General features: G+C 39.1%; 2 long non-coding RNA genes across 3 annotated transcripts; one reads left to right on the top strand and one right to left on the bottom strand.

Moving 5' to 3' along the window:
* The first annotated feature begins 20,636 nt into the window (after nt 1-20,636).
* On the top strand, nt 20,637-25,140 carry LOC137850237 (uncharacterized). 2 transcript variants are annotated; one of them, XR_011092391.1, is made up of 2 exons: nt 20,637-20,933; nt 24,622-25,140. It is a non-coding gene; the product is annotated as an uncharacterized lncRNA (long non-coding RNA). The 2 variants fall into 2 exon arrangements; XR_011092390.1 differs by lacking the exon at nt 20,637-20,933 and adding an exon at nt 21,838-22,474.
* Nucleotides 25,141-43,896: 18,756 nt separating this feature from the next.
* Nucleotides 43,897-48,176, bottom strand: LOC137850236 (uncharacterized). Its single transcript, XR_011092389.1, has 3 exons — nt 48,070-48,176; nt 47,200-47,321; nt 43,897-44,609 (listed from the first exon to the last, which is right to left on the bottom strand). It is a non-coding gene; the product is annotated as an uncharacterized lncRNA (long non-coding RNA).
* Between the last annotated feature and the right edge of the window lie 23,913 nt (nt 48,177-72,089).

Below are 72,089 nucleotides of genomic sequence, written 5' to 3'. Positions count from 1 at the left end.
CTCAACCCTGAATGCATCACATATTTGTGAATCCCTGTATATGCATACCAGCATGTTACAGGTCTCCTGACACCTGTGGGCCAGATGCAGTTTGGTTTCTAGTAAGAACCAAAATCTGGGGGCAATTTTGGTAAGACACTGGAATAAATCTGAGTGAAGATTGGTTATTAATATGGACAGCAATCTGGGCTAAAAAAATAATTAAAAAAAAATAAATCATAAACATTCTCAAAAACATTTATACCATTCCCTAAACGAGGTATACCAGGTATAACAGCAATTGAGGCGACCTGAAAACTACTTACTGGAAATGTTTTTGAATTAAAATATGTATCTATTTTTTATGTTAAGTCAGTATAATACACACACCTGGCTTAAGGGTAGGTATGTACATGAAATCTCTCCCCTAGGAATGTATTAGAAGAGCATTGTTAAAGTTGTAAGGGCAAGCATTTGAGAGACAAAAAATGTCAAAGATGAGGTAGTGCCTGAAAAACCGGAATTCAGCTCCTTTGTGTGTATGAAATGTGATAAATTTGGGAATTTAAGCAATCTAGTCTCTTCTTTCTTCTTTTTATTTCCTTTTTAAAGGACTTCTCTCTCTCTCTTTCAAAGTGCTCGGCCTCATTCATGGCCATTCTAATTCATGTAACCTCAGGATACACTTATTCAAATCCTAATCTGCAGACAGAAGGCTTATTTCCTCATGAAATTTCCCATGCAGTGGCAAGTGTAAATCATCCACCTCAATCCTTCAGTTCCACAGTGAGGGAAGGTGAACAGAACTCAGCAGCACTCACACAGTTGACCGTGTGTCTTGTACTTGTTTGCTTGATAGAACTATTCCTAAAGGCTTCACAAATATTTATCCCCAAAAACATCCTTTACCAATGGGGACAAGAATCTCAGAGATGTTAAAACAAAAAGTAATGCTCACTGTGGCAGACAAATGTGAAAGCTCCAATTATTTAGAGTTCTTAGCCAAATTACCACACACTGTACCTAGCACTCCATTTCTGAGATTTCAGTTGCAGACATGAGCAGTCAGAGTTGCTGTAAATACAAAGCCAAAACGTGAAGCCATCCTTGGTTGTCTCCAGTGTTGGGCATGGTTCATATAATCATAGAATATCCTGAGTTGGAACAGACACACAAGGATCAAGTCCAACTCTTGGTTCTACATAGGACTCCTGCAAAATCAGACCATATGTCTGAGAGTACTGTTCAAGCACTTCTTGAACTCCACCAGGCTTGGTGCTGTGAGCACTTCCCTGGGGACACTGTTACAGTGCCCAACCATCCTCTCAGTGAAGAATACTTGCCTAATATCTAGCTTGATCCTCCCCTGTCACAGCTTCTTGCCATTCCTTCAGGTCCTGTTGCTGTCACCAGAGAGGAGAGCTCAGCGCCTGTCCTCCTCTTCCCTTGTGAGGCCACCATGAGGTCTCCCCTAAGTCTCCTCTTTAGGCTGATTCAAGGCTATGCCCTGAAAGAAGGTGTTGCTGCACAGCTCCACAGATCCACCCAGTGTTTTGACAGCAGTCATAGTCTAATATTTGGCAAAGGGAAGCTTAGTCCATGTGTTGCTCAAGCCCCATCCAGCCTGGCCTTGAACACTTCCAGGGATGGGGCATCCACAACTTCTCTGGGCAGAAGCATAGAAGGGGAAGATACATCAGTTTATCAGTCCAATCCAGATTTATGGACAACATTAACATTATGCACAAGGCGGTAAAACCTTGGCCCCTTCAAAAATTCTACCAGCTTTACCAAGACATTGATTTCTCTTGAATTCTCTACTTTTTAGTCACCAAAGGCAAATATATGTGAGCTATGAAACTCTAAATGTCAAACTCCAATAATTAATCAAAATGTGTTCCTGCCTTCTGTATTGTTTTCCTTTACAAAATTGAGATTCGTACATCTTATGACCTCTCAGCAATCCTGAATATATATTTCCATTCTATGTTGCGTAGTAATTCACAGTAAAAGGCACCATTTACTGCAAATCAAGATAAATATATTGCCATTAAAAAGCACTGTGACAGACCAAGCTCAAAAAGAAATGTTCCTATTCTTGATCAGTATGCCACTTGGAGAGAGAATTTTATTCAGATTTCCTTTTAGGAAGATGAGAAAAGGTAAATCTTAATTGTCTTGAATTTCAAAAATGTCTTTCTTTAGTTCTTGAGTCATAATTCCCACTTTCACTGCACATGCAAAGTATTTATATGCATCTACTCTGAGGCTACATTTCAATCATGTCCCAAAATGATGAATGCCTTCAATTCATATCAGCCTCAGGTTCAGGCTTATAAATAGTACCTATATGCCAAGAGTTATCTATGATAAAAATCATATGATTTTGATATTGGTAAAAAATAAATAAATAATAATAATAATCTGCAGATATCTTAAGCTTCAGGCTTGGTCCTGTACTCATTTACACCTAGCTAAAGCAAAGGAGTTCACTGAAATCAAAGGAGTGATACCAGGAAAAGACCAAGATCTGGTCCTGATCTTCTAATGGTTTGTTACTTCTGTAGGCACAGAATGTGTCAAAATAAGGAAGCCAAGCACTGCAGTTCTTCAAAATCTCTCTATTCTTCATACCTTGTCTTTGCCTCCAAGTAAACTGTTAAACATCTGACCTGCAACATTTAACCTCATAATAGGTCCCTGTAAAAAACAGTATGTTGACTAAAGACCTCAGCAAAGTCAGCATCTACCTACTATGGCACAAGTAGACCACTGGAAATACTCCTCTCTCTTTTGTGGTTTGGTAAATGACTTGGTCTACAGCAAAGTTCACCTTTCAGACAAGCTCCAGAATCCATTTTCTAAAAGGAAAGCCACTACATCTCTTTCTCCCCTACATGTACACACACACATCTTAAAGAATGTTGTTTATTCCCAAATGAAAGGGATGGTTGTCTTGGCAGCAGTAATGGCTGTTTACATGGGTAGTTTGGTTCCAAAAGGTATTTTAACACCCCTTGTACCCAACAGCATGACAAAATCTTGTTCAAGGTTCAATTTCCAGATCTTAAGCTCTGCTCTTTAGACATACTGTGGCAGCACTCTATATTTACAAGCAGACAGATCTGGAAGCCAATCCAATGCAAACAAATTATTTTCTTTTATGTATGTGTATATATATATATGTATGTATGTGTGTGTATATACATATACACACACACAGTATATATACTGTAGTATACACACAAGTGTACACTCTTTGTATCCCCAACGCATACTTTGCCTAGCATTACAGGTAGATGGACAGGTTACTGTCAGGTAGATGGACAGCCTCATGCACAACAGAGCTGATGGGGTAGATGCAAAGTTAGTGTCCCTGAAGGTAAGAACTAAGCTTTCATTTTTTATAGCTTACCAATATATACATTTGCCCTTGCAGACATCACCTCTGATATCACAAAGGAACTTCAGTTAGAAGGTAAGGAATGCAGTATAATTCCCTTCTGAGTTTGAAGAGGTTTAAAACCTTATCGCACCACCTAAAATTTGATCACCAATGGCTAACCAGAGAAAGTGAGAGACTTGAAGTAGTTGAGATCCTCAGCTTGGGACCCATTCTGCCCAAACTTCTAGCTATTTCTATTTTCCACCAAGGCAATTGCTTTCCATTTTCAAATAACACCAGGAAAAATGTCCACAACTCATTCAAAATAACAACTGGAAAACCTGGAAGGTTCTAGTCCACTGTTCATTAGTGCAGTTAATTATCTAACAGAATGCAAATGCTTGACTTATCACAAAAGACAAAGTACAAAATTAAAATAAAGCTTTAACTTTCCAATACATCCTGGGAAGAGCTCAGAAATCTGTCAATATGCCTATGTGTATATTTTATTCACGTTTCAACACGTGGAAAAGAAACCCTAATAAGGCCTATTTACTTATCAAGTCAACTGCAGTGAAATTGGTGGAAATCATGAGTGTGATAGCTCTGTCTTTGCCACTAAAGACAGACAGGCAAAATCTCTGGGACACTATGAAAGCTGATCCAGGCCTGATGCTCCTTTACATGAATGCTCAATTTGGCAACATGGAAGAAGATAAAAATACATACAAGTGAGTCTAGTTTCACTGCCAGAGCAGTACAAATGGGAAGATAGGGTCTTAGCGTGACTGTGACCTAAGCCCTGTGTGAATGGAGTTGGTTCTTTCACAAGTGTTTGCAAATGCATATTTACACATCTGTCTGTGAGCAGCTGAGGGGTTTTGCCAGGAGCTTGACATGCCCTCACAGGGCTTTACCAGGGACTTGCTCAGATTTCTTGACTTTGCTCCAGTCTGAGACTCAGCAGTTCTGTCTTGTTAGAACTTTATGCTTTACTAAATGAAAAGGTTCTTTAAAAAATAATAATAAATTTATTAAAAATTTATAAAAATGGTTTAACCTTCCAGAGCCTTCTTAGTTGGTTTTCTAAAAAAGCACTTATCAAAAGGAGTTGTGTTCTCTACTCCTACACCCCATGAAAATCAGGGAATCTGCACATTTAACTTGCAAACACCCCCTGGCTCCCCTCTTCTCCTTCACATTTGCTTCCCAGTGTCAACTATATGCAGAATTTATGCTTCTGCTCTAATGACTATGAGACACCATGGTGTGCAAGCATCATATACCTCTCTCACCCCAAAGCACTGAAGTAGTGCAGGGTTTCTCATTCCAGACTTTCTTTTTTGGGGGCTGGGGGGTGGAGGGTGGTGCAAACAATTTATCCTCTCCTGCTGAAACAAATGCACTCCTCTCCTCTGAGCTGCTCCACTGGGCAGCTTGGACACTCCAACCCACTCCTTGCTGCTTGATCTAACTGTGAATACCCTGTCAGCGGATGCATTCATTACCTTAATCTGCAACGTGTGTGGGAGGAAAGATTCCACTCTCTGCAGTCACTACACCTCTGCTCAGGCCTGATTTAGAAATCTATCAAGGATAGTCTGCTCTGATCCCTTCTTGGTTGTCTGCTTCCATCTGCCAGCCGCAGAGTAGTAACTTTTATGGATTAGCTTAGAACACTATCTCATTGCCTGAGCACACTTGGGTGGGTTCACACCATTAAATTCACGGCCCAGAACACTCAGTGGCCCAAACCTGAAATCCAGTCATTTTCTGAGAATCTGCATAAGAATTGCTTGAACAAGAACCATAGGGCCTATAAGAAGAGGAACAGGGGTGGAGGATTTAACATTAAAAGGGATGGGCACGATAACAGGCTTTCAGAGATCATGTTTCCTCCAGACTGACCTGAAATGTACTTTGTTAACTGCAGTTTGGATTAAGTGGTGTTAAGAATTACCTAACAGACATAAACCAGAGGCTGTCTCAGGGCTCCTTTTAGACTGACTACAATAGATGAGGCTGTTACGTGTTAGTTATCTGACCTAACAGGGTAATCATACAGGCTCCCCAATAATCAAAAGATACATGGGATCCATTGGTCCATTTACATAAAACTCTACTCCAACCTTCCTGTAAAAGGAAAAGTAGGGGCATGAGCGTATTACCATGAGGAATGATTTAAGCATTTTACTCCAATAAAGAGGTCATAAGCCCCCCACCTGTGACCAACAAACTTCTACCCTTTCAAAAGAGAAGTTAAGACAGCCCCATCTCCTCCTCTCCACCCCAACCTGCATAATTCTTACTGAACACTGTAGGGTGTTGTCATCTTCTGTCCCAGCACCTGAAATCTTGAAAATTTTACTTATTGCAAAGACGGTTTAATTTTCTCAAGGATGTGGCACCCACTTTGAGAGAAGGAGCAGGTACCTGGAGCCACCTGGAGATCCAGGGCATGGTGACTGCTCTGCTGGTACACAGTTCTGTATTAGCATCCTCATCCTTTTACTTTACTATGGCAAGGAATCGGTGGGTGAATAAATAACTATATGCTGCCATAGATAGGATATTAGTGATAGCAACATCCCTAGTCTGGCTTTTACTTCAGAGTATCCAGAAGGAAGCCACTTCACCCACTGGGTGCCCTCAGCTTCACAGGTACACACAGGGAGTGTATACCTTGGGCCTATACAATACACATGCAAAGACACCAGACTCACGTATGGTGTCTGCAATCAACATCCTGAAATTATCACTGCTAATGATGGCTAGCCAAAAGAAAAAGGCCCAGAATGTCCCTCTTTGCCTTTTTTTTTTTCCTACTTACTTTGTATAATGAGTGTTGATTTGTAAAAGCATGAAGGAAAAAACAATGACCTTTCAAAAACATCAAAAATGAAATCCTACTCAAAAATCTGTAAAAGAGCTTTTCAAAACAACATTGACTCATTTGGGAAGTGTCCAGTGCTTTGATTTGAAAGTGTTTGATAAAATCAAGTCAAATCACACTTCATAGTACCGCTTTTTTCTTCAGTTAGATTCCATACAAATGCCCAAATCACTTACTTTTTTTTTTTTTTTTTTTTTTTTTTCCTTTTTCATGGACTCCAATTTAACAAAGTATTTACTATATAATTTCAGGTGGACTAAATCTCTTTTGTTCTAATGTGTCATTTTAAAAGAAGCCTAATCATCATGCCCAAAAGCACGCCTTTAAAGTGTCCCCTTACTCTGCAACCTCTGCTTTCTTTCACAGGCATCTTTTGGGTCACCTAAGCCTTTTATTCAAGTATATTTTCTGAGAGAGCTGAACATTTTCATGGTTATTTGAACAGATCAAGACCAAAATCTCCATTAGAAAATTGCATACCACAAGCAAAACTACTAATTTTGCTGCTTATTTTATTACACCATATAAGTCAGAACAGTACAAAGAGATGAATATGAGAGTCACAGAATCACAGAATTTCTAGGTTGGAAGAGACCTCAAGATCATCAAGTCCAAGCTCTAACTTAACACAAACAGTCCCACTAAACTATATCCCTAAGCTCTACATCTAAACGTCATAGAAAAGAAAACTAAAATGTAGGGACAGATTTGATTTGACACCCTGTAAGAGCAGAGCCACTGACAATTAAAAAGATTCTTACTAGCTGAAGATGGAGGAAAATCCTAATGGATGTGGAAGGATGAACAAAGGAAAAAATAAAAAAGTCAACTGAAAAGTGTGAGGGAATCTTCAGGATTATAAAACAATCTTGATTATATCCCATTTACTTTGCTGCCTCACAGTAAGCAATCTTTACCAACCAAAATGGAAATAAGTAATTTTCTTGCATTTACAATAAAGTTAAGCTGCCAGCTATCCCTGTACCATGCAATACAAAGATACAGTGTTTGAAGACAAGACTGGCAAATATCAAAAGATAGGACTCCTACACTAAGCTAGCTGTAGAGAAGGGACTATATGGTCTGTATAACACCTGTCAGAGATGTCTGGCTGTTAGTTTGAGTATGTGCAATCAAAGCACCTACTAAAGCAAGCAGTCAAGTACACTTACTACTTCAGTTTCACAGAGGAAAAACTGAATCACAAAACAAAATATTTATATCTAGAAAAAATAATAAGAACACAGATAAGGGGCAAGAGGTTGAAAACTTGACAGTTTCTATTCTGCTGTCTAAAGAATGGATTACCCAGGATGGCTAGGCAAGGCTTTGAATTGAAATAACACCACTGCCTGATATGTCCTCTTCTTGAGTTAAAAAGTTGGATTTAGGTTACTAGAAATGAAAATATGGAGGATCTCAGTGAAACCCACCAATAACTGTTGTTACGTAGAAATGTTTCTTTATTTTCAATTTGACATTTTTACAACATAAGCAAGAGAAAACACTCATGTTGTGGTTTAACCCTGCCAGCAGCTAAACACCACACAGCCATTTGCTCACCCTCCTGGGATGGGGGAGAGAAATGGGAGAGTCAAGCCTGTGAGTTGAGATAAAGACAGTTTATTAAGACAGGAAAATCATAATAACAATAATGATGATAATAGTACTACTAATAATGTGTACGAAACAAGCGATGCGCAATGCAATTGCTCACCACCCACTGACTGATGCCCAGCCTAACCCCAAGCAGTCCGGCACCCCCACCCCAGCTAGCCACCCCTATACATGATGTCACATGGTATGGAATGCCCCTTTGGCCTGTTTGGGTCAGCTGCCCTGGGTCTGTCCCCTCCCAGCTCTTGCTGCACCCCCAGCCTGCCCGTTGGCAGGACAGAGCAAGAAGCTGAGACGTCCTTGGCTTGGTGTAAGCACTGTTCTGCAACAATTAAAACATCAGCATGTTATCAGCACTCTTCTCATCCTAATCTAAAACACAGCACCCTACCAGCTACTAGGAAGAAAATTAACTCTGTCCTAACTGAAACCAGGACAACTCATTGTAAAACACAGTATAGCATATACTTTGAAAGAATAAAAGTGGAATAGCTGTACTTGAATGAAGATTGAATATACTTTCTAAAGACGTCAGACAGAAGCTTTGTGGGAAGCAAACCCAAAGGATATTCAATATATAGTGAGCAGGTGAACACAGGATAAGGATTGAACAGTTGAGGTTTCTTTTCATTGAAGTTTTCTGCAATAACAACCTCTTCATGTCATTTAATGACACATATACATAAAATGTATTTTAATACTTGTAAATGTGTTATAATCTGTATATTTTATATTTACATACATGCACGTGCACTCAGGCATAGATATACAGATATACAATTCTTATTTTACTCATGGCTAGTTGCAGGCAATGAAAATAACAGTTTTCTAAAAGATCTCACATTTTCAGGGCAAGTTAATTGCTGAAGCTGATTCCCCAAAATAGTTACAAGGATATTAATCTTATGTGAGAGATATGACTGGCCCATCATACGACACTGGAAAGATTGCTGTGCTAATTCTTCAGTCCTAAAATCAAGAGGCCTGGGAATGAAAAGAAACAAAAGTTCCTCTGGCTATTATTAAAACAACCACTATAAGACTGTAACTTGAAAAGCTGTTTAGCTACCTTTATGAAATGCAGAGTATATTAAGTGAATTATTTTTTTAAGTGCTTCCCAGTTAACACCAGTGATGAGCAGCTGGTCATGCAATTCTGAAGACTAGGCTAGAAGCACTCCTTCCTTCCTACTCAAAACCATTAAGTTAAAAGAGAAAATGAAAGTAATCTGTTAACAAAGGCAAGCGGCAAGATAAAAGTTGGAACAGACTAAACACTTCTGAATGAGACCTAATTTAGATAAAAGGTAAATGCAATACAGAATCCAGACACACAGATCTTTTTCACCTGGCTTAGCTTGTGAAATGTCAGTGTAATATGGAATTGTTGAAAAGATAAGCAGGGCCATGATCTGAAGAGGGACCTTTAACAATGAGAACTTTGTTAGAAAAGTTTTCTACTCTATACATATTTATTAGCTTCCATTTACTTCATTTATTAACAAGACCTTCTCCTGCATTATTGTCTGATGTTATCAGTCTTGACAGTTTATTCTGTGTAGTCTGTATTTCAAACTACACTTTGAGAAAATAAATCTCAATAAATCTTGGCTTTTTGTTGTTGTTGTTGTTGTTGTTGCTGTTGTTCCCCCTCCCCCCTCTTTTTTTTTCCCCTTTTAAAAAGTGCTACACCCAAGTTCCTAGCTAACTCTTGTTGCCAGGTACAAAGAGGTATAGAAAATTAATGCAGTGGACATTTCCAGATGGTCAATCAGTTTTTTAGTGATAGCTATCAATGAAATCTCCATAGTACTTCAAAGACTATATGGGAAATCACAGGGCTTTTTTGTCAGGGAGACTAGATGCTAGATCTCATTATAACTAGTATGCCACTGTAGAAGTATTGAGGGTGCACTTCGAGTCTGACCTAAAAAGAGGCAGAAGATCTCTTCTTACAGGACAATTTTTTATTCAGTTTATGCAGTAGGATATCAAGTCACCTGGGTAAAATACTATGTCTACACCCAAAACCCGTATATTTTTAATTATATGCTTTTGTTGAGAAATTGCTAGGAGCAGGCAGGTGTATCTCCCATGCAGCATATATAATGGCTTTGAAAGCAAAAAATCTGCAGAAAGATGAAGCCCAAACTGTGAATTTTCTGCTTAGCCATTTAAAGTAAACAAAAATAGGTGAGAGGTTTATTACATCTACTATAAATAGACCATGTGTTAGGTCAATAGTTAGACTTCATGATCTTGGAGGACTTTTCCAACCTAAGTGATTCTATGATTCTATAAATTACTACAAAGGTAAAAAAAAGAAAAAAAAAAAAAAAGACAGACATTAGCCATATAAATACATGTTATCACTGAGATGAATGGCCCCAGGGCAAACGTGTTCTGCAGTGGACCAGGGGATCATGGTGTGCAGGGTTTTCCCTACATCAAGGACCCTCGAGGGAGCCAAGGGAGATCCCAGGACCTCATGAGGGCAGCTGGTGAGGCTTGGGCAGAGCCAGGAGTGGCCTCAGTCTGTCGTACAAAGGAAGCCATTGGGAAGCACAAGTGAGCAGGAGCACAGCAACCAGAGCAGAAAGTGGATCATTTTGTATTCTGGCAGCAGTGGAGGAAGGGCCTTCTGCTGCAACAGAAATGCAGAAACGGTGTCCACCCTCCAAGACTGCTGGTCTAAGGCTAAAACCCAGTCAGAGTGGCCACAACCTCCCCAGGCAGATGCCTACACTAAAACAGATGTCTTTAGGTTCAAAAGAGTTGCCCAGACCCTGAGTTTCAGGGAACTCCAGCCTTGGGAAGTTCCCATAGGTCCTGAAGGCAGAGGTGGGTGTCATGGGTATAAGTGTGTCCAGCGGGATGAACTTTTCTATCAGGTGGTTTTGTTGCAAGAGGAGCTCATCAGTCAATGTAGCATCTGGGAATCTGAGATAGACAAATAGTATTATATGCTGGCATGGGCTGAGCAACAGCCCCACCTTAAGTCCTGGCAAGGAGAAGGGTAAACAAGTTTGCAGCCCTGAATATACAAAGAACTCACAGGTCAAGGGAGAGTGGACCCTTCTCTCTGATTGGAGCAGGAAGAGGAATCTCCTCCTTGCCCCTGACATGCCACTTGCACAACAGATATGATGTTGTGAGGCAAGAGCGAGAAGACTCTAAGAGTAGTAGAAAAGGTGTCAGCAAGACCAACCATATAAAGTTGGCTCAGTCTCCCACCTGCGTCTGAACCAGTGCAGCAAAAAAGGTACAAAGGGTATTAGTAATTGGAGACTCTTCTCTGAGAGGCACTAAGGCACCCATTTGCCATCCAGATAATCTCTCCAGAGAGGTTCGCTGCCTGCCTGAGGCCCATATTCATGATGTCATGAAGATGTTACCGAGCCTGGTGGGTCCCAGAGACTACCACCCCTTTCTCCTTTTTCACGTGGGATCAAACAAGGCTTCTACAAGGAGACTACAAAATATCAAAAGGGATTTTATGTCCCTTGGAAAGATGTTAAAGGGATCGGGAGTGCAAGTAGGGTTCTCCTTCGTCCTCCCAGTTGGTGACTGGAATCCACGAAGAAGGAGACGAACAGACCAAGTGAATGATTGGCTGCAAGGCTGATGCCATGCTCAAGATTTGGGGTTCTGCAATCTTGGACACACTTTTGAGAAAATGGGCATGTTGACACCACATGGGGCACACCTGACTAGGTGGGGCAAGAGTGTTGTGGGCAGTAAGCTGGATGGGCTAATCAGGAGGGCTTTAAGCTAGGTGTGGTGGGGGGAGAGGACGTACCTCTGAGTGAAGGAAGCAAACCTGAGAATATTGTTGCTTTAAGTAACAACAGGGAAATATTTGTGAACTGTCCCAAAGCAATCAGGAAGGGTTCTTCTGGAAAATCGATGTGATGAATAGCCCAGCTGAAGTGCCTCTACACCAACGTATGAAACAAGCAGGAGGAGTTGGAAACCATGGTGCAATTAGACATATATGACCTGATTGCTATCACAGGAATGTGGTGGGACAGATCACACAACTGGAACACTGTAATAGAGGGCTACAAGCTCTTCAGAAGAGATAGGCAGGGGAGGGGGTGTTGCCCTCTATGTTAGGGAATAGATTGTTTGTAGAGATGCCTCTGAGAAACAGCCATGGACAGGTTGAGAGCTTGTGGGTGAAAGTTAAGATCACACCAATAAAGGATACCTTGTGGTCATGGTCTACTACAGGCCACCTGACTAAGGGAAAATAATGGGAATAATCAAGACTGTTTTATAATTCTAAGGATTCCATCACAATTTTTAGTTTACTTTTTTTTTTTTTTATTTATTTTGACTTTGGCTTTTATTTCTCCTTCTATGTCTCTCTTTTTTTTGTTGTTGTTGTTGTTTGTTTGCTTGTTTGTTTGTTAAATTAATGGTCATTCTTTAAAATGTTGGCCTGTTTGTAGAGATGTGTTATACAGGATTATTATCTGAAAACTATAATTAACATTTGGCACAGCCACAGAAGTCAGCTTCTGTTCTACCTATTTTTTTGTTGGTGGTGTTTTTGTTTTCCTGGAATTTTACTAGTGACAAGAATTAGAGACTTCATTGGCATTGCTGCTACAAACTTGCTCAAAGAGAACAGAAGTTAGACAAATGAATATTAAATTGGTTAGCTTACCTTTATTTGCTTTATTTAATCTGATTAAGTACAATAATTGTGTCCTCTGAGCTTTAGGTGGTAAAGCTACTGTGTTTTTTTATGAGGTGCAAAAGGACATTTTTCTGCTGCTTTTGGTTTCCCTGGTTACTCAAGCAAGTTACCTCTTGATTTTTTTTTTTTTTTTTTTTTTTTTTTATGGTACATGGCATCACATTACACAAACATGGACTATTACTGATGCACCACAGCCTTATGCCTTACAGAGCCATAAGCAGAAAGAAAAGAACCCTTTTGATGTAGCAGCTGCTTAAAATTCCTCCTGAGGTCACCTATCTGAAGATCAGCTCTCCATTTACAGCAAAGCAAGACTTGTCATAGAATCATTTTAATGCCATGGATAAGCATATTTACACTATGTAAATATTAATTGGTGGATCCTACACAAACAAGTACAGCACTAACCCTTCGATAACATCGAATAATCTGGCATGTCAACACTGCTTACAGAGACTTCTAGAAATTCCATAGAATCATAGAATGTCTTGGGTGGAAGGGATCTTAAGGATCACCTAGTTCCAACCCCTCTGCCATAGACAGGGATGTCATCCACTAGACCAGGGCACCATCCAGCCTGGTCTTGAACATCCACAACTTGGGGCATCTACAACTTCTCTGGGCAACCTGTTACAATGCCTCACCACCCTCTGAGCAAAGCACTTCTTCCTAACATCCAATCTAAATCTCCCCTCTTTCAGTTTAAAGCCATTGCCCCTTTGTCATAGAAATGTATGATCACAAATTTTCACGCACTGCATTTAGTACCTGTTTTCCTCCTTATATATCACAGCAATATTGTGAACTTCCAAGAGTTTTCACAATGGGGACGAAAAGAAGAACTAGTAGCAGGCATCCACGTCTGGACTTCCTAATAATTGCATATAAATGTGCTAGGGGAAGAGTATTTAACTACCAAGCAGCATACCATGTTTCAGAGGTGAAAGAAAGCATCCATCTTATGTACTAGGAACAATCATGCAATTGTCAGCAGCAGTCTGCCTATCTCCAGCTGTAGACTTAAAAGGAAGCATTTAAGAAGGATGCTTAGTTTTCTGTACACTAGCATAATGCATATGTGTATAAATATGAATATATACATTCACACATACAAAAGTCCATTGGACTGCCCAAGCAACCACCTCAGAGAAATCAACTTCCCATTTTCAAAATGGTGTAGGAAAATGTGTAGGAAAAAATGTCATGTAGCTATATGATCTCATATGTAAAACTTGATGGTTGACATACCAAACAGGAATACCAGGAATACTGTATGGGAAGGGCAAATAGCAAGGTCCTGTTAGGCTGACCATACAAAAAGAGCTATCAAAGATGGGACACAGATCACAAAGGACTTCTGCACCTATGATGAAGTGGCAGCACTTCACTGATTCTGAACTGAAAAGAGATCTGAGATCTGAAAGAATACTAGTAGGTTCAGCAACCCCATAGCAACAGCAGTAAGAATGTCTGTAATGATAAAAATATTAAGTACCTTTGACATCTGTTAGTGAAATAAATAGTATCAGGTAATGACAATCTGTAGAGAGCGATATTTTTTTTTTATTCTAAGACAGCTGAATCAGCCAATAAACTCATTCAACTTTGTTTTGTTTCAACTGTGGAAATGATTAAAATAGACAAAAGTATAATTAATACTGTGTATTAGATGTCCTTACAAGCTACAATTTCACATTCCTATTTCTAACATTTCCAAAGTGACAGAATTGGGATTGCTTGGATTTAGGTGCCTGCCTTTACATGGACAAGTTTTAGAAATGATACAAGACTCACACAAGGTCACAGAAGTCATTTTTGGCAGAGATGGGTTGAGATTTAGGATTATTTGACATCTAATAGTGCCTCACTTCAGGAACGTTTTTTTTTTTTTTTTTTTTTTTTTACTGGGGTCACAAAGATAAAGAGAAAAAAAAACAAAAGCCTGCTTTTTTTCAGGTGTAAATATGAGGAGTTACCCTCTCTAAAAAGAAAAAAAACCAAAAGCCTGCTTTTTTCAGGTGTAAATATGAGGAGCTACCCTCTCTTCTTTCAGGAAAGATAAGATTCCTGCTCAAAAACAAACAAACAAACAAACAAACAAACAAAACCTACCAAAATATCAAAAGATGAATGGGTTCTTAAGAAGCCAAAAGGGGCTTAAAGGACTTTCTCCAACAGATTTCACATTTAAACAAGATTAATTAGTTACTAATTTTATTCTGATCCTAGTTCATTCTACTAACCTGTTCTCCTGAGCAAACAGCTTCATCAGATTACTACATATCACTTCTGAATAACACCTGGATCAAAAACAGAGATACTAATTTTCTTTCCTTTAGCATTTAACATACTTAAAAAACATCCTTTTACTATACTGTTAGACTAACTTTATTGTTATTATATTATTATTCTGAAGGCTACTAATATATGCCTGACCTCAGGATTATTTAAATAGAAAATGATCGTAGCTAGAGATGTCAAAACTTAGTTTCAAATAAATAGAGAATGTCTAGTGCACCCAAAGAGGAAAATCTCTTAATCCATAACTATAATCACATTAGATACTTTATGTAACAAAGTATGTACTTAAACCAAATTGCTGTCCAATTAAAGACATACCAAATAATTTACTTGAGGTGAACAGATAAGTCTGACTGCCGTGTTTTAGCCTGAGGAGTCCTTACCACTAAGAAAAACAACACATGCATGCAGGCTCAAAAATGGTTTCACATCTTCCAGAAAACCCCAAAATGAACTGATAAAAAATTAAAAGTGTGAGGCACTGGGAATTCATGAAATACCTGACACAGATGATTTAATGAACTGTCTTAGACAACTTAAGGGGCCGTACATTTTCTGAGTAGCAAGGTCTTTTCAACCTTACTGTGGTTTATTTGCTGGTAAAAGATGCTGCTATCTGGATGTAAATAGAACAGGCAACTTTAGGTAGAGAATCAGTGGCTTAGTTAAAAAGAGCATGCAGCCAAATGGGAGCTCAAGTTTAAGGGCAGAAATGTTATACAGGCAATGTCTTCTATCTCGTAAAACTTGATATATTTGGATAGAATAAGACAACTTCTTCCTAGTATTGCACAAGAGGGCCTAACACCTAGATGTGAGGACAGGTTGTGGTAGGTGCCTTTGAAAAAACACTGCTATTAATAATATAGTATAATAAATAGTTTCACAAAGAAAGGTGTACAGTTACATGGAAAGAGAGAACAGCTGAATAGTATTAAATCAACAAGCCAGCCTTGTGACTCTACCAGTCCTAACATTTGTGAACTCATGTATCCTGGAGAAAACCTAGAGTGTTCTTCCCCTGCTTTGTCTAGATCTGGGGCCTTGCCACCATCCCCAGACCTACTTCTTTCACTCCCACACCCTCCACAAGTGTGGCAGAAATGCATTTGATTGACAGGCAGGACAAGGATCATGTTCCTTTTCATCTTCAGATTGCTTCATGACTTCCAAGAGCTTATTTAGACTTGTCCTTGGCCGTTCTTAGTTCCAAGAGGAGCTGCTCTGACCCTTAATAGGCCTTAACCCCTGCATTTTATATAAAAATAATAGCTTACCCCCTAGTCTACAGTTAGCAAAGAGACTAGTGGCAAATTTATGACAAACATCTGCTTAAGAAGAAAAAAAGAGCAATCAAAACCAGTATTTTCCTCTCCTAGGAGCAAACAGGCATTTCAGTAGTACAGCTAAATAGCAGTAATATTTTAAGTATCTCTCTGATTTGAACAAGGCTTCAGATATACTGTCCCTGACAAGTTAATTGAGATTAATTCATGTGAATATCTTAATTTACTTCAGGTCTGACTGACTTCACATAAAGTCACATGCAAGTGAATATAATTGACTGTGTCCGCAGCTATGCAGCTTTCAAATATGTCATTGCTGGGGGCTCAAATCCATGGGACCTGGGGATACACAGACTTAAGACTCCATCAGAACTTTTTCCTGGGAAATTTGGGGGAAATCTTCCTCTCTCTGCAACTCCAGAGGGGAAAGGAGAAGATGATTTAAGCCTGTGTTCTTGCAAAAGAGCAGGCTAACTAGATGAAGTGACAGTATTGCTTGGCTCCTACCTTTTACCTCAGGCTACACAAGAATCTCCACAAATAAAACATAGCCACATTCACAAGCATAGACATTGACCAAGTTAAAGAAAAATCTGGACAAGAGTCTTCTCACAGTACACTGAGGAATAATTAACTTGTCATGGTCACTAAGCAACAGAAGCATTGGTATGCTTGGAGTATTTCTTTAAACATGATCTATGCATTTTCCATTGGTGCTGTTTGCTAAAATTCAAGGCAGATACGTGAATAGAATATGTCAACTCAACAAGGGGTTAAGAAAATTCAGTACATAGCTGTTTCTCAAAATTCCTGAAGATGCCTCTGTGCTTCTTCTGTGTCACTAACATTTGGTTGCATATGAAGCTCCATAGGTTACAGTCAGCATGTTTTAAAGTCTTACTGATGCCTATACACTAAAAAAAATATAATGAATTAATAGGGTTGTTGCATGGATAACAAAAAATAGCCATTGTGAGTAGTTATTAATTTTAATGTTTCTTCACTAGATAAAGTAATTCATAGGTTTATTTCTTAAAAATCATCTAAAAGTCATTACTGAACAGAGGAAAAATACAACTAATTAATAGATTTTTCAAATACACAAAATGAATTTAAATACCCATCTCTCCATAAATTTTCATCATTGAAATATCTCACTAGTGGAGTTTGCATTAATATATTATGTTGTTTCCTGCGGACATTATCTCACTTAAGCTGTCAAACAGAAGAATTTCAGGGTTTACTTAAGTACACATTAGAAAAAGGTGGGTTTTGTGTTTTTTTTTTTGTTTTTTTTTTTTTTTTTCTTCCTGTTCTTATTTCTTTAAATATTTAGCATTCCTTTTACTGTAATTCAAAAACATAACAACTGGAAAGAAAGTTCAAAGTCCAAAAGTCATCACTGAGACACTGTCACCCCCCAGGTTCCCTAGATATGTCTGTGATTACTACAGTGAGGTACTGTCTAGTCATGAAACTGCAGATACCGATTAAATCAGCTTAGAAAATGATTCAGTAAAAGCCTGGACTTTCATTTAAGTATGAGGCAGCTGCAATGGGTCAAGATGTCATTGACCTTTGTTATTTAATATTGTTCTGTGGAAATCACTGCTTTCTACAATGTCTGTAGAATGGCATGCATGAGCATTTCTCAGATGCTTCAGTGCAGTGTCTAATAGCTTAACTTGCCCTACAAAATACACACAAAGAGACAGACTTTCCCTCAATGCCTAGGGGGAGCATACACTTTCCAGTCATCATATTTTGAGAGGGAGATCTTCCACCAAAGGGGCAGCAACATCTTAAAGCACTGCAACTTTCTGTGAAATGTAATTTGAAGGTGCAACCTTCAAATAAATCATTGGTACCTTCAGATAAAATAAAACAAATTGCCATTAAACTGGGACATTGTGAAATTAACATTCATTTTATCATATTGGTCTTGAGGTTGTTTCACCAGTTCATTTTAAATCAGTGTCACACAAGGTCCAACATCCTGTAAATTTACACAAAAAAGAGAAATGCATGTTTATCATAAAGAACATATTGTTGAGCTTCATCTGCACATAATTGTGTACCAGATGAACTCAAAGTGTACTTTTAGATTAGTTTCATTAACTGTGTAACCGTGGTATTGCATCTATAAATCTATGACCTGCATCTCATTTCTTCTAATGCCTTTTTTTTTTTTTTTTCCTTTCCTCCCCCTCCCTTTGGCAATAAAAACCAGTCTTGAACCAGGAAACAAGCATAATTGAAGTCAGTGGAATACCTCATATGCTTACAGCATTTCAGCACCTTTAAGGGCTGGATAAAAGTGCAAAGTGATATAGACCAGAGCCCCTCTGTACTACACACAGTGCACGTGGTTCTAGCCCGGTGAAACTTAAAGTCAAGAAACAAGAGATGGCCACAGATGGAAGTGGGGAGCACCAGGAAAAAGGACCAGTGCAGGTGAGAAACTGTTCCCTATGCTCAATCCAACTAATAACTAGTGAAAAATGGGATGGAGGAAGGGACAAAACTGAAAAAAAATAAAAAATGGGAGGAGTGACTGATATGCCAGAAGGTCATGCTGCCATCCAGAGGAACCTGGTCAAGCTTGAGAAATGGGCTGACAAGAAACTCATGAAACTCAATATAGGGAAGGGAAAAACCCTGCTGCTGGGGAGGAACAACCCTACACACCAGTGCCATGGGCCATACAGCTGGAAAGCAGCCTAAGCAGAGGAGACATGGAAGCCTTGGTGCACTCCAAGTAGAACGTGAGCCACAAATGTGCCTTTGCCATGAAGAAGGCTAATGGTATTCTGGGATGCATTAGACAAAGTATTTCCTGCAGGTCAAGAGAGGTGATCCTTCCCCTCTACTAAGCATTGTTGTGGCCACACCTGAAGAACTGTGTCCAGTTCTGGGTTCCTCTGTACAAGAGAGACATGAAGCTGCTGGAGAGAGTCCAGTGAAGGTCCATAAAGATCATGAAATGACGAGCACCTCTTAGAAGAGAAAAGGGTGAAAAAGCTGAGACTGTCCTTCTTGGAGAAGTGGAGGCTCAGAGGGATATTATTAATGTGTATAAATACTTGAAAGGAGGGTGCAAAGAGGATGGAACCAGGCCCTTTTCAGTGGTGCCCAGTGACAGGACAAGGGACAATGGGCACAGACTGGAACACAAGAGGTTCTGTCTCAACATCAGGAACCATTTCTTTACCGTGCAGGTGACCGCGCACTGGTAGAGTTCTCCAGAGAGGTTGTGGAGTCTCCCTCCTTGGAGATATTCAAAAGCTGCCTGGTTCTGGTCCTGGCAGATCTGTTTTAAGTGGCTCTACTTAAACAATGGGTTTGGAACAGATGACCTCCAGAGGTTGCTTCCAAACTCAACATTCTTTGTCACATTTCACAGAAGAGCTACGTGACTACTTCTACATAGTAAAGACAGGCCAGTGAAAGTACATGTTAATCTGTGTTCAAAGTCACATAGCTCAAAAATCTCTAAGTAAGCTTGAACACCTTTATTTTGAGCTCAGAAGAGGCCAGTTACAAAAGGAGAGAAGGCAATGTCTTTTGCAAGGCAGCAGCCGTGACTCAGTTGTCTTGAACTCTACAGCAAAAGAAACTGTTTCCTATGGCATAACATTTGTAGATAACACACATGAACCTAGAAATCACTGTCTAGCCATACTGCTGTAGAACAGTAGAGTAAAAATAGCATTTTATTAGTAGGAACACTTTATAGTCATCCAATGGCAAGCATGCCGTCAGCCAGAGCTACTTATTTTGTCGCACGATGAAGTTGAAGTTAATGGCTGCGCAGGTCCTACCTTTGAAATTAAAACAAACAAACAACATAAGGACAACACAGGTTGCTGCAGGACAGAGATTGACCAGATTACGCTAAACTGTGGGATCAAGCAGCACAGCAGGATATTTACATCTCCTCTGAGCGGACCAAAGAAGGAGACATAACTTCCATAAGCATTTCTGTACAATCTATTTTTTCCCACCGCCTCCTATGTACTGTAACAATACATTTGATAAAGTATGTGTTCATCCCATACCTCCTGATCAAATTTTGTTTACCATCTTCTTCCCTGGGCTTCACATTAGCAATGACCTCCATAAAGGTGCATTCAGTTATCATTAAAAGCTAACCGGGGGTGGTAACGGGTGTACTAGGGAAAGGAAAAGCTGTGTTGGCAGGCATGCCCTCCAGTTCAGCAATACATCACAAACCTTTACCTTTCAAGGAGCTTGTTGCTATATCTCAGCCTTAGGAAGGAAATGAATCAAAACTGGGATGACCCAACTTCAATTAGTCACACCCAGGTCAGCTGCATCTCTGCTTCTAAATCAGGTCTGAATGAGAGCCAACTAAGGGGAAAAAAAAAAAAAAAAAAAAAGTGTAGTTTGAATCTCTGTCAAAAGGAGGTAGAGTCTGCCCTCTATAGCTCACTCACAGCTGTTTGCTTCAGTGTTAAATTCAAGTGCTTGCAGTGACTAAGTCATGAAATGGCAAGGTAAAATTTCAGCAGGCAGCAACTTGCTAGACTGTCATGGACGTTATTAGTAGGTTTAAACAGGATGGCTGAGCCCCTTCCATAAACATCTTTGCTTTCTGCAGTTCCTCTTCTACATGTTAATCCCATTTCTGTTCAGGCTGCTGAATCAGGTCAGCAGGTGAAATATCTTTGACTGAGTTCCTATCTAGAAACATCAACATAACGTAAAAGCTACTATCTCGAATCATTAGATGTCTTAAGCCAGGTAAGAACAGTTTCATAATTTCAAAATAAATTAATAAAACCTACTGTGGAGGCTTACAGTGGTATCTTGTAATATAAGACTTTTTGGAACATTTTTTACAGAATTAAAAGTTATTGGAGATATCTGAGGTTTTGAAATTTCCAGAACAGAACACTCCTTTCTTCCTGTTATGATTAAGCATGCTAGCACTGAGCAAGTAGAGGAGATATTGCAAGAGAGTATTTTTAACCAAAGTAAACAAATAGCTGATTCTTAAGGTCCCAAGAACTTAAAAAACTTTTCTCATTCATCTGTTTACACGAGTAATGACCATAAAGTGAATTAACTTGCATTAATGAGAAATAATTCACATTCAGAACAGGGCTAAAATTGTGGGTACTACATTCATTCTTTTTAATGGCCAGCTTTCTTGCCTGATTGATTATATGGGGCAGTCATTTTCAGCAGACTTAAAAGCGCACGATGTTTCAAAAGGTGAGTTGATGTCCAGCAATCAAGAAGAGGCAGGAAAATTTTGATATCTTGGGCTGATTAATCTTTGAAACATTTCATTTAACACAACAGATTATGACATTCTGATCATATTAGGAATACAGAAACATTTGAAATAACACTCTAGTCTTTGGTGTTCTTGTGCAAAAAGCATTGAGAAAAAAAAGTCAAGTCACATTTACTGAAATCTTAGCCTGCTATCAAAAAGTCATTTTCCTGGTACCACCTATCAGATTATGTTTTCACATGCATTTCAGTTTTCTTTACCTTGTATGAGCTTTATATTACTAGAAATCAAAAATAGCATCTTTTTTCTTGGTTAGCTGTTGATAGGAGTGAATCTATGTTGCTATACTGCCTAAACATACAAATAATTAATTTCTAATTTGTTGCCTGGTAAAAGGGTGAAGTGACGGTTCCCAGAATGCATCTGCATCTATTTTGTAATGAATTCAAAAGGTATATGAAAATGTATGGAGACCTAGAAACAGAGATAAGGAGCACTGACCATCACTCACACTCCTGTACACATCAAGATCTTCTAACGTAAGAGTGTGGGCGAGGGAAAATGACTGCACGTCGGTGTCAAGTGGTACCCTCTAGCTATTACCAAGAAGTGGGGGCTGAGGCAGCTTCCGTAAGTTCACCTCCTGTGTATCCCACTCCTTGTGTATTTTTGGAGTCTACATTGGTCGTGGTTGTAAGAGGGAATGTTGAAAAGGAACTGCCAGATTCAGGGAGGTTCTCCCGACTGACAAGGGTCATGCTGGCCAGCTATGAGGATGAGCAGATTAAGCTATGGGTGAGGGGAGAGCTGTAGTTGTCTGAACCTCCTGATTCATTAAGAAGACCTTGAGGGGAGGTGCTGCATGTCAGCCTAAGTCAGAATTACAACCTTTAAGGTCAAGCTGAAGACAGAAGATGGTGCTCTTTATCAGGCAGTTGCAGCATCAAGAAAGGGTGATACCTGCTTTCTGAGACTGAGGAAAGAGCAAAAGAAGCAATGACTCAGCCTGCCTGAGCACCTAAAATGATGCCACCAACATAAGGTGAGTCATGAATACATGACAGCATGCCCTCTGAACCACTGTCTGAGAACCACATGCATCCAAAAACTATGCAAATCAAGGAATGAATCTTTCCTCAGATTTCAAGGCACCATATGAATCTTTTTTATTTTCCTATAGTGTCAATTATCATCCGTTACCATTTTCTCTGAAACTTTTGAAATTCTAAGCATGTGTTTGAATTTGAACATAGGCAGACAAGTTTATATGAAAAGAAACCTGTTACCATTTCTTAAACTTACAAGATATGCAAGGCCTACTTTCAAAATTGCCAGGCATCTGACTGTGAAAAGATCCAGCAAAGGCCATGCTATACTTTATAGGAGGAAATGAAAACAGCTAGCTGCTACTGTATCCAAAAAAAAGTAAATTGAGAGGGGCCACATCAACTGTATCATATTCAGCATATGGGGATCCAGCATTCTAAATGTGCTTAAGTGCTCATGAGTAAACAAATTTGGGTTTGGTGCTAAAAAGTTTAATTAATTGAAGCAATCATTTTGTTGTAAACATTCCTGGAAAAAAAAAAAAAGAAAAAAGAAAAAAAGAAAGAAGAAGAAGAAGAAAAAAGTTTATCATTAAGTAGATAAATGTCTTCTCTAGAGGTTAGTATGTTAGACCTGCATTACTTCCATTACTTGCTTATTGACTGTATTAGTTTGCCGTCTTAGCTAATGGACACATCTCTATTTCCCTCATAGTCTATTGATTTTCAGACAATTGCAATTTTGACTGCTGCTTGCTCAAAATCATGATTACTGTAACTAAAATTTGTGGTACATTTGCTTGATTTTATAGATTTTTAATTAAAAAATTAGAATATTCAGAATTTATTTTATTTTTTTTTTTTATCATTTTGAATTGTCTTAGACTTCTAGAGAAGGATCAGAAGAATGAGAGAGGCTGAGAACTCTGGGAGTTACTTTTGCATCTCACAAGAACAGCCCCAACTACCTACAGAGCTGTATTGTACCAGCATCAGCCAACAGCATTGTCAATCCTTGTTACATGTTGAGCTGAAAGGAGCTTTTCTGAAAAATTCCAGGGAAATCCAATATAAATCCTGCTTATTTTGCCAAAACATAATATAGAGTAAAATTTGAGGACTTGTATCATACTCATAAGAAGCTGATGGGAAGTGAAGTGGGAAAAGTCTATAAAGTTCACAGATTATTTGTAAGGAAGGGTTTCTTTGTTCAATGTATGTGTGACACCATTGGCCAGATTTTTTTTTTTCTTTTTCATTTAAATAATTCCAGATAACAGAGTTACAAACTAAAAATATTTTTTCGTCACAGCTAAAGCTGTGCTGCCTTTATCAGTTTTGTGAGCAAAACCACATCAGCCAGTGCTGAACCAGAACTGAAAGTTAGTAAATACTCATGAGGATCTGCAAGATCATAGGCAAAGTATGGTTGAGTATATGGGCAGGCATGAAGAACTGATCAGTCTGGTCTGACCAGTGAAGCAAGTCACATCAGATTAAGAGACAGATAGATATTGGCAGGGACAGTCCAATCATTTGCTAGAAAATATTCTGGCATATAACAAAAGAAATTTGAAGAAAATCTTAAAATTATTTAATCTATTTTAGTGAAGAGAGACAGGCACCTTCAGAAAGAAATTAGAACACTTAGGTTTCGAACTACAAAATAAGCTGAACAGAACAGATCTCATAGCATAGAGATCAGTTAAAGAAACTGTAAATCTCATATGCCAAATCATGCTCAGGAAAACAAAAACAGACCCCACAGTCATCACACAAAGTACAGACTTCCCAGGCCATACCACTGACTCTTCAGTGCAACAGAACACTCACACAGGAGAGTAAGGATGTCTCTTAGCACTGCATTTTTTCTGTCCAGAGTGTTCCTTTGTACAGATCATCTAAAATTGATTGCTTTTACTGTTGAAATGCTGAATGAAAATGATTTGCTTAGGTCCATCTACCTAAATCATGTTGTGAAAAGGTAAGTTGCGCTAAGTTAACATAGCTAAATTCTGATAAATTGGAGAATTTTTTTCACTAAACACGTGCAATTACTTAAAAATAAATAAATAAATGTTATTCTTCATCAAGAATGCAAAATACTTTGGCTGAAAGCATTCATACTATTGACCACATACAGGAATTGAGAGACCTAGCTGGAAATATTGGTTGCTTCTGATGCCTGCATCCTCACAGAGGAACTGAGATTCCTATCTGAACTACGGATTTCATGAAGCATCAGGAGGTTACCAGATACTGTGTGCATGCTCCTGCAGCCCTTCCGTCTACACAGCCAGACCCTGGGACCTGAAGTCCTTCCTCCTCCCTCTTAAAGTAAAGAACTGGTGACAATAGATTCCCCTTGTCAAAAATTATGTTAATTGTTTAAATGTTGCAGCAAAGCTAGGACAAGATGCAACTGCTTGAATTAGAAAACAGTATGTCTCCAAATAAATGTTTCTGGGATCAAACAGCTGCAGTAACTTGGGTTACAGCAGGCTGGCAGCCAATCACTAGTGGGGTTCTCTCAGAGCACCATTTTAGGGCCAGTTCTCTTCAGTCTTTTCATAAATACTTGGATGGAGAACTCGAAGGTGTTTTAAGTATGTTTGCAGATGATACTAAATTGGGAGGAGCTGTTAACTCCCTCAAGGATTGAGTCCTGGCTGAGAGATCTTGATAAATTAGAGGGCTGGGCTGCGTGAAGTTTAACAAAAGCAAATGCAAGGTTTTGCATCTGGGATGGGACAATCCTGGCTACACATACAGACGGGGGGACAGGAGTCTGGAGAGCAGCCCCACAAAAAGGGATCTGGAGATTTTGGTTAACAGCAAGTTGAGTATGAATCAAGAGTGTGCACTGGAAGCCAGGAGGGCCAACCGTATCCTGGGGTGTAACAAGCACAGCATTGCTAGCTGGTCAGGGGAAGTGACTGTCCTGTGCTGCTTTGCACTGATATGGTCTCACCTTGAGTACTGTGTGAAGTTTTAGGTGCCTCAGTATAAGAACTACGTAAAACTATTAGAGACTGTTCAAAGGAGGGCTACAAAGATGGTGAAAGATCTAGAGGGGAAGACATAAAAGGAGCAGCTGAGGTCTGTTGGTATGTTCAGCCCATAGGAGAGAAGGCTGAGGGGAGGCCTCATGGCGGCCTGCAGTTCCCTCACAAGGGAAGTGGAGGGACAAGTGCTGAGCTCTGCTCTCTGGAAACAGCATCAGCACTCAAGAGAACTGCATGGAGCTGTGACAGGGGAGTGTCAGGCTGGGTGTTAGGAAAAGTTTCTTCACTGAGAGGGTGTCCAGGCACTGAACAGGCTCCACAGGTCATGGCCCTGAGGCTGCCAGAGTTTAAGCAGCATTTGGACAATACTCTCAGACATATGCTCTGATTTTGGGGTGGTCCTGTGTGGACCCAGGAGTTGAAATCAATGACCCTTGTGAGTCCCTTCCAATTCAGGGTATTGTAGTATTCTAAATTTATTTGTTCCTGTCTCATCCAAAGCCTCACTTCAGATCCGTTCCTTGCTTTGTGCAGGTCTGCTGTCATTTTTGCTCTCTCCTAGGACACTTCTGCTGCACACCCCCTCCCTCCCTGCATCACCCCAGACCATTCTGTCAAACTGTGCATGTTCATCTGCTCTCAGAAAAGAGACTTTTCAGGGAATTTAAGCTGATATAAAATGCTGAAGCCATGGTGCAGCTTATACTCTGACTGCCAAACCTCTTTGAAAGAGAATAATGTCATATATTTATACAGCAAAGTGACCACAAATTCAACTGCTATATTATCTATTGCAGGCATCCTGCCTATTATTCAAATTAGTTGTGTTCTCAGCTTACAACATAAAACTGTCATTTATAATATTATCAATTTTTGCCTTACTCTTTGCAAATATGTATATATCAGTCTGTAACCAAGTCCCAAGAAGAAAAATGAAAAATAAAAAACAAATACATGGAGAAAAAGAAGTCTCAGTCAAAAATCTACATTAGCAGGCTATTATCAGTATTATTATCATTATTATTTTATTTTATTTTACCCATCTTCTGCAAATGACTCAGTTTATCTTCCTTCTGGAAGTTGTAAAAAAAATGCAGCTCATTAGTTTCATGTGTCTTATTTTGGGAATCCCGGTACAGGGTGAGTTTTTGTTGTTGTTTTGTTTTGTTTTTTATTTCCCAGATAAGACAGTGCTAGTTGCCACTTGGGAAAGATGTAAGTTTAGAGTCTGGAAGGGAAATGATTTGGAGAAAGATCTTCACTGGAAGTATTGAATGTTCTTTCAGGTTTAAAATACCACTAAATACCTTCTAACATCTAAATTAATCTTATGGTAAAAATAAATGAAGCCAACTAATACAATTTTATCACATGCTCCCTATTTTTAGACCAGCCACAGTTGTTCTCTAAAGAACATCAGATATAAGAAATATGGATATTTGTTATAATATGTCTGGAGTTCTCCAAAACATGGATGCTTGTTGTAGTATGTCTGGAGTTCTTCCTCTTTCCTAAACCTTCCCACCACCTGGGCTTCACAAACATTTGAAGACAAACACGTTCATGCCAAACACATTTTAATTAAGTAAATATAAACCCATCTTCTTACCTGTATCCTCTAGAACAAAATTGTGAATATGGCCTTGCTCATTTTTGTATCTTACCAATTTGCAGCACAAAATAGGTATTATTAGTTAGCATTTTCTAACTTTTTTTCCAGTGCTCTCCACATGGCCTCTGGCACACCAAGCTTTATTTTTTGTCAACAGAAAAGGAGGTCATATGGGCCAAAATATGCTCCAGTTTCCTCTGAGCAACTCTGTGTTTCCGTATTAAACACAAAAGACAATGTGCTAGAGATGGAGTTGTTGAAGTGTCACAAAGATTATATACCCTGAAGAAACTTAATTATTTCCAAGAAATAATCCAGAGAGTAGCAACCTCTCAACTAAAGCAGAAGAAAGATTTTCTTAGGAATTCATGAAAACTTTTATAATAATAATTATTATTATTCTTTTTATTGACTGGTCTGTAATATTTTGGGATATAACTCTGAACCACATATTCTATGCAGACACAAGACAACACTAAGATTGAAAAGTTTCCTGATTTTTTTTTCAGAACTGAAGTAGTTGTGAAGGACATTTCAGAGAGTGTGCTTTTGCAAACTTGCTAGCTTTGCAAATTCTTGTATGTTCTCTGAAATTCATTGCAGCTCACTATAATAGCTAGGTTTATGGTCACCTGATATCTAAGAACAGAATTGAAACATCTTAAATTGTACAACACATGCCACAAGCAGGGTTTGTTTGGTAGTAAACAGTATTATAAAATTGGGAAACTGTTTCTGAACATTTGAAGAAGCTGTTTGTCCAATTTTTAGGTGGGATTTCCAGTTCAGCTCATACTGAAATACATGCACTCTTCTGGGAGCTGCTGGTGAGATGTCAGTAGGTAAATGGTGAGTCTTATTCCATTTCAGTCTGTGGACATAATCAACCAGGTGTTTCCTATATAGAGATGAGAGACCAAGACTTCAAGGCCACTGGGACAGTGCACAGGGGCCTGAAACTCTGCTCTGATGAGGATGTAGCAGTGGATCTGGAAGACTATTCACATGCACTCTTATTCTTCTACAAGAGCATCAACTTTCATGTTCCAAAAAATTTTGGTTCTAGATAATCTCATCTAGGCTCCCTTTTACCACAAAAGGTAGAACCTGACAATCAATCCTTTCCAACCTGGGTTGTGCTATGGCTCTTATCTTTGAGGGCTACACAACAGTAAAATGGTGGCCACAAAATGTTTCCTCATATGGTCAGATATTACTGAACCTCTTCAGACTAGCTCCTTGCCTGCCTCCAAATTTCCTTCACATATTTAAAACTGAAGAACTCCCTTTCTAACACAAGAGATTGGCCACTCTGCCTGCCTGTTGCTGATCTGTGCATTTTCAGTCATGGGTGAAGTGATAGAGCAATCTCTGTGAAAGCTCTACATACTCCCAACAAAAAATATCTCAGCATAAACTGAGTTTATTTTGTGAAGCTGAAAACCCAAGCATGATTAGCAAGAAATAAACCAAGGTCTCTTTTAGGAATCTCCCAAATGAGTCTATTCTCAACAAAACATGACTTTTCATGACCTAAAATTTGGACCAAATTTATTTCCTACCAAAAGAAGAAAAATGTTCCCCATCAGAAACAGCTGAATTTTGATACAGCAGCAAAACAAAATATTAAATCAAAGATTCCCTGGTTCTAAACTAAACATCACAGTAATTTTTACTGTAAATGCTATCCCATCAACTGATGCAAATGTGCCCAATATGGATTTTAGCCTATTATAAGATTTTTATTTATTGTTCTTTAATAGAACAAGTAATTATGCATTTTAATTGGAAGATAAAATAAGAATGTGGATAGAAACTGCAACACTGTAGTTGAGGAGGACTCCATTTGTACAGTCTGAAAAGAATGTCCAACAGCTGATGGCAAAGGGTCGGTTCGCAGCTGAAGGAACAAATGCAGCCGACTCAATATGAGTGATAAAGCATAGTTCAACTTTATTGTCCGGATAGCCTAACTTTTATAGTGAACTTAACAGGGGCGGACAGTGTTTCACGCAAGATTATTGGTCAAAAGCACTCAGACAAACAACTACAAGAAAACAACCCCACCTGTAAGAAAACAACCCCCTTGTGATTAGCAGTCACATAGACCTTGCCCTTGAGGCCAGCTGCTGGTAACAGTATTTTTCTGAATTCCTCAATTGGGCGATGTGGGAACACTGTCATGGGAACTTCTCATAGTCACCCTGGTAGCTTGGTTTGCTCAGCTACAGCAAGCCATAGGATTTGCTGAGGCCTACTCCTGGTTGCTTAAAACAAGCTCAGATCGAACAACTATTCCACGGACTCATGTCCACGCCCTTTGTGCCAATTCCCAACAGCAAAGAGCTTTGCATTTATTCTGTACCTTTTCTTCCTCATGTGAAGAAGTTCAAAATTATCCATACTAAAGTTTCAGATTTTGTGTTTCAGTTTCTCCTTTCCTTAAAAACAAGGGTCAAACTTCATTTTCCAATAATCTAACTTCCTTTACCCTGCTCACTTCACATGATACCTTATTCTACAAGAATCTTATACAAAACTTAACAACAAAACTGTCTTTCCACATAAGGGAGAACATGAAATTATAGTGCTAGTGATATTTTACAGTGTGCAAACTGACAAAGCATGTAAAGTGCAATTAAACATCCCTTCTTCCTTTCTTTGTAAAAATTCTAGTCACCTCCAAGATGAGGATTCAGTTCTACAACTTAGCTTTCATAGTGCTGCTGGCTTCAAAAGTCACATACAAAAGAGAAAAAAAAAATGAAATTTTCTAATGCAGAAAATGAAAAAGGTACATGTAATTTAGGAAACGAAGTTAGTATATCCAACTAAAATTTTAAGGTGGAATTTAAGCACAGTATAATAATGAAAGCTGAAAATCAAAGACCTTTTTTGTTAGAAAATATATGCACAGTGTTGTAATTCCAACATTTGATGACAACCTTAATTTAATCAATAAAATACATTGCAGGCAGCTTTAGCAAAACAGAAGCCCTTTCCATCACCTTTTACTAATCATCTCACATACTTTGTCATTCTGTATTTAAAAATCTCTCAAATTTACTAGGGGCTTGCCTCATCATAAGAAAAAAATAGTTATTTTTTATTTGATGGTAACTTATATAGATAACCTTAAAGAAACTGCTTCTCTTTTGAATGTACATAATTAATATGTAGTTAGTTATCTACTTTGTCAAAGAAAAGAAGCTGAAAAGCTAGTTAAAAGTTTCTGTTTTGTTGCTATTTTAACATGTTGTAAAAATATGCTGACTTAATTCTTTATAAAAGAAAAGGGCTAAAAAATGTATTTTAACATTCTCATTTCATTTAGATAATATATAAATGTTTAGCTTGTATATTTGATATATTATAGTTTCACAACAAAACTCAATACCAAAATCTAAATATGTACTTAATACAATCATACATTCATTACATTTGAATGCATTTCAGTCTATTATCAAAATAAGCATTCTGATACTTTCATATGTATTTTTTTCATTTGGTTTCCATGGAAAAGTTTTAGAAACATAGTTTTCTCTACCTTCAGAATGAAAACAAAAATTGTTGTTAAAATACAATGATTTTCTCAGGAAATTTTACTTGGTAAATAAAGGGGACCGAAATGCACACACACACACAATCAACAGTTTCCCTGAATGCTTCTAAATATCTCTTAAAGATAAATAAAGTAAGATTCAGAAGAAATATGCAGTTCACCAAAGTTTAATGAGCAAAATCAGAAACAGAATCCAGGTGTTACAGATTCAAAGATCCCCAGTTGGAATGGCATATATTTATTTATAAAGTTCATAAATATCCATTTAAACCTGATGTCACTTAACCAGACACACTTTAAGCACTTCTTTAGCAAAGGAATGTAAGAGAAACTTCTAATCTTCCAGGCAAGACTGATCTGCTTTTTGCCCCTGAAGTTCTTGCTTAAGTGTTTCAAGAGTGGAATCAAAGTCTTGTCACTCAGAGCAATTTTCCTTTCCACATTACTTTAGACTAAGTAAGTGCTCATTACTTTCTCCCTAGACATTGAAAATTTCCTTATTTGAGCCATAATTAATTTTACTGCCACTTCTTGTCCTTTATTAACTAGCTTGTACATTGGATGTCTATCATTACAGTCCAGAAATACTACAATCTAAAACATTTTGAATACTTTGAGGGTGGTCTATCTAAGGACTTACACATATGTGACCTGCTCTACAATGGTGTTCTTTTTACTCCAGCATTGTTTCCTAATTTTGTCTCTACAACACTTCTCATTTGTTTAGATCACTATTTGTTTTCTCATAAAGATAAATACAAAACAGGCTCTACGTTTTATAGGAAACTTTCACTGTTGGTTTGACTAATCCCACTGAAGACTCTGATAAAACTCTCACCAATTTCCCACCCCAAGGGCTGTCTGCAGTACAGTGTTTCCCTCATGCTCATTGCCAGTGGAAGTCCATGCTCTGGAGCAGCCCAGGAAGCTAGAAGAGACCAGGTGGATTTTAGTGAAAGTTGTCCAAAAGCCATGAATTCAGTTTTGATATATATCAGAGCTCCCTTATGAGAAAAGTTCAAAATATCTGTATTATTTCTTGCCTGTCAGGCAGCTAAGAGCAACATCTGAATTTAGTCACAGGAAAGCTATACAACCCTAGCATTTAAGCTCTTAGTGATAGTTTTCTTCCAGAGCAGTAGGAAGATAAAACTGGCTGTGTGATAATTCCCCCAGAGTTCATTTCAGTGGCAAGAATGCAAGCCACTCTTATTCTTTAAACAGCTGCAGTTCAACAGATGAAAAGGGATGAAGCAGCAAAGCAACATCTGAAGGTAACCACAGAGTAGCCTTTCTCCTGTCAAGAGTCAAACAATGTGACCTTTTCTCTGTCAGTCCCTCCACACCCTGAGGATTTCACTGATAAAGCATAATTGTGACAGGCTTGTTAGTCACATTTAATCCTAGGAAAGAAGAGAGATGGAGCATTGATCAATCAATTGGTGGTAGACCAAAATTGCTTGACTAGAAGAACCTGTGAAACATTACCCCACTCACAAGAGGAGCTGTCATGAAGGCTGTTCTGGTACAGACACTTTTTGTTACAGTTAGTATAATGTCATATATATAGCTGATAATCTATATTTGTCTCATCTTCTTTAGTGATACTACACTTCTTGATATCAACAATATAATCTTGCCTGTTTATTTTGAAGTAGGATTTTTTTACATGCAAAAGCTATCCAAAAGTTAAAGCAAAGTAAAATAAAATGTCAGTTAAATATAGAGCCCTCTCTTCCATCAGAGAAAAAAGAGAAAAAAACAACACCAAGTTTCAATTAAATAATTCATCAACATACAAAACTAATAAAAATATGCATAGTAAACAAAAATTGACTGGTTTAAGTGCATTTCTTGGATAAGAACGGTTTAATCTTTTGACTAAAACTGTGCCATCATAATGGACTTTAATTAGTAGCAGAAAATATGGCACTGCTACCACAGTGCACTCCACAATTGCAAGACATCAAAGTAAGACTGAACTTTAATCCTGTATAGCTTTGAAATTTTCATATTCCCTCCATTGCCCTAGGGAACAAACAAACAAACAAAAAAAACAACAAAAACACCACAATCTTGTTCTCCATACAGAGCCAAATATAGATAATTAATCCTTACAGAAATCAGTATGGAGAAAAAATTAAACTCACATAATTCCCTTGATCACTATGTCCTTCTTCCTGCCTTCTCTCACTAAACTATTCACATTGTATGCCAGTGACACTATATTTGTAGTAGACAAAAATATTTCTGAATAACCCTAAAGCATCTAAAAAAGTACATTTGCATTGGATAAAATGAAACTCACATAAAAAGTATTTTTTTTCAAGCTTATTCTCCAGTTTTTCATTCAAATAGCACCTAGTCATTTAAACTAATTATATAGTACACTGCTTACAGTAATATCTAAAAACCCTAAAGGATGTAAGAATTCCTTTGCTGAAGGAAAACAACAAGCAAACAAACAAAATATAACTGACAGTCTTTTTTCTTTTTCTTTTCTTTTTCCTTTTTTTTTTTTTCTACAAAACAGTGTAAATGGGTATGAGAGGATACTGATACACAGATTCATACAGAAAAATGATGATTCTCAGCATACAGCTCTCAAGTTCTATCTCCATTCAATCACAATCAAGATAATATATAGCTTTTTTGGTTCTGCATATTGCAATTTGGAAATAAGGTGACTGAAAACATTTTTATTGCAGTAAGTATAACTTCTCTAGTCCATCTCACAACAGTCCTCAAAAATTAACCATAGCCAGGAGGAATATGTAGAAGGAAACAAAAAAAAATTAAAAATTTTGAGTCAAAATCTCCAAAGTAAGCTGCTAATTGTCTTCTGATGTCAATAGCAGGCATTTTTATACTCTTAAATTCTTGAGTCTAAGCCAAACAACTACTGGGAAAAGCCAGATAACAACCATGAACTGAACAGTGCTGGAGACCAAGATAAAGTCTGGTAGAAGTGATTCGCAGCCTGTACATATTAAATGGGAAAAGCAGACATCACTAAGCTACAAAGTGAGAAAACAATCCTCATAAGACTTATTAAAAGATGAAGAAATTAAAGGTCTACCAGAACAAATCAATCAGATAATGAAACTCTGGAACTAGATCAAAACTGAAAGAGGGAGGAGGAAAAAAAGAAGGGGGGTTGGGGGGGTGGAATGAGATCAAATAACATCTGTGGGGAGCAAGCTGCTGAAAGTAGAACTGATTAAATACTCAAGTCAGACCCAGAATGAGATAGCATCTGGCAGAGAGAGGGAGGAGTGTTCTGGGAAACCAGAATAATGGGAGTAGAGAGTTTGGGAAACTGTTTTGGTGATGCTGCATACCAGAGTATCCAAATGGGTTGACTGCACAGACTTACTCAGGCTCAATTATACACAACACGTTTTGACAGCAGAAAGGAATTCTTATCAGAGAAAGAAGACAAAAAAGTGAAATACAAGAAATTCATAAGATATGAACAAACAAGATAACACCAGCAAACAAGGACAAGGATACATTTTAGTGGGATAACATTCATGTTCCAAAGGATTAGAGTCTTACAGTGATGCTATAAGAAATATAAAAACATAGCCTACTGATTTACCTCAGAGTATGGTGTTTGTTGTTACATAGTCTCCAACCTGTAATCTTTGAGCCTGATTCACTTTCTATTACTGTGGAAGTTCATGGGAATGCTTTCAGAATCTTTTTTCTGTCCTCTTCTTATAGAAGCGTCTTCCTGATGAAGGGAAGGATACCACACCACATGTTCAACAACTATTTTTCAGAGAGAGATGCAGTCCCAGTTTCTTAAAAACACTCAGGTATCTGTCCAGGTGTATCACAAAACCTCTCTCATAGGCCTAGTTTCCTAAATCCCGGAAGCTTTTTAGTGAAACTAAGGTGATGAATGATTAACTATTCATTAATCAACTATTAACAGGACTTTGGATGACAAACTACCTCTACTCCTTAAACTAACTAACTAACTAAATAAATACTGAAATGGCAATAAGTTATGACACTTATTTCTAATACTACTAGGATGGATTGAACTTTCACACTAATGTAAGGAGTTATCTGTGATTATTGAATGAGCTGGAATAATCCTGAGGCATGGTTTCCCAGGACAATGAAGTTAACACTGTATTAAGAGTTAGCACCATCTCTTCAATTTCTTTACAATTTACTACCCATTTCCATCTAAAATTAGCATGTGGATGGAAGTCTCAATGATAAAAGGTTATTGGAAATTTCAGGAATATCAATGGTTTAGTAGGAGAAATAGAGAAGAAAGAAAAAAAAAAAAAAAAAAAAAAAAAAAAAAAGCTTGATTGGTGCCCTAGTGAGTAAGGGAACAGAGAAACCTGAGCTTTGGGTTTGGTTTGTTCAATCGCTGGTGGCTTGTTTTTTTTTTTTTTTTTTTTGGTTTCGTTTGGTTTGGTTTGGTTGTTGTGTGTGGTAGGGGTGGATTTTTTTTTTGTTGCCATTGTTTCACTGTTCCCACTTATTTTTTATCTGAAGTGAAGCAGCTGGGGAAAGAAGGAAAAGTCTCTGCCTCAAGTGTTAAAAGCTGAGGTCTGAAGAAAAAATTACCCTTAAAACAAATGATTGCCTGCCAAAAATAAAGCTGCAGAACATTGAGTGCAAATCATTTTACTTTCAAAGCTGTCATATCAGACTATATCTATCATGTCACAGGTTAAAATGCTTTGAAAGATTACTAGTTGTGCAATGGACACTGAAGGTACTGAATAATAATTAATACTTGTACATTACTTGTACATTGTTATCAGTCCGTACAAATATTTAAGACCAACTAGCACCACAGACAGAAAAATAAATAAATAAATGAAAACAAACCTCATATAAAAATGTCTGTAACTAAGTGTGTGCACTACATGTTGCTGGTGTAAATGGAAACTCAGCATTTAGGTCTGTGAGTTCCCACAATTTTACCCCATTCATCATCGTTTCAGTATAAGATTTTTACAATTTTATATTATATTTGACACATTGCATCCTGAATATGTGAGCTGGAGGATCACATTTACTCCTTGTTTCTATATATGGAATAGAAAATTCCAAATGTCATGGAACAAATAGGTCCTAAATTTTGGTAGCAGTTCATGTGTCTCACTGTGATCTTTGTGGCTTGAGACATATGTATATTTTTCTTTTGGTTAAGAGTTGGAGAGTAGATTTGTGTGTTCTTCTTCATCTGTTGATGTCTCATTGCAGGGTCTTAAGACATATTTCCCTCAATTCCCCTTGGTGCCTCAGTTTGTCCATCCAATGAAGTCTGAGTAGTACAAGAACATATACAGGAAGGGCATAACAGATGCATATGACTGGTGAGTAGAGAAGCTTTACTCATGAACTGGAAGAATCCAGCATTAGGTAAAAAGTTGTGCAGTAGAAATCTTGCTCACAGGAGAGACAAAAAATGTATGTGCACTGAAAACAATACATGCCCCAGTAAAACTGGTTTAGGAAGAATACTTACTGTATTACTAAGCCACTTAACTAATCTGTTGTCCCTCACCAAGACGAAACTCTGCTACTAGACCAAAGTACTTGAGCACTGTCTTTAATGCAGAATTGTGTTTTCTCAGGTTCTATACTATGCTTATTGCATTTTCCCTTCATTTGGAGTGTGTAGCACATTGTGAGAGATGACATACTACAAGCACAAGGATATTGCACAGGTATGGGCAACAATCTTCCTTGTGTGAACAGTGAGACTCTACCCAAGTTGCTTTCCTACTTTAGAACTTCTTGAAAGCTATGAAGCTAAGTTGGGGGTGGGGTGGGGTGGTGAATTGTTGAAAAGAGCTTTTTCTTTTCAGCAGGACAACAGTTCTTCATATGAAATCATATATTCCAAAGGACACATTTCATTTACTGTTAAAATTCAGAAAAATCAGCTTCTGACTGGGAAAAAAAAAAAAAAACAGGATTGCCCCTCTCACTCCAAAACTGCAGAAAAAAAAAAAAAAAAAAAAAAAAAAAAAAAATTATATACATATATATATATATATATATATATTCCTTTTGTTTTGTTTTTTTTTTTTAGAGATTCCCTGTAGTTTAATGGAATTTAACAAAATAATTCTATCTTTTCCTCCCTTTTTTAACAACCTTTGCTTTCAGCTTCAAGTGAATCCCACATGTGAACTGTTTAGGGATTGGAAGTCTACCAACATCACAAAAAAGAAACAGAAGGTCTTGGGTAGGAGGGTAAGAAAAGGCAGATGTAGCTTGACAACTGATGAGGAAGTAGACTTTCAGGACATGTAAACTCAGGACAGCTAAGTTGACACCGTATCCCTGAGAAACAGAACGAAATCCCACACCAGCCAGAGAACAGCATTACTGAGTCACCAGAGCATATAAGAATGACCAGAAGGCATGCTGGTATTTCAGTATAGGCAGACTGAAGTCATGAGAATATGAAACACCATCTGAGCAGAGGCATTCCATACAAAATGCAAGGAAATCTCCATGGAATTAGCTAGGAGGCATGTCGGGAGCATGACCAGCAATGCTGGCTGGAGTTCAAAAGGTTCGGCTCCACATCACAAAAAGCATCCAAGTGTTGCAAACATCTTTGGACCTGTGTCCATATTGTTAGTTAGTTTTACATTAAAATTCCATGATTCTCACCCTTTCCTCTAATCACAAAATGGCGGCCTCCTGTAGCACCTACCACATGAGGACATGAACAGCCCTGCAGTTGTTATGATACCACTGTGAACCAGTTGAGAGAGGGCAATCTGTCAAATAGAGGCAGCATTCTTAAGGTGTTGCTGCAAATTAGTTCTAGATCCTGCAGATTCTCAAGCGTTTCCTTAACTACAAATGCAGACTTCTCTCACTGTTGCACAGAAAGATCACTCTTTCTGTTCTTGTTTTCTGAACATTGTTGCAGGAGAGCCGTTGTTGCAGGAGAACCAGCAACAGTAAATTAACAAGCCAGAAAAGTGGACCTGAGCAGTATGAAGACCTCAGCAAATTATTGAGTGCTTTATAGCTCTCTTGCTCTCTAGCTTTGCATTTGAAAAGGGTGATTCAAACATTATCTAAATGACAGGCAAAAAGCTTTTCTGTAGACCAGAAAACAGCAAACAAGGCTTTCCAAGCACCTGGCATGGTATCTGATAAGAGAAAAGAAAAATGAAAACAAACAAACATATTAAAAAAAAAAAAAGTCCATATGTGAGTCTAGATCTCAATAATCCATTTTAGCAGTGCTAAAATACTCTTCCCAGAGCCTGATTCTCCATTCCTTCAAAACAGCAAATTCTTTCCTTCTAAATAATGTAATTTAATAAAAGGTTTCACAGTAAGAGTGTTTCTCCTAAAATGCTGGGCACTGATATCAAAAAGCCACATCATAAATTCATCTTCTATTGGACACCAAGTGTCTGTCGTACAATTAAAAATAAAAGATAAAAAATTAAAAACTTCTTTCAACAACAAATATCTAAATAAACCTCCAAATACTGTTTTAATTCTAAGGCAAAATGAGATTTTCTTCATTTTTTCCTCTCAACCTCTTCCCCCTGCACCCCTACCCCCTCCAAAAAAAAAATAAATAAATAAAGGGGGAAATAAAAGGGGGGGTGTGCATACTTAACTAGCAGTAACATGAAGGAAAACTACCACCTTCTGCCTCTCTGCCACACTGTGAGTAACCATCCCTATTTTCCAAGTCAACGCTTGGTGACTGAGATGCTGCCAAATACTTCCAGTGTTAGAAAGGAAAGAAACAGAGCATAAGAATATGGACAGAATCACTGCATGAAATAAATCACAGTTCCCATTTGTTTATATCAAAGGAAATGGCTATTTGCAAGACTCTCTGCTGTCTCCATTCAGCCTGGCGAGCTTACTTTAACAGCTTGCTGAATTGCAGTGAAACTCCTAATCTCTTTGATTACTTTATGGGAAGCAGTATGCCTATAGTTAAATATGTATTAAAATAAAACACACACACACACACACAAAAAAAAAAAAAAAAAAAAAAAAAAAGTCATCTCAGAGTAAATAAAAAGAATCATGGTTTAGGGTCCACGTATCAAGCAGGTTACAGAATCACAGAATCATGGAGTGGTTTGGGTTGGAAGGGACTTTCAAGACCATCTAGTTCCAAACCTGCCTGCCATGGACAGGGACACCTTCCATTAGACCAGGTTGCTCAAAGTCCCGTCAAACCTGGCCTTAAATACCTCCAGGGATGGGGCATCCACAGCTTCTCTGGGCAATCTCTTCCAGTATCTTACTACCCTCATGGGAAAGAGTTTCTTATATCTGATCTAAATCGACCCTCTTTTAGTTTAAAGCCATTACTCCTTGTCCTATCACTACACTCCCTGATAAAAAGACCCTCACCAGCTTTCTTGCAGACCCCCTTTAGGTACTGGAAGACTTCTATAAAGTCTCTCCAGAGTCTTCTCTACTCCAGACTGAACAACCCAAACTCCCAACACTCAGCCAGCACTCTCAACTCCATCTCCTGAGGTTCTGTTATCTTCTTTAACCCCAGAATGTATGGTTACCTGGCAGGAGAAGATGGACAGGTCTCTGAACTTCCTTTATGGGAATAAAGGGAGGAAAGAGTACAACACTGCTTTACATTGACATGGGTTTGCTGAAATGCACACTTTAGCAATATGGCCATTTCTGGCACTATTGCTTATGGCAAAGTCTGCATTTATAGACAAAATAAGGTGAGGACACAGGTTCAAATACTGACCAAAAATCATCCATGCTTTTAAACTGGTAACATGCTTTCTTCCAGTGAAATTTGTGGGTCAGAGATTTTTCCCAATAGGTATACTGGTATCTTTTCAATCTGATTTGGAAAGGAAGAAAATTTAGTTGCATGGACATGAAGAGTGTGGTGTCATTTTACCTAAGAACTAGAGAACAGGCCCTATCTGTTTTACACAACAGCTGTGAATTTTTTTCTAAAACCTAGCAATTAACCACATGAAAGGACAATGATAACAACAGTAATTTGTGAGAGAATGATCTACGAACATTTCTCAGGCCTCTTCCAGGTTTCAGTTATTCAAGATGCATGTTGTCCTTGTCCTTCCTTCACATCTTCTCACTCTCCCACAAAAGGAGAACAGTGCAAGCAAAAAGTCTCATTTCTGGATTGTAGGTTAAAAGCTAGTATGGAAACTTATAGGCTGAAATATGTCTGGAGTCGTTGTAAGAAGCTTTAGAAAATTAGAGTAGAAATGAAATGAATTCACCTGTAGCTAAATCAATCACTGGCTGATTTTAGGAATATATATTTAATTGACTATTACATCTGAAGTTGTAAAAAATTTTCAGAGTATGAAGCCATTTCCAAAAACTGGAGTTGTTTTCCACTCAACACTAACAGTCAAGGCTGTTACCTAGACTAATAATATTACCTCATGATTTTCAAAAAAACTTTCAGACAATCAAGTCCCGTTAAATCTTTTTCAAAGTATAACATGTATCTCCTTTCATTTCCTTGGAAAGCCAGTCCTCTGCCTCAGCCAAAGCTGCTCTGGTGTCAGACTGCAGGCATTTCACCATATGTCTAGCACTTCTTGTTGCCTCCTGTCTTGAAGAAGAATGTTTCTTGTGTACATCACTCTTAACTCCTCTAAATTCAGAGGATTTTAAGCACTACTCTAAATAAATAGAAAAAGAAAAAAAGAAAGAAAGAAAAAAAATTTTTTTTTTTTTTTTTAATATGGAACAAGATGGGTACTCAACTTGAACTAGTTACTTCAGTCCTGCTAATCATTGTTTCATAAACTGGCATTGTTGCTGCTATTTTGTTTCTAAAAGAATGAAAAGAAAATTAAAATGCATCTCTTTTCTACCCAAACTTTCATTTTCTTCAAACAAGGAAGTCATAAGTCATCACAATTTCACACCAGTTCTGACTGCTTGACTGCTTTGGTTCCACCACATCTCTTTTTTTTTTTTTTTTTTTTTTTCCTCTCTCTTCTGAAGATGATTAAAAGAAATAGCAATATATGAATATATGTGCATGTGTATGTGTATGTATATATATATACATAGATATAAACAAAACTCTCTAGAACTAACATGGAACCTTGGGATGTTTCAGTAGAGTTGTTCTGCAACAATTTTAACACACAAAAGCATAGTCAGATAACAAATGAGGCACAGCTGGAGATGTTTTCTATCTGTGGAAGACTGGGTGAGGTACCGAGAATCTTGTTGTCAGTACTGGCTCAGTATTTCTGGAGGGACAAAACTCAACCACTGGACTGAAACTTTAAGCAAACCACTGTCTATGGATACAAAACTTTTCCAGGCACATTGTACAGGAGGAGTTAGCCTTCTATATAGATAGAGTCTGAACGGACAAGGGAAAACTGAGATCTACCCTCAAGCAGAAAGATTGCCAATACCTTGTTCAGAAGCCAAGATAGTATCTTTTCTTTTGTTTATTCAAGTTAGTGTGCGCCCTAAGTCTGCTAGTGCACAGGCACTAAAGTCATTACACAAGTTTTTAATACAATGAGGAATAAACATTATTCAATACAGTAATAGCACTGTGGGAGATTATTACTTACACAATGGACAGCCAGGTGTAAATATGCTGAGAGACAGGCAGAATTCATGCAGAATTGCAAACATTGTATTAATCCAACCAAATACCCTATACTTTATACCATTTAAGAATACAATGCTTTGAGATCAAGAAAATAGCTTTATAAGATGTGTTATTGCTCAACTGGAAGTTCTAGGCCCTCTTCTGAGCAAGGGTTCATAGCACATATTATTAAGAAAAACGGTGTGTATCTGAAGACTTATTCTTTTCCTGCCTTTCATAAAATACATGAATAAAATAAAACAAAACAAAATAAAATAAAACAAAATAAAACTCTTTCATCCCAAACAATAAATCCAGCGATTTACCAGTTGCTCCTTCCTGTATAAAGATATCCTCCTTTTGTTCTACTCATGCTTAAGTATATTGGAGGCTGTCATTCCTGAGTTTCACCTCTTCTCAGTTCACCTCACCCATGCAGTGCTCTCTCTCCCAAGAAAAGGAGTATGGAGGAGGCTGTGTGTAACTATCAGCAGAAACACTTTTTCAGAAGCTTAGCTTAAAGAGCCATGAAACCCAAAATGTCCTCTTCCGCTCCAGCAGAAAAGGAATAAGAGAAAAATATTCTATTTATGGCTGCCAATTTAAAGGTCAATGAAAATAATCTCATTTACTTTCATACATTTTAGATGAGACTCACAGGGCTTTATTTTTAAATATGAAAGGACCTATTGCTGGCTGCTTAAAATATACTGTGACTGATTAACTAGCCCCTCATTCAGTGGATGATACTCCGCCCTTGCCTTTGTTACACTTCGAAAATGAAAAGTCCTTTTTAAGTTTCATCCAGTACACACTCATTTTCCGTAACACACACTAAATACTTTGTTTAGAACAGTTTTATGGAAAAACAATTTGTTCCCGTCTGCTATGAAAAAGAATTCAGTCTTCCCCCTCATAACACTCCCTTGTACAGCTTTGTACAGCTGAGAGTCTAAGACTGCTGCATTTATACTGTCTGGCCATACGAGTGGAAATCTCTGTGTAAGTAGACCACCACAGCCATGTATGTCATCTGTAATGTGCACTACTAACCATGATGTCCAAAAACTTCACTGTCTTATGCAAATTGCAATCACTACCAGGAATGTCCTCGGACTTCTGTTGTGTTGTATTGCATCAAAACCACCAGGCCAATAGCAGTCCTAACGATATAGGTTTTTTGTTGTTTGTTTGTATGTCTGTTTTTCTTTTTATTAACTGTTTAAGGAATATGTTCTGCAAACAACATAGACAGTGAACACTATAAAAAACATCTTCCCATGTATGAGAACATGCTATTCCAATCAAGTGTGTTTACATAAATAAGGTGCTGGTGTGGGAAGTCTCCCAAGACCTCAGATCTAATCCATATTCTGCCTACTGTGGCTATCTTGCCAAATGGAAATTAGACACCCTGGGACAATTTTTGTAAACAACAACCATAAGCTCCCAGAGCATCTAAATAACATTAGAAAGGATTTAAAGATTTGCCATAATTATAGTGGACAATAAATATCTGAACAGAGTGACAGATTTCTGTTTGATGGGAAGGTATTTTGCTAGTATATTGCTAGTTGGATGGGAAGGTATTTTCCTATATACTGCTAGTTGCCCATAATTATATATACTGTTCTTCCCCTTATCAGACAGAGCTGTTGTGTGCACTACTTTCTGTTACATTAAATACACTAGTCCAATTAAAACCTCAGCAAAAGTTGAAAACAGAGTTTATCTTTATCCCAAAGTAATTTACTCCAATCTGGTGAAAAGAGATAAAAACAAGTATTATAAGATACTTGCAAGTAAAATAATTACACAATGTATCAGGGTCTTATGACTGGAACAAAAATAACTTCAAGCATCCTCCTAACTTAAATGTGCTGCTTATACTGTTAGCAGAGACAAGGAGTTAGTTTCCACGCTACAAAGTCTGGGGATCAGTCTCATTTTCAACAGTACCATTCTTATGTAAAATTCCCTTCTAGTAATGCCAAGATAATCAGCTCCCCACCCATTCTTCCAACCCTCCCATATGTAGAAATGTGTATTTTCTCTCCCCTACACATTCTGCCAGACAACATTCCAACCGCTTCCTACAGTCTGAGAAAATAGTGTACAAATTAAATTAATCCAAAAATACTTTCATAATGAATTCTCTTGAAAATATTTTACACTAGGGGTGAGACTGAAGCATTTCCTTGCAAATAGAATATGATTTTCTTTGCTTATTAAGAAAAGTTCTGAGCATTAAACAGTATGAAAGGATCAGACAATTATTAGTGAACATTTCTTGACAGCTATCAAGAATCTCACTGCAATGAAAACTGAGATTAATGGGTCTGCTCTGAAAAGTATTAGGACAGCTGGATATTACATTAAAAAAGGGGATCTGTTCTGATTAAATGAGGACATCTGGTCAGCTTCCTGTTGGAACTGATTATTCTAATTTTAATAACAATAAAAGCAATCCAATATATCTAGCAGACACAGATACTGTAAACATTTAGACACTGAGTGTTGAAGACTTCATGTCACCTCAAAAGGAGATCAACAGCAAAAACCAGTGTGCAATGCCAGAGTACAGGACAAGATCTCAGCATCTCCTGCCTTCCATCCCAGTTTTGCTACCCCGTGTACAGAAAGTGAAGCTGCTCTGCAGGAAAGCTTCACCTTTGCAAGTGCCCATGAGGCCAGTGGAGGAAACCTTTTCAGTCACCACAAGATTTTAATTATTTCTAAAATCCAGATCCACCTGCTTTTAGGAGTACTGCACTTCAAACACATGAAGAGCTTGACAAGAAGTTCTGCTGTTGGGGATACATGAGCATGGAAGGAAGTCATTGCAAGGAAATGTTTGGCTTTCTTAAATTCAACAGGCCCATGAGCCAGGCCCTGGAACTCAGGTCATGGTGGAGATTTGGCAAAGAAGATACGGTAATCACTATGATTAACTAATTGTCTCCCTAAATCCAGAAGGCACTCCCTCTGCAGCAGGAGAAAACAGGAAGTGAAGCTGCAACTGTAAATTTTATTTTCCATAGCACTGTGTTACTTCTTTAAGTCATAGGTGGAACATACTTCCTTCTTTCTGCTTGCACTGGGGACATTTTTTTTTCTGAGCTGCAAGGGGAGGACTAGAAACTTTGTCTATAAATAGATTCTGTTGTAATTTATTATTATTATTTAAATCTAGTGCAGCAATGCAAGAACCAGGGACAGTATGAACTGGAGTCATCTTGTATTGCCTATGGGTACCCTTACAGACCTAAGAGCAGAATGGGATTCATACAACCATCATCTGACTTTCAAGATTCAGGGATGTACAGGCTTCTGCCAGCATCTGAAAAAAAAAAAAATAATAATAATAATCAGAAATAAAAGTAAATGTTAGCCAGGGTAGAGGAAAAAGCAAAGAAGAATCTCAAGGATACTGAAATATTTTTGACATTTGTGAAAGATGCTACTTATTTATGAGTAAGGGGTTCCTGGACTATTGCAGAGCTGTGGAGTTATCACAATATGAAAACATATTGTGTTCAGAGCTACTCAGATGAAGAGTTTGATTCAGAACCCAGGCTCAAAAGCAAAAACATTAGCACATGCAGGTGAACAGATTTGAAAGGTTCATAAGGGCCTGCTGCACCCACAGTCATCTCACTCTGCCTTGCCAGGGTTAATCCAGCTGAATGCCTTTTGAAACAAAATAAAACAAACAAACAAAAAGTCCTTTCCATCCTTGAGCTATACATTTATTTCAGGTTGCAAAAAACAAATGCCATGTTGTGTTGGTCAGCCCTGACACTAGGTCTTCTCCACTCAGAAACATTCAAATTCCCAGAAACACAGAGCCACCAGTACAAAGACTGCAAAAAAAAGGAAAGGGAATGAAAATGGGAAAATCCCCATATAGACATTTACATAACCGAGCATGTCAAAACAGCACAGCAGGACTCATTAGGTTCATGCTCCAGGAATTGTCTTCCCATTTTATGGAGATTTGAAACTCATCACCCTAATCCAAATCCCAATGTTCTGCTCAGGTATCTAGTTAGATCCTCTAGAAGTCAAAGGTAGGTTCTCTTTGGCTTGTCTACTTCATTTCTTTGAGGACATCATCCAGCTATGTGGGTATCAGGCTCTGTATTCTCCACTCTAAGGAGACACTGACAAAACAGAGACATCTCCATCCTTCTACTGCTTCTCATTGCTGTTCTTCCTGAATGAACAATACCAGGGAAATACTGCCATTTTTTACTAACAGATGATTTACATATCCCCACAGAATTCACTAATATCAATTTCATTGACTTTCATCATACTGTATACACTCAACTCCTTATTGTTGCTGGGCCAGTCTAAGTCATACACAGATCTCCAGGGGGCTTTCAAGAAGGTGGCCTTTGAGCATCTGTTCTGTGTTATAGCACATTTTAGTCTCTAAGATTGTTACAGACATCCTTCCTCGGTATGCCTGAATTTTGTTACCAAGCTGAAAGTTAGATGATTCATATAAAACACCTCAGCACATACTTCTTGAAATTTTGTACCATTCAGAAATATAGGAGCAATAACCTCTACCAAAGCCACAGATGAAACAAGCACATGACAGAAAAGAGGCAAATTTACCATGAAGCACTTTAAAGTCTGTATCACAGGCTCTGGACAAAGTCCAATATCTTTCTACTCAAGGATCAACAAGATCCCCTTCATATCTTCCAGGTGTCTAGCCTCCGTAAGTCAAGCAGGTCAAGCATATATATTTAAATATTTTATATAATGGAATGTCATGGATAGGACAAATCAGGTTAGACTGTATTGGCCCACTCAACTATACACTCTTTAGACTAGGAAATACCAAAGACCCCCATGTGAAATAGGCATTAGGCATTCACCTAATCCATTGAGTGTTCTTTTAACTACAAGGTATTTGTAGTCCTCATTGCTTGAGGTTAGAAGCTCTCTACAGCTTCCCATGGAGGGAAAGCAGAGAGGGAGGTGTTGATCTCTTCTCCCTGGTAACCAATGATAGGATGTGTGGGAATAGCACAAAGCTGTGTCAAGGGAGGTTATGACTAGATATTAGGAAATTTTTCTTTACCATGAGGGCAGTCAAACATGGGAACAGGATTCCTAGAGAAGTGGTTGATGACACATGCCTGTCAGCGTTGCTTTTGGATAATACCTCAATAACGTTTCAGCTTTTGGTTAGCCTTGAAGTGATCAGATAGTTGGACTAGATGATCTTTGTAGGTCTACTGGACTATATTATTCTCCCCTTCCTTCCCCTCCCCTCCAAGGCCTCAGCCTAAGAGTTCAAAATCCATTTGCAGACACCCACCCTACTACAAAAACATAAAACTACCTATCTGCCACTGGTTACTTTCACAATTTAGGCTATTTTTTCACCTACATAGCCCTCACCATGTACCACACTTCTCTATAGTTCTTGATAGATCTGAATCTCTTTGTTGTTGTTGTTTAAAGTCTTAGTCAAATGAAAAGACAAGCTTGACAAAGGTATTGGAATGTGCTCTTTGCTTAACAGGTTGTGGCAAGTATCCAAATTCCAGTCAGAATTACAGCAATCTCGTAGGCTGTCAAGAAGCAGGACTTTCCTCTCACAGAGCATGCTGCAAATTTGATGAGAAGTAACTGAAGCCAATTCTTGTAACATCCATTAAAGAGCTTCTCAGTCTCTTGGTGCAAAGTTTAAGAGAATGTGAGCTTTCCCAGTCTATTCCACATATTGGTAACTATTAGCTTCTAAGTTCGCTGCAGCTTTTGCCTTAAAAAAGTCCCTGCAGAATCATTCCTCATATCTTTAAGTCATTAAACTTTGCAAAACTCCCATTTTGGTAGGTAACAAAGAGAATTATGAAAATATATGCCAAATACTGTAATGTGAATAAGCCGTTTATGCTGTATCTCACCTCATTCATTGAAGTACTGCTGAAGAATTCTGTCCGCCTGACTTGGAAAAGTATATGGAGGAAAGCCGACCTTTCCAAGCCTCTGCATTTTAGCAGCTTGATAAACCTCATGTTACTAGAGTCTGCAAATCAAAGCCAGGGATGGAGATTAAAGTTATAGTACAGGCAGTATGAACAGTACTGTTGAGATGATCTAAGGATAGAAATTAGAAGGTTTGCATAACAATGGGCTCTACTATATTAAGGCAGTTGACACAGTTTACCCCCAACACTGTTACTTGGTATAAATAAAAGCTACTCTGTCTTTGATTTGTAAGTCTCAACATTCAGGGTGTAGTTACACACTGACACAACTCAAAAAGACACTCTACCTCTTTGTACTCCCAGTCACTACTCCCCACCCGCTTAGGCACCTTGATTTGACTGTCTGTGTGGCTGTGTTCTATAGTGGCTCTATAAAACACAAGCACAATTCAATAAATAAATAAATAAATAAATAAATAAATAAATAAATAAATAAATGAGAGGAGAAATGAAAATACCAAGACTATATATAAACAATCTATATACAGTCTAGAGCTCAATAAACCCATTCATGAAACTTGGTTGGAATTTTATTTTTTAAACTCAGTTTCATGCATAATTTTATTTCATCTACTTAAAGTCTTCTATAATAAAAAAATGAACCAAGTTAACATCCAGCAATGTTCAAAGGTCTAAGATATAAGACTCCATAATTAAATAATAGATAATTAAAGAACAAAATAAGAAAAAAATATCTATCAAATGGCATCTCCCAGTTCATATATAGGAAAAATAATCAGTTTTACAAATTTCAGAGTCCCGCAATGGATTCACCAGTCTGCTCACCGAGAGAGAAAGAACAGTTTGAAACACCGAGCATCACTACACAGCGCTCTTGCGGCTAGAGAAAACCTTGCCTTAAGATGGTTTCTCTTGTAGTTTCTTGAATTATAGGAGTTTGCTTTTTTTTTTTTTTTCCCTACCTTTGTGAGGCGGAGACCTACGCGATACTCAGGGTTCCCAGGAGGTGGCGCCGGCGGCCCGCGGCTGTCCCCGTCCCCCAGGCAGGAGGCGGCTCCGTCCCGTTCCTGGTTCCAGGAAAACTTTGGGGGAAAAAACACCCCCCACACACAGATCCGGACAGCGCTAGACAGCTTCTGCAGAGCCGGGAGCTCCATGCGGATGGCTGCTGCGTCCTGTCCCGTGCTGCCCTCTGTACCCAACACGACCTCAGGCTGACTGGGAATGCTGCTACAATCCACTGTTACCTGCGGGGTGACTTGCAAAGGCATCAGTAACAGTAGGGTCTGTGAGACGATATCCATATGGCCTAAAAACTCACATTTCTACAATAAACCTTACGTATCTTTAGCTAAAGACTTATTTCCTAACACGCTATCTAGAACCCAGGGCGTTTTCCCCATACATCACTGCTATACTAGTTCTTTCTCCTGAAACCAAAGCTCTAAATCCCTGCATCTTTTACCTTCTTAAAAATATATCTGCTACCTTCCTCCCTTTTACTAAGCAGGATCTGAATACACTCCTCTTCCTCTTCCCAGTCCTCATTTCCACTTTCCCCAGACTTCTCCAGCTTCCACATCCTGCAGCATAAACTGCCTGCACAGCCTGCTGTGGTATTTATGCCTGACTAGCCTCTCTCCAAGCCCTCAGGGCACCTTGCGCATCTGTCACCCGCTCCTAATCCTGATCTAACTGCGCAGCCTGCACTTCAGGCCTCTGTGGCTCTGGCATCTGCCTCTCAGCGGAGAGATGCCCTGTGCCCTTGCAGCAGAGGGAACGGCTATGAGCACAGAACTAGAAGAGCTGGAGCTCTGAAAACACCTGCTGCCCCCCAACCCTTTTATGGGGAGGAGCACTGCAGGGAGGGACTGTCTGGTCCTCAGAATGAGGTGGTGTTTGGATCCCAGCAGATGAGAGGACCCCAAATCACAGGGAATGTAGTGGAAAGGATGTTGGGTGGCCCTGAAGGTCTCCTGCTCAAAAACACATGTGCTAGGCTGCAGCTTGAAGTAACTCTGTCTTTTCTTTCTCACGTAATCTGACCCCTTCTTAATTGCCCATTAAGCATAAAAGCTGAGGAAAGAGCTGAAGCCCCACAAAACCTGCACATGTGGACCTGAACATGCCTTGTTCCAAATGCTGGGAAAAATTAAAGGCATGAATTTTGTCTCTGTTGTAGCCAAAGAGTCCCTTTCAATCTCCTTTGAATCCCTTTGATGGAGACAACACACATGACTATGAGGGGATGGTGTCAGGTCCTAAACAGCTTCCATCTCCTGTTCTCCACCTAAAAAATCATCAGTGTCCCAGATAGTCTGGATCATGTCTTTCTCAACAGGCAGCATCAGCTACCTGGTAAAGTCTGTTCTGTAGTCCAGCAATCTCTGGTTCACAGCAAAGTCCAAGTGGTCCAAAAAAAGATTGTATCTGCATCTTTTTCTATGGATGACATGTATGCTGGGTCAAGGAAAGGAAGAATAATTTTGCTCTTAAAACCTCAGTAAGAGATTATAATATCTCTGTTATTATATATAGTAAGAGATTATAATATCTCTGATATGTTCTTAAGACATCCTTTTTTTTTTTTTTTTTTTTTTTTTGTTTACATTAAATGTCCATAATCCTGTTTGCGAAGTCTTCTCAAAGTATTCCAGTCATTGCCCAGTTACACTGCTGCTTCTGGATACTAGCATTTAATTTTTATTTATTTATTTATTTATGTCAATCAGAATGTGCCCAACTGAGAGGAGATAATACAGACAGGCTGTGTGGTGCACTGCCTAAAAAACTTCAAGGTCAGATCTACAAAACCACTAGAAGTTTGGATGAGGCTAGCTGGCTGCAGGTTCTGAAAGCGCAGTCAGACAGAATAGACTTTGTGCATCTGGGGTCAAATCAAGCAATTAACTTGGAGAGATCACATATGCCCCATGGGCAGTGTTCATCTGGCCAAGGCAAAGCTTAAAAATATCTACCCACCCACACATGCACCATAAGTTGGTGTATAAAACACCACAAGACCTAGGATTTCACGGCAAGATATGTGTTATATTCCTAAAGGGTTTCCTTCCTTAATACAAGGACACTCAGACAATCTGTGTGATCCTAGATTACTGTCCTGTTAATGTTTCAGTACAAGAATCTATACATTTGTAGTAAAGAAGATTGTTTCTATAGGTTCAGAAAGATATTAAAAAAGGAACAGATTAAAGGCATTGGGTCAAAGCAAACTAGTCAACAGCATTCTTATTCCCAGTTTACAGATTTTATATTTGGTTTCAATTCATTCTTTTTTTCTTTGTTTTTTTTTTGTTTGTTTGTTTTTAATTTAATTCATGAAGCATTAATCATCCCATTTCATAATTTTTCAATTAAAAAAAAATCAAATTATATTTGTATCAGATTTAGCCTATTTTTCAGATATTTTGAAGGAGATTCTGGGTTTATTGTAGACTGCTGTAGAACTATTTCTTGTTACCAGAGAAAGCTGCTTATGTACGTTAAAATGAAGGAGATGGGTCAGACTAGTCTGACCAATTACCCTTTTAATCAAAGATTTGCTCAGCTTTTTTTTTGTTATTATGTTTGCTCTTTTGTTTGCTTTTAATGAATTTGCAGTCAACAGGAAGTACATAACTGACAAAGTTTCAACATGCCTCTGCACATGCTTTGTTTCAGCAGAAGCTGGATTGCAACACAAGGCAGTACCAGCATGTTCCAGTGTAGATGGGGAAAAGAGTAGGGCTATTCATCCTTCTGCCCACTTTCCTTTTGGCTTTTCTGCCACAGGGAAATGGCAAGGATTTTTGATAGGAGTCAGCTATGCACACTGTGGTGTGGCTGTGCCATAAGGTGCCATGTGCACTGAGCAAATCAGTTTGTATCATTCAGAGATTCTTAACAGTGCTACTCACAGGAACACATTTGGCCAGGTTGACACAGACCCTCCTCCAGACATCTCAACACTTTTTCTCAGAAACTATGCAGGAGGTAAGAATCTTACAGTAGGACAATTTGTCTGAGCAGTCACCTTCACCCTGACTTGTACACAAATATCATATTTATCCCAATCTTTAAAAGAATTTGGCTTAAGTAGTATGCAATAGGTATAATATGAAATATTCTTTCTACAACATCCTTTATTAATAACTGTAATTATAACAGCAACCTGGGATATTTATGTTATTGCCCATATCCATACTGAAACCCTTTTAAGAACTTCCTGTATCCTCCTAGTCTCAAAAAATGTCCTCATATGATCTACAGATTTGCCAACATCATTGACGTCCTCCTAGTTTTTGCCTTGTTTTGTTCTCCAGATTGTTAGATTTTCTTACAATTATGATTGTTCACTTCCTGTTCTGTAAGGACTATTTTTGCATTTCTCACTGCATTAATTTCCAGTGAGGTTTCAGTAGATGGCATAGGGAACCTTCCCTCCTCTGCAAGGGGAAATGACAGGGACGGACTTCAGGAAATATGAATCATAGACTGGCTCAACACCTAGGGAAAACTAGGATCTGGAGGAGACAGGAGCAGTAGAATGGCTGTCAAAGCTGGGAAGCAAGTAAGGGGGAGGAAGAGATACAAGCATATGGGAAACTGCTAAGAAATTGGAGAGGGAAAAATTATTGAAGATCAAATGATGGAATAACAGGAAGGGAAGACTGAGAATTGAAATCAGAAGGCAGAGAACAATCTGGAGAAAGAGAAAGACATACATTTTTAGCATTTAAAATCAAGCTCTTACTGATAAGCTTTTACATCTACTGATGTATCAAATCTGTAAGGACAGACCGAAAAAAAAAAAAAAAAAAAAAAAAAAAAAAAGGATTGTTTCTTGAAAAGAATGAGATTTATTACATGTGGTACCTCAACAGTAAGCCTCAGAAACTCTACAAAAGGTCTTGATACCACATTCAGTATAGACACATCCCACCAAGTCGGGGGAAACTGTTTACTTTTAAAAGTATTAGGAATGAAAGAAAAATAAAAGATCACTCATCTCTATAACGCAGTGCAGCCTGGCTTTGTGTGACAGTTTCTTAAGCTGGATACTGTGAAAACTTGCCTGCAGGTCAAATGTTTAGGTTCTTTTTGAATCCACAGAACTAGTCAGAGCTAAATTCATAGTTTGTGAATGGGAGTTAGAATTGTACATTAGATGCACAGAAAGCCGTCATTGCAGAAGCTGTACAAATAATAAAAGCAACCTCCAAAAATGTCTTCCTACCCTTTCTACTCCCCAACAAGGAAAACCAGATACTTTCCATAAAACATGACATTTAAACTAATCACTAAATTTCCATCCAGAAATGCCAAGAAATTTTTGAGGCTGCCTTAGTTTTGACCACTGTCACTGGATATAGAATCAGAGTGAGCTAACACCAGACACACATAAAGCAAATAATGACACTCCATGTGGACATGGCAGTATATCGATGCTGTGCCAGCTCCTAGCACTACAGCACATATAGTAGAGGGTGTAGGCAGGTATGAACAAGTGTCCTAGCAGGGTCATGCTCCTGGAACATGGAAAATTATCTCACTCTTCTGGGAACTGATGATTAGGACTATTCTTTGCTTCTGAGGCAAGTAGCAGCCTCCTCAGTTCCTACTGAATTTCATTGCATAACAGCAGTGCTAAAAGTCCCTTGCTTCAACAGTGTCACACACTTTGTGAATGATGCTCAGAACAGCTACAGATTTTTATTTGCGTGTCCTTGTAAAGTTTGCTTAAGAAATTAAGATTAAATACTGCCTCAAGAATATTTATCCTTTCCAAATTGCCCACAGTTTTAAAATTAAAAATCCAGCTTTTAACGCCACCTGGAGAAGTCTCAGACCCTTCCCTTACATTGACATTTTTCTCATTATCCTCTCATAAGCATTTTGTGTTTAGCACTACACACATTCTACTATTAAAAATTAGATATATGAGATGAACTTCTCTGCCTGGTGGCCAGCCTTGAGGAAGAGATGTAGAGACTGAGAATTATCTGGGGATCTGAAAAGGTGATATATCAATGGAGCTATGCTCTGCCTTTTCTGGTACACACATGCTAGCCTAGCATGGCCATTAGAGAGGCAGGCCAATTTGATCTGCATCAGGATAAAGGCAGGAACTTGAGGGACACAAAGGACTGGAAGCAAGTTACTGCATGGAGCTGGAAGAGGAGCCCCTGTTTGCCCATTTAACTTCCATTAGTGCATAGGTACGAGTCTCTGGATGTGGCAGACGAGGGATGTGAAAAGACGAAAGAAGAGTCTCTGTGCAAGTTGTCTCTCCAAAGTTAGATAAACCAAGGCCTTTTAGCAAAGGCAGCATGAAGACCAGCACCGTGAAGAAACAGCAGTGAGTTGTAGTCATAGGTGACTTGAGGTGCAGCCTCACCTGAGTTGAGTACAGGGGGACAATCACTTCCCTAACCCTGCTGGTACATGGCTGTCTTGGCCATAGTGATCAGGAAATAGTGGAGTTCAAAACGTTTGGTGTAAGGACAAAAAATATCTGCAGTGTTGCCATCCTGGCATTTAAGGGACTTTTAAGCTTCTCAAGGAGTTATTTAGCAATGTCCCCCAGGAATCTGCTGTAGAGGTCCATGACAGTTGGTAACTTTAAAAAACAAACAAACAAACAAACAAAAAAAAACTTTTAAAAACCTAGGAGCAAGCAATCACATTGTTCTGCAAGTCAGGCAAGCAAAGCAGAGGACTGGCCTAGCTGAATGGGAAACTTTTCCTGGAACTCGGGTAGAAAAGGAAAATATATGACCTCTGGAATCAATATATGACCTCTGGAAGCAATGACTGGCTTCACAGAGAGTACAGAGCTGTAGCGAGAAAATGAGAAAAGCCAAAGCCCAACTTGAGTTGACACTGGCCATCATAGTGTCAGACAACAACAACAAGAAAGGCTTTTTCAAGTATGTCAACAGCAAGAGGTCAAAAGAAAATGTAGGACTTGGAGTGGATGGTCACCTAAGAAGTAAGGAGGAGGAAAAGGCAGAGATATGTAATGCCTTTTTTTGCCTCTGTATTTATTAGTAACAACATATCTTGGCCTTCCCAGACCTCAGAATTGGAGGACCATGTCTGGGAGAGAATTGACTTTACATCTGTGGTCACCGGAATTGTAAGGGAACGGCTATATCAGCTAAACATTCATAAGTCCATGGGGACTAAGGATGATTTAGCAGACATAGCTGGACCCCTCTCAGCAATTTTCCAAAGGTCAAGGTAGTCTGGGGTGGTCCCTCCTGACTGGAGGCTAGGCAATGTTACACCCATCTAGAAAAAGGGCACAAGAGAAGGAAGAGGCAAATACAGGCCTGTTAGGCTAACCTTAGATCCTGGAAAAGTTATGGAGAAGTTTATCCTGAGAGTTATTGAAAGGCGTTTAAAGAACAGAACAATTATCAGGCATAGTAAATGTTGGTTCATGAAGATAAAATCCTACCTTATTAATATGGTCTTCTTCTACAATAAGGTCACCTATTTGATGGATGAAGGGGAGACAGCAGCCATAATCATTCTGGATGTTAGTAAGGCCTTTGATACTGTTCGTCATAGCATCCTTCTGGACTAATTGTCCAACTGTGTGAAAAGCAGGTTCACACTCACTATGCTGTTTGATGAACTGGCTGAACGATAGAGCTCAAAAGGTCATAGTAAACGGGGTGACATCTGTGGCAGCTGGCTAGGTGGTCAATAGTGGTGTTCCCCAGGGTTCAATTCTAGGGCCAGTCATATTCAACATTTTTATCAATGATCTGAATGCAGGAATGGAATGCATCTTAAACAAGTCTGCTGATTATACTAAAGTGAGAGGTGCTATTGCTGAAGGGACAAGAGGCCTTGCAGAGGGTTCTAAATACAGTGTAACACTAGGCAATCATCAGTGGCATGAAGTTCAACAAAGGTAAATGCAAGGTGCTATATGCCAGTGGTCAGGCAGTTGGATTAGGTGATTTTTGAAGGTCCTTTCCAAATGAACTATTCTATTCTATTCTATTCTATTCTATTCTATTCTATTCTGTTCTGTTCTGTTCTGTTCTGTTCTGTTCTTAGTAACAAAGTAAATAGATTTATCTGATAAATAGGCTTCATTTTGCCATCCTGTTGTGCTTTATTGCCTCTGTTTTGCATTGCTATTCTCCCCCAGAAGGACACAAAACCTGATCATCTCCTTACACTTCTATGGAACCAGGACAATAAGTCACCAAGTCTTCAGCTGGAATCACAATGTTTAGCAACCCTGACTATTGGTCTGATAACTGCACATGCTGGCCCAATCTCAGGATATACACATGGTTTATTCACCTTGAGTGGGATTCAACTATTGTCTGGAATAAAAGAAATAAAAATAAAAAACTGGCCAAATATGGATGTAAGCATGTCATCTTTGATACCAGGCACTGGAGTTTCCTAGAAATTAATCCTCCATTAAAACAACAGATGGCTCCGTGTGTTCCAGGGGCTCAGAGCACACATAAGGAGGGGCTGTGTGACTGATGGATTTAGGAATGACAGGGTCTGCATAAACCTTAAGTTGGATTAATATAAGCTCACGCATGCCAGAAATGGTCTGTGGGGTTGACATTTCATGTCAGGTTTGTGGGGCCAGTCTTCCTTCAGCCCCACACAAAATTTTGTCATATGTAGGACATACTGAAGGGAAAAAGCGTAACCTGGCAGGCTTACAGACTGCACTTACAGCAGCAAATGAAACCCTTGATGTTTCATCCTTTAAATCCATGACAGCTACTTAATTAACAGGACTACAGTTCTTAGGACAAATACTGACCCTTCTTAAAGAAAGTTGTACAGGACATTTTGAAAAGCACCTCCCAGCAAACATTTAGTCTAAGTTTTCTGTGAGTTAGGTGAGGTACAACTGCAGAGACCAGTACAAGTAATGTCTGTATCTACAGAGCTAGGTGGGCTGATTTGAACACATCCCTTTCCTACCTGACTCTGTTAGGTGAACACATATTATTTCTTGTACAAAGCCATGATTTCCACAAACTTTTCATGACTAGATGTCTATGACTTACCCAGATGGGTTCACCACCCAAAGAGTATTTACAGAAGTTGTAAAGGGCTAATCAATTAAAAACTCTTCAAAGATCACAACAGCCCCTACTGTAGGCCATTACAATACTCTTTGCACACCCTTGAATAGTCTACACTTACACAGTTTTTAAATGACATGTACAAAACACATCAGTTCCATGAAATGAAATTCACTGAGTAAAAGTTACTCAAGCTCCAAAGATACATTGCTGAAGGAATAAAAATCCAGATATTCCACCTTGGGTCTTATAATTCAATAGAAGAGCCAGCAAGCTTGACAATTTTTGAAGCTGAGGCATAAAAAGCCCATGTACTTGTAGAAGGTTGTGTATGGGCCAACAGACTGCATACAAATTTCCCACCATTTGTACAGCTACTTACCTTCTGTTTCAGACCAACCTCATCAGAGGACAAAGGGATCACTATGTACGGAGAGGAGATCAGTGTCACTGCACGACAGTGTCAACAGCATGGTTCTACACCCAGGCAAGCACTTGTCAAGATCAATGAAGGTGGCAAAAGAAAGAATCCTCATAATAAATTTAAATCTACATGCAGAATGAAAGCAAATTGGTTCTAGATCTTTCTTCATCCGTTCTAAAAGCCGTAATGTTTGAATACTTGCACTTAGCATTGCTTTGAGAGAAACTCATAGCAAAAGGACCTTTAGGAAACTTCTCATGTGATAATGTTTAGCTGCAACTGTACATCATCACAAAGAGTACGAAGTTAGCCTTAGCTTTAATGTGCACAAGTGCAAATAGACTTACTGTCACTCCCTCTCCTCTTGTGCTCCACATGCTTATATGGCAGATAGAAGAAGGTGAGCAAGAATAACATTTTTTTCCCCATTAAGTGCTTTACTGTAAAACACAGAATCTACTTTCTTCTAGAGTTGATAAAGCAAAAACTTCCCCATGACACATTTTCACATGGCAAAACATGCACCTGCCCCACAGAGAACACCATTACACAGCAGCACTAGGTGGGCTTTTACAGCTGCTCATTGAGAGGCCGGCTGCCAAGAGGGGACCTGGCTGCAAGTACATATTTGTTGTAAGACACCAGAGCACTTAGGGTTTCATTCAAAGGATGGAAAGAGAGCGAGCTGTTCAGAACGTATCTGCTGACACTGCTCTGCGGCACAAAGCTGCCCTCAGCGCAAGCTGAAAGCCTTTGGGAGTTGTGTTTGTTAACAATGTTGCAGGATGCATGAGGTAGGGGAATATGATTGGCATGTTGGGCCAGGGAACTGCCATGCTGCTGTGACAAACTCACTCTGAGATGGTTTGCACCCACTTCTAAGATATGCTGAGCTGCCCCAGGAAGAACCAGATGCACACCATATATGCTGTCTACTGCCGTGGATACCCCACATTCTTGAAAGTTTGGGGGAGGCGGGGGGTAGGAGAAAAAAAAGGAGGGGGGAAGTGTAACCCATCAATTCATCAATTTGTTTAAAGACAAAACAAAACAAAACAAAAAATCCAAACTACCACAGAAGACAAATACTAGAGGCCATACAAGCACCACCAGAAAGTTAAAGTTAGTCATTCCTGAAGCTTGAAGAAAACTGAAAATAGAGGCAAAAATTAATCCATCTGATAAACTACCAGCAGTGTTTATTTTTATTTCAAAGCAACTTGCTAGTGGCAGAACACAGACTGTCCTGCTGGCTAAAGCCCACATATTTCAGCAGGAAAATAAGCTGTAGTTACCAAAGCAACCAAGTATGTCAGGACCTGAACTCTGCCATTTCCCCAGTCACACTGCAATTGGAACAGGGGGCTGGTGGATTTGGCCATGATACATGACAGCTGAACCGTCCTTTGTGCAGGTCAGGAACCTGTTTCTCTTTACACTGGATACCATCTGAAACTGACCATTGTGCTGTTTGTAGCTGAATGTTTTGGGATACTTGTAGTGCAGAGGACAGGTATGTCCCTTCTAAAACATACATATAGTTAATATAAACCCTGCTAATTGGATAGCAAAACATGCAGATATTTTCCTCTAAATGAAGGAAGAAGCTGAAGAGGATTTTAATTGGTCCACAGAGATTAGAGAGCATAGTTTTTATTTAACTGGTTATACAGACACTTCATAGTCTTCATAAACAGAAATCTCAAGCACTTCAGAATACTTACTATAACAAAAGCCACTCTAGAAGGTATATCAATGATTATCTGCTGTTCAATTCTTCCTTCACACTTGCAATTAAAAACAATATCAACAATAAAAAAGACATGCAATGTAGAAGGAATAGCAAAGCAAAGAAACTAACAGTTCAGAAGAAATCCAGAGGCTGGAAATGATTTGGATGAAGTATTTGGTGAATTATGTGTTACATTCAAAGAAATGAGATCCAAAATAATCTACTTCAGTCAAAAAGGAAGAAAAACAAACAAACAAACAGATAATACTCCAGTTATGAGTTACACAGCAGATATTGATTGCTACATTTATTGGCTTTTTGTTAGATTTTTTTCATGCTCACCCTTTCATTTTTTATCCTATCTTGTATGCATGGGTAAAGTTTCCAGTCAAAATGCAAAAATCCATTGCCATATCTTTCTTCGTATATCTCTTTAAGACTTATTCCTGTTCTATTGTTATTAGAGAAGGGACAGACAGCTGGTGTACCATGACTACAGTTCATTATACTAATCTTAATCATTTCACAGCTACTGTGCACCCCTCCTGTCAGTTTGTCTCTCATTGCACATCCACACTACAAGAGCTCTGGGGCAAGGAATATTTATTATCATATACGATCACGCAGGCTAGCGCAGTGGAGCTCTATAGCCTGACATATCTTGATGCTATCAGATAAACAAGTAAATCATTAGACACAGCTTTTGTCACTACCATTAAATCATCTGGAAGAGTTGGATTTCCAAGTAAGAACACAGCAGCACAATTCTGCTGTTGTCATCTGCTATTTTTGTTTGCATGGAGTGCTCTGCACTAATACATCAGAGGCACAGATGTTCTGCTGTTTTCAGCAGAGTCAGCCCTCACAATCCAAGAGCAAGTATTAGTAAACAAATAATGTGTGGCATTTATTAATTTGTTTATATGCCAGGGTCTCTTACAGAAGCTTAAAATACACACAAAGAAGATTTTTAAATAAAAGAAGCAAAAATAAAAATAAAAATAAAAATAAAAATAAAAATAAAAATAAAAATAATAAAAATAAAAATAATAAAAATAAAAATATAAAAATAAAAATAAAGGGGACGGACTTTGAGGTAAGACCAGGAATTCAAACCCTGTAGGAAAGTTAAATGTTTTCAAGTTCCAATTTAAAAGGTTTAACTTAAAACCACCTTCACAGCTTCCAGATTTTGTGGCTAGCAGCTTCAGCCTGACCTCTTCCCTCAGCTCAGACTCATGTTTGCAAAGGGAGAATTTGCCCTGAAGTTAGTTTTATTAGCTGTAAGCCACTCAGCAGCTCCTGTGCAGTGGCTGTAATCTGCTCTGTTTGTCTGACTAAGGGACAGTTTGCTCAGATAGAGAGCCATCCATTTGCTTTAAAATTGCTGAGAAACTACATCCAAGTTTTCCACAACTCAGTGTTTCAAAAGAGACCAAGACTCTCAGCCATCCATCACATGATTAGACTCTTTCCCTGATGATACTAATGTCCAATGCACTACTAAGGAAGAGGTAACTAGCAGCCTGGTTTAACATGGTGCCGTTCTGAGGAAAGGGAGTAGCAGATGCTTCCATTCACTTTAATAGGAACTGAAGGCACAATCCGACAGTGAAGCTTTACAGCTGTGACTCACCCTCTCCCTGGAGCACCATCATCAGCTCTCCAGGAAAAGCCAAAGCTGTCTGATCATGGTTAAAGGAGCAGTGGATTTACAGCACAGTCCAACGCATGGTGCAGTTGGACACAGTTTACACAACAGCCTGGGATTAGCATCTGGTCAAAATTCAACCTATGGAACTGAGACCCACAAGTAGTCTGCCCCACCAAATTATTTGCTTTCCACATTGTTAGTTAATTAAGGGGTTAGAGGCAAATTACTGCCAGAATCTAATCCATAACAGTGATAGCATACTTGAAACACCTTGTAATGAGTGCAGTGTCTTTAAAATTGTTCTCATTTTAAAATGTACAACTGTCATTCTGTGGAGGACTAGAAAACCAGACCCTTCGGGTATCAGGGTTTTCAGAAACACAAAGCTTTCGTTCCATTTGCACTTTACTCATTAGAAGAACCATTCTGCAATGTAATAACCTTTCACCTACACACCCACTTTCTATTGCCAGATCTTGAAAAAGCACCAGCAGGGTTAATTTTTTTATTTTTATTTATTTATTTATTTTTAATGTTAAACAATATGTGTAATCTTGTTGTGCCCAAATTGAACCAAGTGAGGAAAATATGAGTGAGTTTGTGGGGTCATCCAGTTCATGAGTTTAAAATATAATTTTATTTAAAAGGCGAAGACACACCAAAGGTCTGGGCTATGCCTTCACTGTGAACAGGGCAGTTCACAGCCCCTGTGCTGTGACCATACCACAGAGTAAGTCGTGACTCACTGTCACAGATCCTTCGTATTTTTGTTTCCCAATGGACTGACTTTTCTGTTTCAGCTTGTTCTGCCAGTGTGAAATCATGCTGAAAAAGCACAAGTATACCAAAGCCCAACTATTCTTTTTATTCAAGTTAGCCCCCCCAACTATTCTTTTTATTCAAGTTAGCCTTTATCCATCACAATCCACCTTCAAATGGATGTGAATATATTCACATTGTGGGGTCTTCTGTCCTATCTTTACAATGACTCTAGTGCAGAGGATCACTTTGTGTCCCAGTAAAAAGCCAAATAAGCACAGAGCATGGGGAACATCTTTTTCAGCACTAGGGATTCAGAACACAGGTTAGATGTGTCAGAAGTAGTCACATCCTCTGATGTGCAAAAGGAGCCACAGCATTTGCTGGGTGGACGTTCCAACCAGGATTACTCATTGTTCAGAAACCAGAGATAGGGTAGGTAAGGGAGGCTTCTTAAGGACAATGGGGACAAGTGTGGTACCTCATCTAGCCAGATGATAAAACAAGCACCATTTGACCTAAGATGAAATTTTCAGAAGGACGATTTGGGCATGCACAATGATAGAAGTAACCACAGCAAGTGCTAAATTTTTAGCCATTTTCACATCTGTGGTTGGCCTTTCTCAATCTTGTGCTGGTGGGTGATTTCCAATACTTGTACAATTTCTTCATAATATTTTTAGTTCAGCTCCATTTAACACTTTGACTATCCAGATTATTCTACCATTCTGTTCTTCTCATCCTTTTTTCTCAGTGTTTCTTTTCATCCTCTCAAAAGCAGCACAGCTGTTTATCATAACACAAACATGCTATTTCCTACCAACATATTCCATTCAGTCTCTGCATGATCTGCATACTAAGTAGTTTGAGGACCCAATCTTCCTAGTTGTCCTCTGCGGAGATAGGAGGAATACTATCCCCAAAGTACCATTCAGACCCACCTGAGTACAGAACTGCCTCTGCCCATGTCCATCTCTCCCAGGTATAAAGCCTGAGGGTAGTAATCAGGGAGCAACAGGAACAGAGTTGTTCCACAAAGGAAAGTCAACCAGGAACCAAAGGTGACCATGGCACAGGCAGATGTAGAGCCCTCACTGACCAGAGCACTGTCCCACAGAGCCTAAGCAGGGCAAGCAGGGCAGGAGGGTGACAGCAACAAGTTCCCCTGACAGTACAGTGATCATCAGACAAAGTAAACAAAGTCCAAGATCAGTCCCGAAAACCCACCTGGTAGGACAGGGCTGGGTACTGGCACATCTACAGCATACTGGAGGCCTTGGCTGGTTGCACAAACCTGAGCCTACATGGAGCTCTTGGGGCAAGCAGAGGGCATGGCTGGAGGCTCCTGGTCAGGCTGTCCAGGGAAAGTAGGGCCAATTTGTGTGCTCAGGGCCCTGACAACCAATCACCTCAGCTGGGTACCCAGAGGTAGGTCCTGTAAATATAAGCCTGAGTGACTTGCTATTCTTCAGTGAAACATCATTCAGAGCTGTCACTTCATGATTGCGAACACTACACAGAGCAAAGAAGTGTCAGGGCCTGGGACACCTCCACTTGACCAGAGTTTGGCTGGCTGCAGCTGCATGGTGGTTACCTCTGTGCCCTGCCTTGTACCTCCTGTCCCTCATTCTCTGACTTGACCTTCTGGCTTGATCTCAGACATGCCTCATCACTACAGACCTTCTGGGTGATCACACCTATCATTACAGGTCTTCTTTGACTTTGATTACTTCTGGAGTTCTGGAAATTCCCTAGCAAAGGTAAATGCTCCCAAAATGTCAAATTCTACCCTCAGTTATGCCACCCATCTGTTCACATAGACACACACATCACAGATACATTTCTAGGAAGCTGCACACAATAAAGTCATTCATATAGGTTATCTTCTTATATAGAATATAATACAATATCACACCTTAGGGGAACTGTGACCCTAAAGGAGTAAGCTCCTGTGTGAAGAAGTCTACATATTAAGGAGACAACTCATTTCTTCCCTTCCTTTTTGTAATTAGATTTTGCCCACAAACCAAAGAACTTCTTAGAGGATGATGATAATATTTTTTTTCCTTCTTCTTCTCCCCCCCCCTTTTTTTTTTTCAGTTCATGGTGTTGTGGTTCCGCTCGAGTGGGCAGCCGAGCTCCACCACAGCCGCTCTCTCACTCCCCCTCCTCAAAGAGGAATGGGGAGAAAATATGTGAAAAGGGCTCAAGGATTGAGATAAGGACGAGAAAATCATGCAATAATTATTGTAAAGGGCAAAACAGACTCAGCATAAGAAGATAGTAAGATTTATTGCTCATTACTAACAAGCTAGAGAAGTGAGAAACAAAGGAAAGAAACCAAAAGCACCTTCCTCCCCATCCACCCTCTTCCACCTCCTCCCCCCGAGCGGCGCAGGGGAACGGGGGAATGGGGGTTATGGTCAGTCTACAGCACTTCTTCTCTGCCGCTCCTTCTCGGTCACTCTCGTCCCCTGTGCTGTGGGGTCCCACCCACGGGATGCAGTCCTTGATGAACTGATCCGGCGTGGGCTTCCCACAGGCAGCAGCTCTTCCAGAACTGCTCCAGATATGTGTCCGTACCACGGGGTCCAATACCTCAGGAGAAAACTGCTCCAACCTGGCTCCCCTACGGGCAGCAGCTCCTGCCAGGTCACCTGCTTCTGTGTGGTCTCCTCTCCACGGGCTACAGGTCCGGCCCGGAATCTGCTCCGGCAGGGGTCTTCCACAGGCGGCAGCCTCCGTCGGTGCAGGGCCACCTGCTCCACCGTGGTCTCCTCCACGGGCTGCAGCGTGGAACCCTGCTCCACCGTGGTACTCCATGGGCTGCAGGGGGACATCCTGCTTCACCATGGGCCTCACCACAGGCCGCAGGGGACTTCTGCTCCGGTGCCTGGAGCACCTCTCCCCCTCCTTCTACACTGACCTTGGCACCTGCAAGGCTGTTTCTCACTGCTCTCACTCTCCCAGCTGCTGTGTGGCACAGCGTTTTTTTCCCTGTCTTAAATATGCTCTCACAGTGGAGCAAAACAACATCGCTTATTGGCTCAGCTCTGAAAAACAATGGGGCCCTTCCCAAACATGGGGCAGCTTCTAGATCCTTCTCACAGAAACCACCCCTATGGCCCCCTGCTACCAAAACCTTGCCACGTAAACCCACTACACACGGATATTTAAATTACACTTCCATTCATTTTGAGATAGAGTGGTGTTCACAGATAAAAGGAATCTGATTCCAGTAAAACCATCATTAAATTTGGCTCATCTAGGTTTCCCTCTAAAGTGGACAGCAAATTTACAGATGATAAAAGACTTCGGGTGATGGATTATAAAAGATGTAATTGACACAGAACAAGAAGCCACTGAAAATGATTTCTTTGAATGTGCTGCAAGGAAACTGCTGAGGGAGAAAAGTCAGACCGTTAGCTATGTCTATCTGTCTATCTAGAGCTATTCTGTCCTCACTCTGGGTGACTGGGACCCAGAAAGAAGGAGGAGAATGGGACATGTAAACAACTGGTTAAGGGGGTGGTGTCTGGACCAAGGATTTGGGTATTTCAATCTTGGGCATCCCTCTGAGAAGCTGCGTATGTGGGCTGCTGACCGACTTCAACTCAGCAAGTGGGGCACAAGTGTGTTGGGGAGCAAGCTCTCTGGGCTGATTACCAGAGCTTTAAACTAGGTTTGACGGGGGGAGGGAGGGGAGCTAAAAGTGACAGAGAAGGGATGGGGGAAGTTGTCACTGCTGTCACTGTTGAAGACAGTAGGGAAAAACCTCTGAGTTGTCCCATAGGATCGTCTGAGGGCTCCTCAGAGAAGATAATGATCCTGATACCCCATCCGGAATCTTCTTCTTGCATCCTTCCAGGGGCAACAGTGCCTGCTGCTTCCTTAAAGTGCCTATATACTAATACATGGAGCATGGGAAATAAGCAGGATGAGCTTAAGATCTGTGTTTGGTCATGATCTCATTGCAATCACAAAGATGTGGCGGGACAGCTTGCATGACTGGAATGCTGTCTTGGAGGACTATGTGCTTTTTAGGAAAGACAGGCTGGGAAAGCAATGGGGTGGGGTTGCCCTTTATGTGAGGGAGCAATTAGAGTGTACCCAACTCCACTTGGGGGAGGGTGATGGACAAGTGGAGAGCTTGTGGGTGAGAACTAAGGGGTGGGCTGGTATGGGGGACACTGTTGTGGGGGTGTACTACAGGTTATCAGATCAGGAGGAGGAAGTCAATGAGGCCTTCTACAAGCAGCTGGTAGTAGCCTCTCAGTCATGGGCGCTGCTTCTCATGAGGACTTCAATTTTCCAGACATCTGTTGGGTAATTAACTCGTCCAGGCACACTCAGTCCAAACGGTTCCTGCAATGCGTTGAAGACAACTTTCTGACGCAGATGGTGGAGGAGCCGAAGAGGAGGGGGGTACTCCTGGACCTTGTCCTTACCAACAGGGATGGGCTAGTTAGGGATGTGAAGGTTGGGTGCAGCTTGGGATGAAGTGACCATGAGATGGTGGAGTTCAACATGGAACTTGGTGGAAGAAGTAAGGTTATAAGCAGGATTGCTACCCTGGACTTTCAGAGAGCCAACTTTGACCTCTTCCAGGACCTGCTTAGGAGTATCTCATGGGCTAGGTTGCTAGAAGGTAAGGGTGCATGTGAGAGCTGGGCTACATTTAAACAGCATTTCTTCCAAGCTCAGGATTGGTACATCCCTAAGAGTAGGAAACTGGGGAAGTGGGGCAGGAAACCTGCATGGATGAGCACGGAGCTCATCGACAAGATCAAAAGGAAGAGGAAGGTTTTTTAAATGTGGAAAAAGGACCTGTCCTCTTGGGAGGAGTATAGAAGGGTTGTCAGGGCCTGCAGGGACGTGACAAGGAAAGCTAAAACACACCTAGAGATGAGGCTTTGAAATGAGATAAAAGATAATAAGAAAGGGTTTTTTTAAGTATGTAAACAGTAAAAAGAAGACTAGGAATAATGTGGGTCCCTTGCTGAATGAGGGGTGTGTCCTGGTAAGAACTTCTTCACAGTGAGAGTGACGGAGCACTGGAACAGGCTGCCCAGGGAGGTTGTAGGGGTTGTGAATATCTTCTCTGAAGATATTCAAGGCCCGTCCGGATGCCTACCTGGGCAGCCTGCTCTAAGGAACCTGCTTTGGCAGGGAGGTAAGATCTGATGATCTTTCGAGGTCTCTTCCAACCACTTCAATTCTGTCATTCTGTGATTATATTTTCAAATCTGTGTTTGTCAAAGTCTATGAGCACATGCTATGTTCAAGACAGTGCTGAGAGAGGAAGAAAATAAATTTAAATGGACAGATTCTGTCTCATTTATGGCTCATCTCTTCCACATTTTTTTCTCAAAACCAAGCAGGTCCTGAGTGTGCAGGGCAGATAAAAGGTCTTCAAGCAAATAGTAACTATTAACTTCTATTGACTGGAAGTCTGCTTCCAGTTTATCAAGCAATCATACACTTAGTTATGGTAGAAATAATTGCCAGAGGGAGATCTAAACATTTTGTCAGATCCTGAAAGGAATCAATATGACTGAGGTCTGTGAAAGAGAAAACAAACAAACAAAACAAAAGAAAATAAACATTAATTCAGCTCATTCAACATTCTGCAACCTGTAGTACATGAAACTGTGACAAATCAGAGCACAAACATGGGCTGAGTTGCACACTAATGAGTGGCACAACGAAGAAAAACCAAGAAGAACGCAACTTTTCAAAATAAGCAAATGCAATTGTGTTTTAACTTTACACTGCTCCTGAAGCTTCAGGCTATTCTTTTCATACTACAGTGAGCACATTGTTAGGGAGCTCATCTGTGGGGCAGAGAAAATAATCTATCTATATGACCACCATGGATATGATTCAGTCTTTGGGACCAAGTCTGAAAGAAATGTACTGATTTTTCCAAACATTATTAGATAGTTCTATACTCAAGATTTGGCCCCCCTCCAAGGTCTAAAATAAATAATGATTATCATCTCAGGGCTAGTGCATGAACTTCCATACAGCATGTTTTTGAAATGTATTTCTTCAAAATTTTGCCAGAATGTCTATGAAAGAGATTTCTATAACTCCTTTTAGGAAGAGAGTGTTCAAGTGGAGATTCTTGGAGGAACTCTTAGTTTAGTAGCTCCTTTATAAAATAGTCTGTGACACATTCATGTGACATTTCTGTGACAAGCCCAAGTACAAATACAGGCTGGGTGGAGAACATACTAAGAGCAGCTCTAAGGAGAAAGCCCTGGGGGTGCTGGTTGATGAGAAGTTCAACATGAGCTGGCAACATGTGTTTGCAGCCCAGAAAGCCAGCCATATCCTGGGCTTCATCAAAAGGAGCATGGCCAGCATGACATGCTCAAGGGAGGCGATTCTTCCCCTCTACTCTCAGATGATCAAGGGGCTGGAGCACCTCTCCTTTGAAGACAGGCTGAGTGAGTTGGGGTTGTTTAGCCTGGAGAAGCTAAGGCTCCAGGGACACCTTATAGCTGCCTTCCAGTGCCTATAGGGAGCCTACAGGAAAGCAGGAGAGGGACTCTCTTTCAGGGATTGTAGTGACAAGACAAGGGGCAATGGCTTTAAACTAAAAGAGGGTAGATTTAGATTAGATATAAGGAAAAAACTCTTTATTATGAGGGTAGTAAGGCACTGGAACAGGTTGCCCAGAGAAGATGTGGATGCCCCATCTCCGGAGGTATTTAAGGCCAGGTTTGATGGGACTTTGAGCAACCTGGTCTAATGGAAGGTGTCCCTGCCCATGTCAGAGGGCTTGGAAGTAGATTATCTTTAAAGTCCATTCCAACCTAAGCTGCTATATGATACTATGCTCTATTAGAAATGATTTCCCTCTATTTCTTTGCAGAAAGGAGTTGTCTATCAGAGTGCTGCATGAGTAGTTTTGGTTTGTACCATGAAACACTACTTTCTTTAAGGTGTGAACTGATTACAAATGATCTGTCGTCTCTTGCTGTTGCTGAGAAACCTCATGCAACTTACAAAATCATAACCTAATAAAAAGTGCTCTACATCAAGATGAAGCCTAATGTAATGTAACGAAAAATGCTGTTTTGTAAATACTAGGTCTCTAGTATGAAGATATTGAAGACATCTCGTCAAAGACATTGAAGACATCTTGTTGAAGATGTTTCATGTTATCACAATTCATAGGTCTAACAGCCTATATCAGATTACAGGACGAACCCTTGTGGAAAGAGGATATAAATTCCACATCCACTGCAGACTTATTTGTGGACCCTTAACCAAGCAATGTTACAATGTGACTTCTCTAGGACATTTCTTGGGGTTGGAACTTCCTAAATACAAAGCGTGGTAATGTAGTTAAAAAATAAAAATACATCAAATACCCTTTGGTCTTTCCCCTGAGCAACATCATATGATCTTTTTGGACTTGCAGTCATGTGATTTGAGATTGTTTCAGCTATTGGAATGGGCACAGTAATAGTCTGATCTAGCCAGTCTGAAGCTCTAATGATAGCAAACTGAACATGTTTTCAAGTGTGCATACTTGGAAGGTATTTCTCAGACTTAATTTTTATTAAAAATTGGGTAAAAAAATCAAAGCAAGAAGCTTTTATATTCTTATTCTAAATGAGCACTCTAAAATTCCAGGTATAAATTTTTTTCAGCCTAAATACTGAAAATTTCAATGTAAATTAAATTTCTAGTAGTTAAATTTGAATTTACAATGCATTTTTATAATAACAGTGCTTATAAATTTTAAATGAATAAATAAGTATATAAGCTCAAACACAATAATTGATATACATATATTTCCTACCTACTACAATAGCTGTGTAGTCCCAGTGAGTGGAGATGCCAGAAGTTGGAGAAAGGTCTTTCTCCTGTGCAGCCACAATGTTCTGTAATTTTTACCATCCTGGATGTGAAATTACTCCACAGATACCTACATTTTAAAGTTTTCCTTAAGTATTTCATTTGTTCATGTTTTTTTTTTTTTTTTTTTTTTTTTTTTTTTTTCCTAATGCTATGTAAAAGCTTGTTCACCTCTGCCTTCCACTAGAACAGCAATTTCCCTAGAAATCTTTTAAATATCCATGGCATCGTGCCAGGTCACATCAAGTCATTCAGGCTTTCAAGACATAACATAAGCCTACACAATGTGACATGCTTGCTGCACCATGTCACAAATTTTCAGAGATATTACAGTTTTTATAAAAATGAATGTAGAAGTTGCCATGGTTGCAAACACTCTTTATTCTGTTCAGATTTGAAACATTTTTAAATATAGAGGACTAAACCACTCTTTCCTTTCCAGCAGTAACACAGTAAGTGTTTCAAATGTGCTTGTTGTCAAGGTTTACGTATGAAGAAACCTCCAGCAGATGCCTTTCTTTTTTTTTTTTTTTTTTTTTTTTTTATCCATCTGTAGTTTCTGTCCTTGGAATAACCATAACATGTGAAGAAAGGCATTTTGTTGTTTTGTAAACAGTAACTTAGAGAACTATTAAGAACTACTTCTCAGCTGTTGGTTAGGGGGAGCTCAGTTTATATATACAGACAACTTATACAGACAGCTTCCTGTGAAGCACAAGGTGTGTGTGGGTTAGAAAAGAACAGTGTCTGAAGAAGGGAGCAGTTCCCCATGAATATCAGTTGTCATTCTTGCTTAGTAATTCTGAATTTCATGGTAGTTCTCATTCTTTCCTTAGAGTTAATCACAGAGACATCAAGGTGGAGAAACTTACCAGGAAACCATATGATTGCTCCTCTGGTGAGCAGCATGGCAAGTAAGTTTCACTTCTTGCCATAATACTAGTGGGGATTTGCTTGTTTCAATGAAAGCATTTCATCTGCCTCTGCAGGTTCTAATGATGGTGTATTTTAATTCCTATAAATAAGCAAAAAAGATTAAAATACTTTACTAGTGTAAAATATCAACTGTGAATCTATTTGCCCTCCCACATGTATGCAAGGCACTTAGCTGAATGTAGGTATCAGCATGTTTGTTCAAATCTGGTGTTCTTGTAGTTCAGACTTCTGTCTCTGACAATATCCAGAACTGAGTGGCCTGAGGGAACAGGAAAAACTTTGAGGGAGAAAGAAATAGGCTATCATTCATCACTTGTCTTCTGGACACCTCACTATTAGGCTAACACTGATCTCTTCTAAGGAGAGAAATTGAAGCCTTTGATTTAATATACTGGGAGGGAATCTCCTTTATTTAATTTAGTTTGTATGCTGCAGTTTCTCCCTCTTGCTTCCTCCTAATTTCTTTTTCCTTTATCTTTTCTGAAGGCAGAAGGTTTCTATTTTTTTTTTTTTCTTGCGTTCTCCGCTAGAAAGTTCCAAAGGCTGACACTATCCAAGAAAGCATGCATTACTCTGTTCTGAGCTTGTGGCTACATGTTAGGGCTCAAAGGGGGAACAGTTACATCAGTTACATCACATGACAAATTGTAGTGAAAGCCGAGCAGCATGATATGACATCTCATTCTTGGCCTCAGTGTTCTGGTTGAAGGCAAGTCTTTAGGTTTTGCTTCCTTATATATGTAGTAAACAAATCATAAAATCACAAAAACTTACCCTGGAGGTGGGAAAGTAATTGTTTATTCAATTTTCTGTAAATGGGAAGGATCTGTGAAAATGGTGTGTATCATCTCACTTAGTCTAACAATATGATTCCTAATGAAACTGTAGTATGCCCTCACAACAAGCTGAGGTGGCTTCTAAGATGCTGTGGAAACAGTCTCTTCTAGGAGAGAAGTACACAATGGAAGATACCAGGCAAAATCTAATTAGTTCTTCCCCTGGCTACAACACCTTCTTGCTGTCATGTTACAGGAATGCAAGTTAGCAGAAAAACATTGGGAATAAGTGACGTGAGGGTTACATACATTTGAGAACCAGGTGTGGAGAGACAGTTGCTGGTATCTTCACTTTTTTGATTGCTAGAGCAGGGATATATTTGGGATAATCTTCCCTATGGAACACATTGTGTCTGGTCTTATTATGTTGAAAGGAAGAATTTATTTATCTGTTGCCTTCCTAATTTTTAATCACTTTTGATTACTTGTATATATTTTTAATTTATTTAAGGGTTGTATTATTGCAAAAATTCTCTTAGTTTTAGCTAAAATACATCACTTTATGCCATGTTCTCTTTTCCTGCTCTCTTTGTAATAATTTTTAATATTTTCCAAAAGTACTGAATGGAAAGTTTGTTGGAATTTGACCAGATGACTTAATACATTTTGACATAATTATCTAATATCCATATGATGTATATGCAAAATACAGGAATTTCAAAAAATTTGAATTTTACTGTCCTTTTACTCTGGCAATTTTATACAGGCTACAATTTAAGGGCTCCTCACTTAAACCAAAAATCCTCAAACATGCCTACCCCAACAACTTGAAATGCTTTATTTTACTGTTAGCAAAATTGCTAGGACTAATTACTAGGAAAGTAGCAGTTGAAGGAATTAAAGAGCTTGAAGGACAAGTATTAATAGAAAAACATCTATATTAGGATCCTTTTTTCTGTTCTTCTTCATTGCCATAATAAAAAGGAACATATTTTAGTGATTAAAATATTAAAAAAAAATGTCCTTCTCAAACAAACTTATAAATGTTGATCAGTGCAGAGGAGATAAACCTACTATGTGGACAACAGAACTATGCCAGACTTGCATAATTTTATATACCAAGAGTCAATGTGCAATCTGAGCACTGAAGCTCTCATTTAACTTTATTTTAATATTTTTTTCCTGTGTATTTTATTCAGTGGTTCCTTCCCATACTTAGTTTCTGTAAATTTCTGTGACTAATCCATTTCTGAGCCAGTTCTTTTTGTAGATAAACCTAATTCCCTGGTTGAACAAGACTTTGAATCAATGGGGAACAATGCCATCTGAAAGCAGGCTGGAGAAAGTGATTCAAGTAACTAATTTACAATGGCAGAGAGGGATAGAATCACAGAACTGAAGGGGCAGGAAAAGACCTCGAAAGATCATTGGATCTAACCCCCCTGCCAAATCAGGTTCCTTAGAGCAGGCTGCACAGGCAGGCATCCAGAAAAGCCTTGAACATCACCAGAGAAGGAGACTCCACAACCTCCCTGGGCAGCCTGTTCCAGTGCTCCTTCACCCTCACTGTGAAATTCTTTCGCATGTTGGTGTGGTACTCCCTGTGCTCTATCTT

The sequence above is a fragment of the Anas acuta genome, chromosome 1 (genome assembly GCF_963932015.1).
Source record: "Anas acuta chromosome 1, bAnaAcu1.1, whole genome shotgun sequence".
Taxonomy (NCBI): Eukaryota; Metazoa; Chordata; class Aves; order Anseriformes; family Anatidae; genus Anas; species Anas acuta.
The sequence above is the reverse complement of the archived record's forward strand: the minus strand, read 5'-3'. Positions and strand labels throughout refer to the sequence as shown.